Source organism: Benincasa hispida, chromosome 11 (genome assembly GCF_027475165.1).
Source record: "Benincasa hispida cultivar pf3 chromosome 11, pf3_genome.v1.1, whole genome shotgun sequence".
Classification (NCBI taxonomy): Eukaryota; Viridiplantae; Streptophyta; class Magnoliopsida; order Cucurbitales; family Cucurbitaceae; genus Benincasa; species Benincasa hispida.
Window position 1 is genome coordinate 35,086,990 of NC_143488.1, and position 72,089 is coordinate 35,159,078.

The window sequence follows — 72,089 nt, forward strand, 5'->3', positions numbered from 1 at the left end:
CAGGATAAGGTATCCAACCTTATCCATATACTACAGACTATTCAGGTTATTACTTAAACATGATCTACTTATATCAATGTGAAAAAAATAGAAAATTTTGCTATAGAAAAGTTTAAGCAAAGTATTATTTGCTATAGCAAGAATGAAGCATGTAATGTACATTCTGAAAAATATTACAAAACTGTTGAGCCAGAAAATATAATAGCTTGTTAATTGAATAATCAAAACGTTACAATATTTAAGGCTTAAAAGATAAGAACCTACTAGCAACATGATTCTAAACTTACTCCACGATTACAAAGCATGAATAACAAATAACTAATTTCCAAAAAAAAAAAAAGGAAAAACTTTTGACACCATCAACTTAACAAAAAGAACACATGTGGACATGTTTCAGTTCTGATGCATTTTCTAAACAAAAAGCATGCTCATGAACTTCTGAAGAGACATATGAGCATATCGATGGGGGCATCTTCCTCCACCAAAGCAAATGATCTACATGTTGGGTTTATGCCCTAAACTCGTGATTTATATTTTTGTAAACAAATCATTTATAAAATAAATAAAGTGTTATTTATTTTGACATTTACACTTGCATAACTCAAAACTAAGATTCAAGGTTATTTAATGTAACTTGAACTGCATGTGGCTGACTTACAGGTGTGTCATGTTCAAGTAATAACCTAAAAGATCTATAGTATATGGATAAGATTGGCTACCTTATCCTGATAACACTATAGATATGACCCACCTTGTAAACATTACAAACAATTTAATTTAAATCGTTCATGTATAAACACTTATACAAAGAGTTTGTATAAGATTAGACCATGAAATATTTCATCTCTCTTTGTAACATCATTGACTAAAGAGATTAATATTTCAAACGATGACCAAATGTAAGTTGATCGCAATCCTGAGTGGGTTATAGACTCTTGCCTATGAAGGATCACTGACAAGCCCATGAGGGATTTGGTTTATGGTTGGACCATAAACAAATTGTTCATTCAAGGATTAGAGGTACTTAAGAAGAAAGATACAATTACAGGAGTAAAATGGTAATTTGACCCAGCTATAATTATGAACAACTCATGAAGAATCGACTTACTTATAATGGTTATATCCATGGACACAACTTGTTTTACAATGCTAGGAGTGCCTATGGGTCTTTAGTAGAGTGACTCATAGTTAATAAATGTTGATTAATTTAATTAAAGAAATTAATTAATTAATCTTGGATCATTGGAGCTTATAATTTGTAGGTCCATCAGGTCCTCTTGCTAGATTACCACTAGTAAAACAAGGATCAAGAATTTTGAATGAATTTGAAACTATTCAAATGTTTAGGATATATATTAATTGTGTATATCATCATTAATATAAAGTATAATATATAATGATACATTATGATATATAGTTAATTATAAATATGACTTATAATTAAAACTACTATATTAATTTGGAGAATTAATATTTTGAATATGATTCAAATATTGGATTAATGTAAATGTGATTTAGATGAAATCTATAAGTTTAAAATTAATATGAATAATATTCATGTATGAGAGAGATGTGCATTTGAGTATGATTCAAATGTATAATTAAATGTTGGATATTTAATTATTAAATTAAAATTAGTTTTATTTTGATTTAAAAATGAAAACTCCCTCGCATTGCAAGGGAGTGGCGAAGTGGGAGAGGAATTATAACTCCCCTCCATTTTGTGATATATGCAGGAGAGTTCTGCTTTTTGAAAGAACACAGGTGTACCCCTCATTTTGCACACTCTCTCATTTTTTTTAACATATAGAGAAGAAAATCCTCTCCCAATTACTCCATCTGGTCCGTGCCAGGGATATAGCGAGGAAGATCAATTAGAGGTGTCTCAAACGTGCTATGTTGATTTGTTCGTGACAAGAAAAATTGTGAAGAAAGCGGTGTTCTTGAAAGATAATCCTCTTAATCCAATTTCTATTCTTGAATCTATGCTCAGCCTAGAATTATTTTTAATTTTTTATTTTCATTCTCCCAATTTCAAAAAAAAAAAAAAAAAGCGATAAATCACTTCCGTTGGGGGATTCAATCCCTTCACTACAACCAACTAATACCAAATAATATAGAAGTTTAATTGGTTCACTACAATATCTCACCATGCCTCATCTTGATATTTTCCCCATGTTGTGAAAGAAGTGTGTTGACAAATGCAAAATCCCACTACCAAGGATCCGAGGATTGCAAAAGAATTCTTAGACACCTTGTTGACTCCCTAAAACCATGGAATAATGTTCTAGAAACTTAATTTCCTTTATCTTTATGCCTTTTCTAATGTAAATTGGGGTGGTTGTGCTACAACTAGGAGGAGCACTATAGGTTATTGCATCTTATATGGACCAACTACATATTTTGGTCCTTAAAGAAGCAACTATCATGACTAGATTGAGCTCTGAAGTTGAATATCGGGCGATGGCATCAACAATAGCAAAAAATTGACATGGATGAAATTTCTTCTTAATAAGAGATAGTCTAAATGAGGACTAAGGTCAAACACGGGGATTTTCTTGGAAAATTCAACTAAATAAGTAATGGCTCTATGCCTAGATTCAATATTGGATTATCAATGAGTGGAAGATTGTATTGAATATCATGCATAAATCATAAAAATGCAATAAATTAAATGAACCCTTTCGGTGAAAACGTGAAATAAAATGTAAATGTGTAGTGAGCAATAGTGGATAGTGTGAGGAAAAAGTGTGGATGTAAGAAAGGAAGTTGAGATGAATAACATCAATCCTCTGAGCATAATATCAAGTTTTCATTCATGTTTGTTGTTCTAACTAATGAGAGAGAAATGAGAAAAATGGGAAGTGTGTGAATTCCATTCTAGAAAACTTCATATAAATACATATCTTAAGTCTAAAAATAGATTCCACAATGTTAGCAACTAATCCCACTAACTTCACAAGAATAGGAACTTAGACTTGACTACAACTAAAAATAACTTCAACTATTTATTAGAAACTAGGAATTGACTAGACCAACTCAAAAACTAATTTGTAGTTTTGAGTTACTAACATTCTCCTCCTAACTCAAATACTACAAACACCTAACTTGCTCCTAAGAGCTTGAAAATGACTCACACAAAAAGACATTGAAGATATCAGCTATTTGCTCTTCTAAGCTATAATGTACCAGCTGCACTTCTCCTTCCTTCTGGATCTCTCTCTGAACATAATACTTTATCTTAAAATGTTTGGTTCTTCCATGAAAACTAGATTCAATGAAATTGCTAGAGTGGCTTGATTATCCACAAACACCTTCACACACTTTTCCTGCTTCAGATGCAAGTCATGCATCAATTTCTTCAACCAAACAGCTTGGTTGACTGCTGTCGTCGCTGCAATGAACTCAACTTCTACAGTTGACTGAGCCACCATATCTTGCTTTTTTTAACACCATGAGAAAAACCACGAGCAAAAAGTGAAACAATAACTAAAGGTGCTCTTCATATCATCTAATGATCTAGCCCAATCACTATCTGAGTAGCCTTGCAACTCAAAATTTTCAACTTTACTAAATTTGATCCCAAAAGACAGTGTGCCTTTTAGATATCTCATAACCCTTTTTTCAACAACCGTATGATTCTTGCTTGGACAGTGAAGAAATGTAGATAAGACACTTACAGTATACATAATGTCAGGCTTAGTGGATGTGAGATATATGAGGCATCCAACTAGACTTCTATACACATTCTCATCGACAGGTTCCTCTCCATCACCCTTTTGCAACTTCTCCTTCTAAATCATTGGAGTGTTCACACTCTTACACTCCTCCATATTGAACCTCTTCAATATCTCTCTTACATACTTCTTCTGACAGAGGAGTATTTCATTCTGCCTTTGCTGAATCTCCATACGTAGGAAGTAATGCATCAGACCTAGATCAGTCATCTCAAACACCTTCATCATTTCTTGCTTGAATATCTTCATCACTTCCTGTCACTAGCAAGTCATCTACATAGAGAGATACAATCACAATAGCAGTACTTGATTTCTTCACATAGAGTGTGGATTCACTTAGACTCTTCACAAAACTCAAGTTCAGCAAGTGATCATCCATCTTGTTGTACCATGCCTTACGAGCTTGCTTCAAGCCATAAAGAACCTTCTTCAACAAATAAACCTTCTTCTCTTGTCTTGGTATATGAATTCGTCTGGTTGCTCAACATAGATCTCTTCTTCCAACACTCCATTTAGGAATGCTGACTTCACATCAAGCTGATACACCTTCCGTCCATGCTGGGCTGACAGCCAGTAGCAACCTAATTATGTCCATTCTTGCAACTGGTGCAAAAGTCTCAGAAAAATCAATTCCCCAGACTTGTGCATACCCTTTTACCACTAACCTGGCCTTGAGATTGTTCACAGAGCCATCTGGGTTCAATTTGGTTTTGAAAACCCATTCGACTCCAATCACTTTCCTGTCTGCAGGCTTCTCCACCAGCTCCCATGTATTGTTTTTCTCTATCATACTCAAATCTTCCTTCATTGCCTCCATCCACTTCGTATCTCTTTAGCTTCTTCATATCCTACAAGCTCTAATGTAACTACACTACTTCTTTCATACACCTCCCTCAATATTCTAGTCCCTCTAACTGGTGCATCATCAACTAATTCATCAGGATCTAGAGAGACTTCTTGTTGCTTCACCTTTACTTCTTCTGTCCAGTCCCACTCTTCATCCTCCAAAAACTGAACATCTATGCTAATCACCATCTTCTCTGTGTGAGGTTGATAGATCTTATAGGCTTTGGACACCATGCTATAGCCTACAAAGATTCATGGTTCGGCCTTCTCACTCAACTTATCTCTCTTCACCTATGGAACATAAAAAAAACACACAAGTAGCCAAACACCTTCAAATTTGTCAGTTTTGGGTTAGTATCAAACTAAGCTTCATAAGGTGTCTTCTTCTCCAATACCCTCGTAGGTAATCTATTCAATAGAAAGACCTATTGTGTTTGCTGCTTCATCCCCAAAATTCCTTTGGCAAGTTTTTCTCATGCAATAAGCATCTTGTCATTTCCATAATACTCTTATTCTTCCTCTCACTGACTCCATTTTGCTATGGAGAATATGGAGCAGTGAGCGGATGCTCTATCCCAGCTTCTTCACAGAAGGAAATGAACCTTTGCGATGTATATTCAGTCCCATTATCAGTTCTCACCACCTAAATCTTACAGTTACTTTGATTCTCAAACCATTTTTTAAACATCAGAAACACTTCAGCTACTTCAGACTTATGCTTCATGAAATATATCCAACAAATTCTGGTATGATCATCAATAAAAATAATGAAATACCTGCTATCATTTAGTGAGAGAGTTGGTTGAGGTCCACACAAGTCAGTGTGGATGAGTTACAACTTCTTAGTTACTTTCCATTGTGACTTCTTGAAAGGCAACCTTGTTTGTTTCCCTGTTAAACAAGCTCTATAGTTTGTTTTCAGCTCCTCCAAAACTGGTACTCCTACTGTCATCTCATTCTTCTGCAGATACTGCAACCCTTTCTGATGAAAATGTCCCAACCTCTTGTGCCATAACTCAGTGTCATTCACTTGACACTTGAAAGCTATCTGCTCCTATTCGAGTGGATCCAACAAGAAACTCTTGTGCTGTATCTTTATTTTGAACAACTTATTCCCATTGGAATCAGAAATGAGGCACTTTCTTTCTTCAAACAACACTTTGAATCCTTTCTCTACTAATTGACCAATGCTTAACAAGTTTTGATAAATTTCAGGGACAAATAACACTTCACTAATCAACTTGGTTCGAGCATAGCTCTCTATTGACACTATGCCCTTCCCCTTTACTTCAAAATACTCATCGTTTTCTATCTTCACCCTTGACTTAAATGACTTGTCAAGGTCCTTGAACAACTCTTTGTCACTTGTCATGTGATTGGTACACCCACTATCAACCAACCAACCATCACATTGAGTGACTAATGAGAAACAAGTAGCCACAAAGAGTTGATCTTCTTCTTGATGTACTCCAACATGTGCTCCTCCTTGCTGTTGAGTTTTTGCTTCCTTACAGAATCGTTCAATGTGCCCCAATAAATGACTTCTACAATTCACATCTGGCCTTCTCCAGCATCTAAAATGTGGATGATTCTGCTGCCCATAGTGCTTGCATGTACTACCAGCATCCTTTGCAGCAGATTCTAAGCTACTACTACCACTTCCCTTCTTCCCTTTCTTCTTCTTCTCTCTTCCACCTTCTCTCTGCTGCACTCTAGTTTTCAATGACCCTTCAATGCTTCCTTTTTGTCTCATCAACCTCTTCTGCCCTTGTGCTTGCAAAGCACTAACCACTTCTATCACCTTGAGTTTTGAGAGGTTTTTAGTATTTTCTAGGAAGTAATGGTTGCTTCATATCTCTCAGGTATTGAAACTAGAATCTTCTGAACCAATCTATTGTCAGATAAATTGGTTCCTAATGCTCTTGCCTTGTTAGCAATCCCAATCAACTTATTTGAGTACTCTTTAATGGACTCAAAATCCTTCATTTGTATTCTCTTGAATTCTTACATCAAGTTCAACACTTTCATGCTTTTAATCCTCTCATCACCTTCATACTCACTTTTAAGGAACTCCCAAATCTCCTTTGCCGACTTCAAGGCCATAATTCTGTTGAATATGGCGGGAGACACAGCTACATATAGGCAAGCTCGAGCTTTTGCCTTCCTGGTGACCCTCTCCTTGTGAGTATTGATTTGATGTATTGTTGGGTTATCAGAAAGTGGAGCAATCCATAGTCTTGCTCAATCGCTTCCCAATAATCACAACCCTCCATGTAGGCTTGCATTCTGATAACCCATGCCTGGTAGTTTTCACCATCAAACACAAGTAGAGCCAATGATGAAAGACTGTTTGATCCTAATTCCATCTCTAACAATTCTTACAGGTATATCACTCAGTTTCTCTCAGAGATATTTCATTGATTCTCACCCACAGATCCCTTAAGAATTGAGGGTTCTGATACCACTGTTGTTCTAAGTAATGAGAGGGAAATGAGAAAAAAGGGAAGTGTGTGAATTCATTCTAGAAAACTCCATATAGATACATATCTTAAGTCTAAAAATAGATTCCACAATGTTAGAAACTAATCCCATTAACTCCACAAGAGGAACTTAGACTTGACTACAACTAAAAATAACTTCAACTATTTCCTAGAAACTAGGAATTGACTAGATAAACTCAAAAACTAATTTGCAGTTTTGAGTTACTAACAATGTTCATAACCTCAAACATACCCCACCTCTCTATGAGTTAGCCACATATATCATATTTTTATAATACATGCTTTGGATTATTTGAACGTAAAATTGTATTTATCTCTAAATATATGTCTTAAATTGTATTTATCTTTAAATACATGTCTTACTTGGCTTAATGAGATCCACAGTTACTTGCTCTCTAGAGTAGTTGACTGTTACCATTTCATTCCATTAGCCAGATGAAACCAAAAGACTGAATTCAACATGCATTAAGCCAAATGAACTTATTCTTTCTAATATGCACACCAGAATGATGCTAAACTCAATCCAACCTTCTAAAGATTCAGCTACTCATGGATGAGGGAAAAGTAAAAGTGAAATTGAGGATAAAAATGAAAGTCATGATGTATTAATGTAGAAAATAGTTTAGTACAATATATATCAAAAATACAAAAATATAAAACCAAAGAATATAGGAAGAATGATGAATGGAATGAAAAGCAATTGTCGGTAGCAATCTCTTGCCCCCATTGAGTTGAAGAGATGGTCTTGCTTGCATGTTCTTGTGGATGCGGCGGAAGGTTGGGATGAAGGCTCTCTCAAATTATTCTTTTCGGTGGCGATGGCGATAGAGGTGGTTCACGAGAAGGATTCTCTCGAAAAATTTGAATGTTCTTCATCGATCATATTTCTCTGTGTGTCTCGATATTTATATCAATATATGTTTTTCCTTTTTTGCAAAGGCACTTTATATAAGACTATACGTGAGACCATTCTGCCACTCAGAAATATGGCAGACGCACCAAACAGCTTTTTCACGTTGATTGTTGCAATTGTCAGTGGTCCGCTCATATGCATTTGATACTTTTTTGTCACAATCACTTCTTCTACTATATATTGTCTTCAACACATGGATCATTCTTCTTTGAATTCACCTATTTTCTTGCTCATTCACCGAATGAGCATAAGCCTTGGATTTGAATTCAATAAACACATGAAAGGAAATTTCACCCTATTTTTCTTTTGATCATAATGGTTTTCTCATCAATAACCTCTAAATATTCTAATTTGAAGAAACAATAACTTGTATAAATACAAGTTACCAAAGATACTGCCATGACCGCATGAATGTCTTTCACATGTTAATGAATTCTGCTTTCCACGCATGCACCAAATACTTTGAAATAGACTACCACTCTTTGTGCGAAAAAGTGGCTCTTTGCAAGCCCTCGATTTATTTTCCCTCCACATAAGTTTACAGAACACTAAACAACCAAGTGAGTTAGGAATAGGATGGAATGCAAGGTTGGGACGCATAGTATATTGGGGTTGAAATTTAGCTAAGTATTCAACTATCCATTGAATTTAGGAACGTTGGGACTAGGAGGTGAAAAGAAGGAGGAGTAAAATTAGTTGTGTTGGAAATAAGGGTTGGACATATTTTGTAGTAGAAAATTAGGATTTTGACTAAGTATTAGTAGGAGAAGAGTAAGACTTAATCTTTGTTGGAAGCATGGACAAGTTCACTCATCATCCCTAGGGTTGGATGCATGGTTGAGGAGTTTTGGACTCAAACCTTGTAGACAAGGGAAATGCTCACCTAGGGAGCTATACTAGAATGCATACCTCAAGGGAGGTGAAGGCTTAACCAAAAATAGATAGTTTGGACGCTTAAAGGAGGAAAATATAAGGAGACCAACTTATCCCTCTTTGGGTGCATAGTCATAAGGTGATAGTCTTGGTTTGGTAGTATACTTTAGATGCATGGGATGCATAACCTAAAAAGGATCTATTGGACACATAGCCTAGGAAGTTAGCCTAGAGTGTCTACCTTAAGGGTGTACCAAGTGGAAGAGTTAGTAAAAGGGTGTGAGTGGTCTTTGGCGCATGGAGGAAGAGCATGCGTTGAACTTGAAGGACATATATGTCCAAGTAAGGTTGCTTGGGGATAAAGGCCAAGTTGATAGCAAGTGAGGGTGAGGTAGTTGCATTTAAAGAAAAGAAGACCATGCAAAAATCTGATGAAGACACCTCAAATAAGTGTTGTGTGTTGAAGTAAGCATGTTGAGGACACATAGGCATGCATGCAAGGAAGAACTGGCGCCTAGTGGTGAACCTTGCGTAACTATGAATACGAGAAAATGGAAGCCTACTTCCACTTTACTCGAGAAAATCAAGAAATTCTTAAGTCATTTTAAAGAGTATTGAATGGAATAAGTCCCTGGGCAATAATTAAAGGTTAGAAAGCTTGGAAAAAATTGAAAGAAATTGTAGGAGGTCAGTCTGCCGCCCAGGCCAAGCACGCGCCTAGCTCTATCACTCCCATGTGTGTAGCACATGTTGTGGCCAACTGTCGCATCTCTTCGCTAATGTGTCACGCGCGTGCCCATCACAAACCCTGCACACTCCTCACATGCACAACCACTTGGCAAACCACACGCATACAATGCCTGCATTGTCCCTACCACGTGCCCAATGATAACAGCACCGACGCCCATCAGCCATCTCCTGCATGCTCAGCACTCTCCAACGTGCACCCACGGCCAATTTTCTATCTGTGAAGTGTCCAACGCCTAGCTTGGCATCCATTTGAGTTGGTGAGTGAAATTTAGGGCCAAGGAGGTATTTAAGGATATTTTAACCTTGTATGGAAGGAATTTTTGGATAAATTTAGGACAAGCGGATATTAGGGAAGACTGGGGATCCAAGAAGAGACGAGGAAGCTAGAAAGGTTTGGAGAAAGAGGAGCCTTACCAGTGAACTGTGAGTAGTTTTATTTTTAAGTATTTGATTCACAAGATATGTGCATACAATACTATAATGGGTATGATTTGAAAATGAAACTCAAGTCTAATATGTTTTATGTATATTTTATGCTATTGAATTGTGATTTCCATGGAATTAATCAGTTTTAATTGAAAATCACTGGATTTTAACTACTTTGTTGAAAATCATGTTTGTGTTGGATTTCCTAGGTCAATTAAATTATTTTTTATTTGAATATTATGGATTTGATAGAAATAGATTTCAAACTACTAGATTGTGTATCCGAATAATGTCATCGTGCCCCATGCACGTATGGCGAAAAATGTCTAATTGTGCACATAGGACCAGATATCTTAATGTTGAGTATCTCGGTACCAGTGGTGTAATGGGTATACAAGATTTGGTGTGGTTTCCTAGGTTTGGATGGAATTTATGTGGACATTATCTCTGATTTGTTTGAAGGGACATATAATCATGCTATTTCACTGACTTGCATATGTTTCCAAGGCTTCTTGATTATGATTTGGTTAATAATTTTTAAGGATAACTTGATTGTAAATATGCTTTGGAATCTATTAAATGTTAAAGATCTTTTTATTAAATATAAAGATCTTTTTATTAAATAGATCTTGCTTTATAAAGATTTTCCAAAAGTATTTATAAAGAAAAACTCTATGTTGATATTACAATGTCACTCACTGGGCTTCCCAGCTCATGTTTTCCAAATGTTTTGTCCCTCCTCCCCCAAGGTAGCAAAAGGAAAGAGTTCCAGGGTGCCACGTGATGTCAAGGTCTGCCACATCACAGAGTTGGTTATTTGTTTTGCTTTAGTACTTGAGACATTTGGGGCGTATATATTGGAGTTTAGAAGTTGACAAACATAAGTTGTATATACATTAGATTTGTTGTAATAAAATAAGTTATTTTTAAGTTACATTGTATACTGGGTTTTGTAAGTTGTAGGCAAAACAGGTCAAGGCGGACAGTAAGTATCACAAAATGGTGGTATTTGCTCTCTTCACGCCTCCTCTTAGGTGAAAAACGTAAATCTGAGAGAGGGCATTTTAAGTATGTTCAATCACATCAATAAGTGGTTGATATGCTAACTAAACCACTCGCGAAGTTTCAGTTTTGGGATCTGATAAATAAGTTTGGTGTTTGCTTACCCATTTCCTTCAAGAGAGAGGAAGGATATTAGGCAACACAGTATATCAGACACTGAAGGAAAATCACAACAAAACCAAACATTTATGGGAACAACACATTTTTAATGGTAAATCAAGACATTTCCCAAAACCAAGCTAAATCAACATGTTATCTTTAAGGCTTGGATAGCTGCACACATTCTCATTAAGAAAGTTTGCCCATTGACTTATAATATAGTCGTTAGCTTGGATCAATGTGTAGCCAAATCCTTGATTGCACCAATCACATTCTTTTAATATTCTTCTTGTTGATTTCTTTTCTTTCTGCCAGATTCTTCTGTATAAAAGAGAACAATGATACACAAGAAGGGTGGTTGATTTTTCATCCAAATTACAAATTGCTCTCCAGTTTTTCAAATACCACCATAGAAAAAGGAGTAATAAAGCAATATGTATGTCCAAATGAGTGCTTCCTTTTAATGGGAAAATTGGTTCTAAGATATATACTCAACAACATTTTCACCCATACTCATCTATACTATATTATTAAAGGTGCATAAGGAAGAATTTTTATCTTTCCATATTGCCCATCAATTTAAAAAATGTATACTATACCCTTATCTCTCTCACGGGTAGTTACCACTTATCTAATTCTATTTACTCCCATCATTTCATGTGATTGATAAGATTGTATTTTTATCAACACTTCCTCATCTTGCCATATCATCATATTATATGATTGATATCTACGACATGTAATTCCCAACTTTTCCTTGCATAAGAATGGTGAAGCATCAAATTTCTTAAAATGGACTTGTTTTTGTCTTCAGTAGTGATCAACGATTGTTGGGTGAAAATTTAACTTTCAAAACAAGAGGGAACCAACCTTTTTGGTTGGAGAATCCCACATTGGAAAATTTTGTGGTGGAAGTCTCCTTTATGTACCCAAATCTTGAGTTTTGGGTTTGGGCCACAAAGGGTACCCATGTTTTGGAGGGAGTGAGAAGATAGACCAATGTGGGTTCAATGGAAGTCCCACATGCGCGCTGCCGTTCGGTCGCGTGTGGCGCGTGTGTGTGTGATGACTAATTTAATAAAAATATTATTTTATTATTTTATTTTTTTTATTTTTTAATCGAAAAAGGAGGAAATGTTTCGTTCCGTTCCGTCCACGTTCGTCCGCCCATTCCGTTCTGTCTGCACATGTTCTGAGGTGGAGAGCCCTTTTCACTCCCTACAGTTCGACGCTGAATGCCTATAAAAGGCTTGGCCTTCAGCAGTACGAAGATGCACAATTGATTCTTCACTTATCACTTCATTTTTCCTCTCTCTCTCCTCCTCCATCTTAGCTTTCCGAGCAGTGAGTTTAGAAAGGGTGTGTGTTTCGATCGGTAACTATGCATTTTCGATCGGGTTCTTTTGGTTGTTTTATCCTGGGGATGACGTGGTAATTTTCAGACCTGTTTGAACACTTGGGCAGAGCCACACAACGTCTTAAAGAGAGCGAGCTCCATGACTTAGTCTATAACAAGTTTCTGTTTTGCAGGTTTTGTTCTTCTCTTGATCGTCGTGCCTTGACGGTTTATTGTTCGTCATTCTGAGGGTCCTACCGTTTCCAACAATTTTAAGACATTTACGCCACATCATCAATGGCCCTTAGTAGCAACAATGACGTTATGATATCTGACCTCAACCGTCCTTTCCAGTTTGAAGGAGCGAACTTCAAGCGGTGGAAGCAAAAGATGCTGTTTTTTCTCACCGTCAAGAAAGTTGCCAAAACTTGTACCAGAGTTAAGCTGATCGTCCCTTTAGAAAAACCAACTGAATAACAGATAAAAGAAGCTACTAACCAGGAGGAGAAAGACTTTCTTTATAAAAATTTCATTTAAAATGGTTTGACTTATAATATGTATGACTACTACAGTACAATGAAGACAGCGAAGGAGTCTGGAATGCCCTGCAAAAGAAGTATGACATCGAGAGGCCAGGTCGAAGAAATATGTTGTTAGCCGTTATCTCAAGTTTCAGATGACGGATGACAAATCCATGGAGGCCTAATCCCATGAACTCCAAAAGATAGCACAGGAGATAATCACTGAGGTTATGCCTCTAGACGAACAATTCCAAGTTGTTGTTATTATTGATAAACTGCATCCTTTGTGGAAGGACTTTAAGAACACTTTGAGGCATAAGACCAAGGAGTTCTCCTTGGAGAGTCTTATAACCTGGCTAAGGATCCAGGAGGAAGCTCAGAAGCAGGACCAGAGGAAGGAAGTGAATGCAGTACCTCGAAAACCTGCCTCTGCCATGGTAAAACCTGACAAAAAATCTAAGGGGACAAAGAGGAAAGGTCAGAACTGTGGCTCTAGCAACTAAAACCAACAGAAAAAACAGAAGCCCCCTTCAGGAGAAACAATACAGTTCCTCTGCTTTAATTGTAATAAACCTGGGCACATAGCTAGGAACTGTAAGAACAGGCGTCGTCTTGCTGATCAGGCGAACCTGACAGAAGAACCGTTAGTCGCCATGATCACAGAAGTAAATGTGATCGGTGGTTGTGAAGGGTGGTGGATAGACACTGGCGCTGCATGCCATGTCTGTCACGATCTTAGTCTATTTAAAACTTATACTGAAACTAAGGATAAGAATATTCTGTTGGGAGATCACCACTCCACGAAAGTTGCTAGAATCGGCAAGGTGAAACTGAAGTTTACCTCTGGGAAGACCCTTACGTTGAAAGACGTTCTACACACTCCAGAGATAAGAAAGAATTTAGTTTTGGGCTATCTCCTCAACAAAGCCGAGTTTACTCAAATTATAGGGTCAAACCTATATACTCTTACCAAAAATAATGTATTTGTAGGGAAAGGGTATGCAACTGAGGGAATGTTCAAATTAAATTTAGACCTTAATAAAATGAAATCTCCTGTGTATATGTTGTGTTCCATGAATATTTGGCATTCTAGATTCTGTCATGTGAATAAGAATTTAATTAGTAACATGATTATGCTGAAAATGATACCTAAGTTATCCACGAATGATTTTGATAAATGTGAGTATTGTAGTCAAGTTAAAATTACTAAAACTCCGCATAAATCTGTACTTAGGAATTCTGAGCCTCTAGATTTGATTCATTCTGATGTTTGTGAATTTGATGGCATCTTGACTAGGAATAGTAAAAGATATTTCATTACCTTTATTGACGACTGCTCTGATTTTACTTTTGTATACTTGCTGAAAAACAAAAGTGACGCTTTTGAAGCCTTCAAACTTTTTATTTCTGAAATAGAGAATTAGTTTAATAGAAAGGTTAAAAGACTTTGTAGTGATATGGGAACCGAGTATGACTCAGACAGTTTTAATGAGTTCTTTAACTCTCATGGAATAATACACGAAAAGATCGCACCTTATTCTCCTGAAATGAACGGAAAAGCCGAAAGGAAAAATAGAACTTTAGCTGAGCTAGTAGTTGCTATTTTCCTTAGTTCAGGAGCCGCGTCTTATTGGTGGGGTGAAATCATCCTTACCGTGTGTTATGTCCTAAATAGAATCCCGAAATCTAAAAACAAAACTTCGTCTTACGAAATTCTCAAGAATAAGAAACTAAACTTGTCCTACTTTAGAACTTGGTATTGTCTAGCCTTTGTAAGGATTCCATAACCAAAAAGGAGAAAGTTGGCTAGTAGAGCTTACGAATGTGTCTTTATAGGTTATTCCTTAAATAGTAAAGTCTATAGGTTCTATGATTTAGGGAACCAAGTGATCATTAAGTCAAATGATGTCGACTTCTTTGAACATAGATTTTCTTTTAAATCAAGGAATAGTGGGGGCTCTGGATCAAGTGGTATAACCCTAGTTAGAAATCCTAACCCTAGAGAGGAAACTGACCTAGAACCTAGAAGAAGTAAAAGAGCTAGAACCGCCAAAGATTTCGAAAATGACTTCCTGATCTACAATGTAGAAGAAGACCCTAAAGATCTGAGAGCTGCCTTGTCCTCAGTAGATGTCAACCTATGGCAAGAAGCCATAAATGATGAGATGGACTCACTTGAGTCAAATAGGACTTGACACTTAGTAGATCTACTCCCAGGATGTAAGAAAATATGGTGCAAATAGATCTTAAGGAGGAAACTTAAACCTGATGAGACTGTCGACAAATTTAAAACCATGGTAGTAGCGAAGGGCTTTAGACAGAGAGAAAACCTAGATTTCTTTGACACCTTCTCCCCTATGACTAGAATTACCTCTATCCGTGCCTTGTTCTCTCTCGCTGCCTTTTATAACCTCGTAGTACATCAGATGGATGTAAAAACTGCTTTTCTAAACGGTGAACTTGAAGAAGAGATTTACATGGAACAACTTGAGGTCTTTGTTGTCCATGGTCAAGAAAATAAGGTGTGTAAATTAGAAAAATCTCTCTATAGACTAAAACAAGCTCCTAAGCAATGGCATGAAAAGTTTGACAACCTTATCCTGTCTAAAGGTTTCAAGGTCAATGAAAGTGACAAATGCATCTACTATAAGTTTGATAATAACCTCTACGCTATCTTGTGTCTATATGTAGATGATTTATTGATCTTTGAGTTGAAATTGCACGTCATAAATGATATAAAATCAATATTGAGTGTGAACTTCAACATGAAAGACTTAAGAAAAGCTAGTGTAATCTTAGGCATAAAAGTAAATAGGTCTGAAAAGGAAATTTCTTTGGATCAATCTCACTATATAGAAAAGATTCTAAAGAAATATAATTACTTTGAGTGTAAACCAACCTATACTCCTTATGACCCTAGTGTCAAGTTGTTCAAGAACACTGGTGACAGTGTTAATCAATCTGAGTATGCGAGCATCATAGGCAGTCTTAGATATGCTGCCAACTGCATCAGGCCTGACATAGCTTATGCTGTAGGATTACTTTGCAAGTTTACAAGCAGACCTAGTAAAGAGCATCGAAATGCTATAGAAAGGGTCATGAGATACTTGAAGAAAACCCAAAACCTAGGATTACATTTTCAAAAGTTTCCCGCTGTCATGGAAGGGTTCAGCGATGCTGATTGGAGCTCTCTTGCAGATGATTCAAAGGCTACAAGTGGATATATCTTTAATATGGCTGGCGGAGCTGTCTCTTGGAAGTCCAAGAAATAGACTATTTTAGCCCAATCTACAATGGAGTTAGAAATGATAGCACTAGTGACAGCTAGTGAAGAAGCGGATTGGCTTAGAAGTCTGCTATCAGTGATTCCCTTATGGGAAAAGCCGATACCAGTCATATTGATCCATTACGATAGTACTGCAGCAATCGCAAAAGTTCAAAACCATTACTACAACGGAAAGAGACGTCAAATACGTCGTAAGCACAGTACCATTAGAAAGCTTCTCACTACTGGTGCAGTTAGAGTGGATCACATATGGACTGATGAAAATTTGACAGATCCTTTGACGAAAGGACAGGCCAGAGAAAAGGTTGTCAGAACCTCAGAAAGAATGAGACTCATGCCTATCGAAAGATGAATCACAGTGAGGAAAACCCAACCTGTAGACTGAAGATCCCAAGAAACAGGTTCAATGGGTAATAATTAGTCACGAGTGATATATAGTGAATCATGCTAAACCAAACACAGAGTTCCATTCCTATGACTTAAAGTCTGAGCATGATATCCTGAAGCATAAGAAAGGTTGAACTCAATTCTTAATGAGATCTATACTTCATGACAAGTGGGGTACCTAGCTACAGGAGTACTCTTGATAGACTCACCTATGTGAATGTGGAAGTGAGGGTCGCTTCCTATGAAGTTTTTAGGCAAACTCTCTAGAGCATTCACTAAATCGGGATTCACATGCTAGGCCTTAAAGCACGGGCTTTCGTACTACACCCTAATAACACTCTGTGTGAGATGCTGTTAGAGATAGAGTTCAAAACCAAGGATTACTCTAGTATATTCTGAATCATCTACACTATGTAAAGGTTCAAGTCGTAAGACACCTTTGCTTATGCACAGTGTTGTATAGACTGAAACTACTCGATGAAAATATTTTCTCTCTTTTTCTTTTTGTTTAAATTTCCAAGTAGGGGATTGTTGGATGAAAATTTAACTTTCAAAACAAGAGAGAACCAACCATTTTGGTTGGAGAATCCCACATTGAAAAATTTGGTGGTGGAAGTCTCCTTTATGTACTCTAATCTTGAGTTTTGGGTTTGGGCCCCAAGGGGTACCCATGTTTTCGAGGGAGTGAGAAGATAGACCAATGTGAGTTCGGTGGATGTCCCACACGTGCGCTGCCGCCTCCGGTCGGTTGGGTATGGCGCGTGTGTGATGATTAATTTTAATAAAAATATTATTTTATTATTTTTATTATTTTTTAACCAGAAAAAGGAGGAAACGATCTGTTCCATTTCGTCCGCGTTTGTCCGCCCGTTCCATTTCATCCGTCCATTCCATTTCATCCGTGCACGTTTTGAGGCAGAGAGCCCTTTTCGCTCCATACGGTTCGACGCTGAAGGCCTATAAAATGCCTGGCCTTCAACAATTCGAAGATGCATAATTGATTCTTCACTTATCACTTCATTTTTCCTCTCCCTCTCCTCCTCCATCTTAGCTTTCTGAGCTGTGAGTTTAGAAAGGGTGTGTGTTCCGATCGGTAACGGTGCATTTTCGATCGGGTTCTTTTGGTTGTTTTATCCTGGGGACGACGTGGCAGTTTTCAGACCTGCTTGCACACTTAGACAGAGCCGCGAAATGTTTTAAAGAGAGCGAGCTCCATGACTCAGCCTATAACGAGTTTCTGTCTTGCAAGTTTTGCTCTTCGCTTGACCGTCGTGCCTTGACAGTTTACTGTTCATCGTACTAAGGGTCCTGCCGTTTCCAACAACGATGTTATATTGTCTACACATTTGGATAATCTATGAAATTTCTAAATCAAGAACCAAGTTCAAATTCATTTTTTATGTTTTTGTTTTCTGTGTAAAGGCCAATTGAATAGTTTCTTTGTCTTGTTTTATCATCTTGCCACGTTGTCATATTGAATCAATCTGGTCCGTACACTTTCTTTTTAGAAGTTTGATAAATATTGGTAACCATCGATATCTACAACATGTAGTTCCCAACTCTTTTTTCAAATCTCTACAAAATAATCATAAAAATTGTGAAGCATAAAATCTGTAACATTGGCCTTGTTTTTTGTCTTCAACAATAATTAAAGATGTTGTATTGTCTACACTTATAGATACTTTGTCTTTTGTGATTTGAAATTGAATAGTTTGTGAAATCTCTAATCTAAGAATTAAATTCAAATTCAATTTTTATTTCTTTGTTTTTTATGTAGAGGCAAAATTTTCAAAGTTGTTTCTTTATTATATCGTACACATAGTTCTTTTTGTAAGCATCATACATAGATTCTTCTCTCACAGTTCACAATCGATAATTGTAGATTTTTTAGTTCAATGTACTATTGTAGATTTAGTCTATCATTTTTGCTGATTTTTTAAAATTGGTAAGTTCAAATTTTTAATTTATATTTGATTGCTTATAAACTTTATGTTTGATTTCGTTGCTCAAATTTTGGTGGTTTATTTTCATTAACATACATAAAATTATTTATTTTTCTACAAGAAATATTAAACTTATAAAATATTTTTGTATCTATATGTTAAAAACTCTCGAAATTTTATTTTTTAAGAACAAATAAATAAAAATATGAAGTGGTAGTTTTTTTTTCAAAAAAAAAAAAATCATTTTCATCTTATCATAGTTCTTGGTTTTGCTGGTTTAAGTTTTCTTTTTAAAGATTTGTATCTTGTGGCATACTAAAAAAAAAAAGTATCAAAATCATTGATCAACAAATTAAAAAATATATAATACCAATAGTAAATCCAAGTAACAGGAAACAAAATCTTAAAAACACTAATCTTGTTAGGAGAAGATTTAGGATCCATTTGGTAACCATTTTGTTTTTTGTTTTTGGTTTTGTTTTTGAAAAATAAGTCTATATATACTACTTCCACCTCCAAGTTTCTTCTTTTATTGTCTACTTTTCACCAATGGTTTAAAAATCAAGCCAAATTTTGAAAACTAAAATAAGTAGCTTTCAAAAAGTTATTTTTGTTTTTTGGAATTTGACTAAGAATTCAACCATTGAACTTAAAAAAAATGCAAATCATGATAAAAAATATGGATATGATATAAACTTGATTTTAAAAAATAAAAACAAAAAATTAAATGATTATCCAATGGAACCTTAGTTATTATATAATTTTATTTTAAAAACTAATTTGGGAGATTAGAACCTAATAATAAGAAAACAATATTCAATTTTACTTATCAAAATTTGAGAAAACAATTTACAAAATTTTCCCTATCTTCAATAAAGAGCATAACATGAATATATCCATAAATTTGTCTCCCACACATACTAGAAATGTTGATTACAATAGATTTTCCTTTATTCAATGTCCAATTTATTAAATATTTGTTTAATTTTAAAAATAAAATGAGGTATATAATTCTTTTGAAATACATCCTCTTTTCCTTCTAAAAATCAATCATCAACAAATTATTCCATAATTGAAATAATAATTCATGTTATTATGTCGCTTATTTTAATTTTATTCAACTGTCTATATTTATTTAATTGTAAATTAACTTGAAACAAGAAATTTATAGTTTTAAGCGCCATTTTTTCATTATTTAATTTATTTTAAATATTTATTAATTAAATTCAATGAATATTCAATCAAAATTTAAATTATATCTTAAAATTTTATGTCATAAAAAAATTTAGCCACATACATCTTACTAGTTAAGTGTAAAATAGCATATACAATAAACAATGGTCTATAAGAAGATTGTGGCTACTAGAAAAAAAGGCCAAAGATAAAATTGTCACAAAAATTTTAATATTGCAGATTTATTGGAGATGAGAGTTATTTTTTTCTTCTCGTTTATACTATTACTATGTATAGATATTTATAGTTAACATTAACCGCACATTGATGACAAAAAAAAACGCATACCATAATTTATGATTGAAATAAACCAACAATCCATCACATATACAACATGTATATAATATATATACAATAATATGAACATTGAAATTCGTGTATATTAAATATATATCATATTCCACAAACAGAAAACGTCTAAAAGAGTAGTTACAAAAAAAAAAAAAAAACAACTATATATATAGTCACGTAATCACTAACATATTCAAAGATATATATGTTAGAATGCCTTGAATCGAATAATTAAATTGTATTCGTATTTGTCATTTTTATGTTATTTACGGTTTTGGTCCTAGAGTTTAGAGAAGTGTACTATAAAACTCTCTAACCCTAGAAGTGTCTTTGATCTATAATCTGAATTAATCCTTCTAATAATAAATTGTTGTCATTCTACCTGTGGACTTAGCTAACACACTATTAGTGAACCATGTAAATCTTTATGTGAATTCATTATTGTTTAGACATTTATGTTTATCTTTATCTTTATTTATCGATTTCATAACAATATGCACATGATATCTACATTAGTTTATATATTGCTTTTGTATTACAAGAATATCTGGTACTTGTTCTTGGGTTCAAGGAATGTCACACCCTCTCCCAAATTTATCTCTTTCACTAGAGTTATAGGTTAAGGAAACTTGGGGATGTCTAAGCACGTTTCTAGAGGGCCTAGGGTTGAGTTGAGAAGTTATAATACATTGAGACTACATTAGGAAAGTCAGCATGTGGTTATTACATGGGTTAGGTAAAAGGATTTTATCACTGAGTGTGTCATTTAGCACTTGAATCATATGTCAAAGTGGTAGATCCAGCAAGCAACCTAAGACTGGAACTCACAATGCTACCAAAATACCTTGTAAGAAGGGTAGTGATGAATCAAGTCATCCTCAGGGTAGAAGAACAATTCAGGAGTTGTTCAAAGGTGTGAAACCAAAAAGGGTTAGGATTGAAGGACATGGAAACACTACCGACAGCTGGAAAATAGGGAGATTGGCTGTTGAAAATAAATAAGGTGTTCTGTGATCGAGGCATGTATGAGTAACATAACACCTTGGTGGGAGGCTAAAAGGAAGTTTAACGTAGAATAAGTTTGTTATACAGCACGGGAAGGCTAGATGATCCTCGAATCGCTTTTTGAGCCTATGACAAGGGAAAACCTAACTTCGAGGTTTGAACATGGCTTAACTCAGAGCCAGTATATATTGGTGAAAGAAATTGAATTTTTGCGGAAGCATGAGATCGCCTTGTATTTTGTTTTTCAGTTTTTAAGGAAGCAAAAACAACAAAGAAAACAGAAATAATAATGGATAAACATTATATGAAACATGCTTTAAAAGCATGCTTTAAAATAATAATGGATAAAGCAACAAACCTTTGTTGAATCTCAAATTTCTTATAAATCCTCTTACTTTGATCATGAACACCTCTTCACGAACAAGGACACCACCGTAAGAATAACCTTGTTATTCTCTTCTCCAAGTCTTTTCCAATTTACACTTAAGTTCAATTAATTAAATAACATTTATTATATTAATTAACATACCAATTAAGTAACCATATATATTAAATTTGATTTAATATATATAGTTAATTAATTAAAAAATAAACATCACATGTTGTGATGACATAGCTCCCTAGGATTTAAATTAGGTCGTTACTATAGACATGTATGTATACAATTCAAATTGACATCTTTTTATGACTTAGTAAAACCAAATAAATAGCGTAAAATAATTAATTTTATTAAAACTAAATAACTGAAATTCATTAGTAGGGTAACCTTAAAACCATAAAACAAAACTAGAAAATTCTTTTATAAAGCCTAAAGCACAAATATCAAAACTTTGAGTTCAAACATCAAGACTAGAAATTTTAAAACATAAAATCCTAGAAATATGAGCAGAAGCATATGACTGGTTCCAGTTACTTGATCACGGATTTTGCTTGTCATTCGCCGACATGTTCTTACCCTTACCTGAAAAATAAACATGAGAAATAACGAGTATAAAATACTCAGTAAGTAACCCCACTATTGGGGTCAGGCTAAGCATCTATGTCCTTTAGATGCCACTCTTTAGTAGGACGTGCATAAACTTCTACTTTCTATGGGATGACTAACTAGTGAATAATTGAACCCACTCTACCGTAGATCAGGTGTACCCACACTAGTGAATCCCGAAGGAAACACAAACCTCTGATGAAGTTCCAAAGAAGATCACTACCTCTGGTGAATCCTGAAGGAAACACGAACCTCTGGTGAATCCCAAAGGAAAAACAAACCTCTGGTGAATCCCGAAGAAAACACAAACCTCTGGTGAAATCCTGAAGGAGATCACCAACTCTAGTGAATCCTGGAGGAAACATAAACCTTTGTTGAATCCCGAAAGAAAAACAAACCTCTGGTGAAATCCCAAAGGAGATCACCACCTCTAGTGGGTATCTAATTACAAGTAGGGGTAACTACCACTATCATAAACATAACATGCATCATAAAATATAGTCCCACAACTTGCAATTACATGTCATCATGCTCAATGTTCATCTAGCAAATCATAATAACAAAATAACTTAGTTCATGCTAGCATTCATAACATGCTTCAAAACATAATCAAGATCAACTTATTTATCCTCATGCATCTCAATGTAAATAGTCTTAGAATCCTCAAAATTAATCTTAAATTTATTGCCTAGTACATAGGCGGTACCAGTAGTAAGATTACTTACCTCAAATTTGGTTACAAAAAGAAAATGGTCCATGTAATTAATCTCTTTAAAGTTCTTAAAAGACTTGAATTCATCCTATAATATAAATCACAAATTTAATTTAGCAACCAAGGCCTAAAATAATGAGTCTAAAATTTAAATTAATCCTTTGGGGTCTAAACCCAATTAACCAAAATTCCCAAATAGCTCCAAACAACTTACAAAAGGGTGCACTATACCCCAAACCTCTTCTAAGCTCCAAACAACAACTCCAACCTAAACAAACCCAAATGTTAAGGGTTAACACCTAAATTCTAGCATTAATAATCAACCAAAAAGGGTTTCAAAACCTTAATACTTACTAAAATCCATTGGAACAACTTCAAATCTGCTGAAAAATGTCTTGCAACATACCAAAATCGTTGGGTTATATGTCCTAAAAGTTGTAGTTTGTAAACTTTAAACATATTCTTATTTACAATAAAGATGTTATTGAGATTATTTCAATAAAGTTGTCATTGAATATATATAAATTGCATTCATAGATTCCTAAATCCAATAAACTAACGAACCCATGGCTATAACATGAGTACTTAAATTTTATGTAGAGATATAAAGGAGGATCAAGTTTGAGTAATATCCAAAATGGTCTAAGTATATAGATAGAGTTGGGTACCTTATCCTAGGGACATTATGGATGCGACCCGCTTTATATATTAATACAAATGATCTCATCCCAAAGTCATTCATGTGGCGACATGTGAGTGGAGGCATCCTACGCAAAAGATGTTTGTATAAGACCGGACCACGAAATATTCACTTTTCTTTATAACGACTGTTTACCGTTAAAATTTACTATTTCAAGTAGATGATCTAAGGTAACTCAATCTCTGAGCTAACTATGAACTCTTGTTTATTCGAAATTATTCTTTAATTTGCATGGTTGAGAGTGGCTTAACATCGCCGCTCAATAAACTTCCCATTTTAGGGGTAAGACCAGATAGATAGCTGGGGACAAAATCCTACATGACGGAATTCACTCCTACCCATTTTAAGGTTAGCAGATAGGTTGTTCCCTTAAGTACTGACTCCTAGTTTTGAACAAAAGAGCCTCACCCTCTCTATGACCGAGAAGGGCTTGGTTTATTAGTAGGACCATAAATCAATTGATCATTAGATGATCAGTTGAGACTTAAGAACCAAGATGTATTACAGGCGTAAAACGATAATTTTGACCTAGCTGTAAATACGAACAACCTGTGAAGAATCGACTTATTGATTATGGTTAAATCAAGCGGGAAAAAATATATCTACAGTGAGAAAAGTGCAACTACTGAGCTATAGTGCAGTGTCTTGGTAGTTAACGAATATTGATTAATTTGGTTTAAAGAGTGTAACCAAGTAGTCTCAAATTGTTGGAGCTCATGTACGTCCATTAGGTCCCTCCACTAGCATGTAAAAAGTATTAAACCTTAGAATAGAGTGTTAAGAGAATTTAAAATGTTCAAATTCAGTTTAGGATGTGGATTATTATATTCGATAAAATTAAGCGTTTAAATTATCGAATTAAATGGTTTATTGAAAAGTTGAAAATATTTAAATATGATTTAAATATCAAATAAATGAATAATGATTCATGTTTGAATTAGGTGTTTTATTAATTTAATATTTGATATTAGATTAATTAATTAATTAAATTGAAATTCAAAAACACAAAATTAATTTAATTTTATTAAATTAATTAATTAATTAAAGAATTAAATTTCATTTATAATTATTTAAGAAATAATTTGATTACATATCAATATAAATGAAATTAGTGAAAAAAGTTGGATTTTCCCACTAATTGTTATACCTATTCCACTTAATTAGTGGAAGATTGAGTGTTAATCTCCACTCTAATTAGATTGCATGTTTAATTTACATAAATACAAGGTTTATCATAGAGAAATGGGGGCACGCAATCTATTTTATTGAAGAAAATTCTATGAATTTTTTTCCCCTCTCTTCAACTATTAAAATCCTTTCAAATCCTTCTCAATTTGGGAACCACAACCCAATCTAAGACTTGCGAATAGTAGAAAAGATCATTGTGGTAGTCTACAACAAGTTCTTGAAGAGATTTCATGGGTAGATTGCATCAATTGGAAGATTCATCAAAGGTTGTATTATGAAACCCTACTACTGTTATTTTCTTGAACTTGCATGTTTCTTGAACTTACATGTTTTTTTAATTAAAATTAATGTAATTAGAGTATTTAAGATCCTAATTGCTTCTGTAGGTTGAATATCAACTCTGTCAAACAATCTTAAACACTGCTGGACAGTAGTTTTAAATTTCTCAATAATTCAGTTCTGACCTCCTAATTCACCATAAACCCAAAAATCACATCAAGATTTTATTGGGTAAACAAAAACCAACAACCGAACTCGAAATAAACATCAACCTTACCCAAAATTCCACTAACACCAAGATTCGGCAAGACTACAAGGCGGTGCTTGACAGAGGATAGTGGATCTGAAGAAAGAGGAATCGGTGCGGTGGCTGGCGGACGGCAGCCGACCTGGGCAATGGGTGAAAGATGTTGCGATGCAGCTTAGGACGTAGGCACGAGGTGGAGAGAGAAGACCAGCAGCTGGGCGTCGGACCTACCGTGCGAACGATGGCTGATAATCGAGGTGGGTAAGACTCGAGGGCGACGGGTTCTCCTGAAGAAGACAGACACATAGGGAGGAAAAGAGATCTGGCGCTTGGAGTCAACGGCTTGAAGCGATGGACACCAGTGATGAAGCACCGGAACTAGGGCTCAGGTTGAACAAATAGGGAAAAAATGAGGGGGGTAGGGTTGGCAAAAATCCCAACGGGATTGGGTCCCCTCAGGGTGGGGAATCCCCGGTTTGATTGGAGACAGGGTCAAATCAAGAATCCAAAATGGGTCTCCGAATCGGGGATGGGGAGTATATCCCCACCCCGTCCCCAACCCCGACCCCGCCCCGAATATATATATATAAAGCTACTGTTTTATTTTTTTTAATTCTTTTAAAATTTTTCATAATATAATTAACTTTAACTTTTTATTAAATTTTAAAATAAAGAAATGTTAAAATATTTTTTTTATTATTAAATTAAATAAATAAAACAATAATAATAATAACTTGTCACCTAAAAAGTGTATCATTTCAATCAAAATACAAAAAAATTATTGATTCTAAATAAAAAAAATTAAAAAGAAAAACTAATGGGTGGGGAGTTTTTTACCACGGGAACCTGATCCCTGAATGAGGATTCCCAGACTCCGACCCCAACTCCTCAAACAGGGAATGGGACGGGGACGGGGATTAAAAATTCCCGCGGGGACAGGGACGGGGAGTACATCTCCGGCCCCACCCTACTCTGTTGCCAACCCTAGAGGGGGTCCTAGCAGCTGCACACGCGAAAGAAGGGGAGAGATATATTTTTATTTATCTTTTCTTTCTTTTAACTAATTCCAAAATATACACACGCACTCATATATATATATATATATATAAACTTTTAATCCCTTTCATTTTCCCTCTCCAATTCCAAAATAAATTTAAATCAATAAACCTACAAATTTGATTTAAATTAATTATCTTCTACCAAATTATACCCCCTACCCCCCTTAAATCTCCTAATTTTAATTCAAATTTTCGAATTAAATTAAAATCGAGATAATGTGATATGAATCTCAAATTTTCCTTTAATCAAATTTAAATTTAAAAATTCTTTTCTAAGCAAATATTAAAATTGAATTATCTTTTCACAATAATCCAAATTAACCTTCAAAATTTCAAAATTATCCCCAAAATATTACAAAATAACTGAAATTACACAAAAAAAAAAAATTGGGATGTCACATTTTTTTTCCTCCTTAAGAAACTTTCGTCCTCAAAAGTTTATTCCTGAAAAAGTTCTAGGTACTGAGGTCTCATCTCATCCTCCTGCTCCCATGTAGCCTCCTTGAACTGGTGATTCTGCCATAGAACTTTCACAAGTGCTATCCTCCTGTTGCGTAAAGTCTTCACCTCGCTGGCGAGAATTCGAACAGGCCTCTCCTCATAACTCAAGTACTCATTCAACTACAATGGTTTAAAGTCCACCACATGAGACGAATCTATCACATACATACTCAACATCGAGACATGGAAGACATTGTGAACTGAAGAGAGGGATGGTGGCAACACCGGACGATAAGCCACAGGGCCAATTTGTTTCAAGACCTTAAAAGGCCCAATAAATCGTGGACTTAGCTTCCCTTTTCTTCTAAACCTCATAACACCTTTTATAGATGCCACTTTTAAGAATAATTTGTCACCAGTTTCAAACTCTAGGCCTTTACATCTAACATCTGCATAACTCTTTTGTCTACTCTGAGCTATTTACATGCATGCTCTAATATTTTGTACTGCCTCATTCATGGTTTGTACTAGCTCAGGTCCTAGCAACTTCCTCTCACCAACTTCATCCCAACATATGGGAGACCTACAACTATTTTCGTATAGGGCCTCAAACGGCAACATGTCAATGGTAGCTTGATAACTATTATTATATGTAAGCTCCATCAAGTGCAGGTGTGAGTCCCAATTCCCTGAAAACTCTAACGCACAAGTGCACAACATATCCTCCAATGTCTAGTTCAAATGTTCTGTCTGACCATCAATCCGTGGAAGAAAAGTTGTACTAAAATCCAATCGAGTACCCAACGCTGTTTGAAGACTCTTCCAAAAATTAGATGTAAAAAGAGGGTCTCTGTCTGACATAATGAACACAGGTACTCCATGCAATCTCACCACCACTTTCATGTATATCTGCATTCACTTATTCACCGAAAAAGTAGACTTCCCTGGAATGAAATGTGCTAGCTTAGTGAGCCTATCTACTAAAATCCAAATTACATTAAAGCCCTTTGATGTTCAGGGCAACCCCACGATGAAATCTATAGACACATTCTCCCACTTCTGCTCTAGTACGCTTAAGGGTTGCAATAAGCCTACTGGTTTCTGCCTCGGGGATTTTACCTGTTGACACACTAAGCATTTACTGAGTATCTCTCTTTTTGTGTCATTCTACCAGTAACAATGTTTCAAGTCTTGGTATATCTTAATAATGTCAGGATGTATCGAAAATGGGGATCTATGAGCTTCCAACATCATATTGTACTTAAGGTCACTGTCCGCTGATATGTATAAGCATCCCTGATAGAGAAGACCATTATCTACGGATACAAATAACTCACCACTTTGTCCTGACTCCACCTTATGAACTTTCTCAACCAGATAAGGATCACTTTGTTAAGCATCAATAATTCTCCACCTCAAGGTCAGTTTTACCGAGAACTGCACCAATTGTGCAGTGACTTCCCCCACTACTACTGCAATCTCGGCCCATTCAAGATCTTTGCATAAATGAGTCTGTCTAGTAATAAGGATTGCTGAATAGGCTACCTTCCTATTTAGAGCATCTGCCACTATATTTGCCTTTCTTATGTGGTACAAAATCTCACAATTATAATCCTTCACCAACTCTAACCACCTACGTTGTCTCAAATTTAACTCCTTTTGGGTGAAGAAGTATTTTAAACTCTTTTGGTCGGTGAAAATATGTATCTTCTCTCCATATAAATAATGCCTCCAGATCTTTAAGGAAAAAACCACTACTGCCAATTCCAAATCATGTGTAGAATAGTCTTGTTCATGGTTTTTTAACTAACGAGATAAACAACTACCTTACCTTGCTGCATCAACACGCACCCTAATCCTTTTTTGGAGGCATCACTTTAAATAACGAAACCACCCTCCAAACAAAAGGATCCTTGAACACAAGTCTTACTCCAAACAAATAACAAGACTATTCTACACATGATTGTGGTTGAACATAGAGGTTTTTTCAGTCTTACCCTGCTGCATCAACACGCACCCTAATCCTTGAATACCCTATTCATCAGGTTCATAAATACTACAGGAGCATTCGTCAAACCAAATAACATTACGATGAACTCATAATGCCCACACCTCGAACGAAAAGTTGTCTTTAGTATATCACTGTCCTTTATCCTTAAATAATGATAACCTGACCGAAGATCAATCTTGGAGAACACTGTAGCTCCCTGCAACTGGTCAAACAAGTCATCAATCCTGGGGAATAGATAATTTTTATATTCATTTTATTCAACTCTTTGTCGTCAATGCAGAGATGCAATGATCCATTTTTCTTTTTCACAAAAAGTATTGGTGTACCCCATGGTGACACACTAGGGCATATGAAACCTTTATCTAACAACTCTTGCAACTGAATCTTAATCTCTTTCAAGTCTGTTGGAGCCATTCTATATGGAGCTTTCGAGATAGGAGTTGTGCCCGGCTCCAACTTGATAGCAAAATCTATCTCCTGATGCAGCGGCAAAACTAGGAGATCCTCTGAAAAACATTTGGGTAGTCTCTCACTACTGGCTCTAAAGTCAATGAGACTTCGTCTCTCTGATGTCAACAATACTGGCCAAGATACTCTAGGTACCTTGGTTAAGCAAACCTATTTGCTTTCATAGTTGAAATTACTGTGGGCAGGACCACAGTCTCAGCCCCTTTAAACTTAAAGATGGCTTTTGTAGGAGGATTAAAAATCACCTCCTTGTAGGAGTAGTCTATACTAGCATGATTAGTAGCTAGTCAATCCATGCCCAATATCACATCAAAATCTTGCATGTTTAGAACTAACAAGGTCAATATCTAATGTATGATTCATTATTTCTACTTGACATACCTTTATCTTTTAAGTAGCTAACATGATTTTTCCTGATGGAGTGGAAACTGATAGAGCATACTGTAAGGGTTCTAACTCCAACATGGCATGAGTTACAAATGTTGATGATATGAATGAGTGAAATGATTCAGAGTCAAACAAAACCAATGCATGGTGTCCCAAGATTGAGAGCGTACCTATCATAATGATGTCGGACTTATCTGCCTCTTGCCAAGTGGTGGAATATACTTTATCCTACTACTGCCAACAGCTCAAACCACCCTAATTCGAGCTCGTAGGTTGGCCCTTGTTATCAGATGCATTCCTCTTGGGGCACTTCTCCAATATGTGCCCTCTCTGGCCACACCAAAAACAATCTCTAGTATCGATCAAGCATCATCCCCAATGACGTCTACCACATGTCAGAAAAACTAGCTTATCCTCTTTAATAGCTACAGATTAGGAGCCCTACTGCCCCCATTATCGTGGAGCTCTATCTGTGTTCTGACTCTTTCGTGGAGGTTCTGGAGGCCTCTGATCTGCCTTCCTCTTATGACGTGAAGAGATCCTGCTCCTTATGATCTCACATTTCCCCCTCATGCAATGGAATCTATTATGGCTGTTATACGCAACATTTTTACATAACTGGTGGGCTCGTGAGCCAGTACATGACCTTTAAGCTCATCCTTCAGACCTTGGATGAATCTTTCTATCTTATCCTCCTATGTGGTCACCAACTTGGGAGAAAAACGAGACAACTTAGTGAATTCTCGTTCATACTCCACCACAGACAAGAACCCTTGCTTCAGATTCATGAACTCTGTCTGCTTATATTACCTCATGTCGACAGAAAAGTACTGCTCGTAGAACTACTCCTTAAACTGGTTCCAGGTAACCAGCCCTTCACTGTGTCAATAAAATTCTCGACCGACTGCTGGTGATAAAAATTTGGAAGCATATATTATGCATGTCTTAGGCTATGCGTATGTTCTCATGCGTCGGTAGTCATGCATTGGAATGGAAAGTATGCGTTAATCTCGTATGTAATAACTATGTGTTCCTATCACCAGTTTTCTTGCGCTCTCGCCAAGTACAACGAGATCGCAAGTTTCTCGGGTAATCCGAGGTCGAACTCATGGACTTGTAGCTAAATGTCATGAAGTAATGTGTTTGCTGCGAAGAATAAAAGAATATTGAAGGTTATGGGCTATGCACTACTTCTACTCCTAACTAACAGATTAAGTAATGGAAGTATGACTATGAGAGGTAGGGACATGGTAACTATTAACGTGTAATAAGATGCATGGAAAAATAGATATAATGGCGGGAATGACTTCACCGCAACACTAAGCTTGATCGCAAGGGTAATCCCAGCCAACGCAAGTTATGCGATTATACTACACACACTTGACGAAGACGCATGCGATGTATATGTGATAGTGTCGAGAGGCCTTATTTCTAAGTCTTCATTCCTACTCACGTACTCTCACACATAAACAATATGACTGCATACCACCGTATCCTACTTAAAGGGTGCATACGCTGTGTAATAGTAAACGAAGCTTATTCCTAAGTCTCCATTCTTGCTTATGCGATCCAATCTGCTCTCTCAAGTCTAGATTTGGTTTTTAGACTACTCTCCCAAGTATGCCTAAATGATGAATGATGCACTCATAGGACAAGGTAATCATATAAAACATGGTTGATATAAGAATATTCTTATCCCTAGGAACACTGCTTACTTTGCTTAATGCGTTCAACTACTTACCCTTTCGGGTAGTTAGTTGTTGTTGATTCTACTCATAGACAAGCATTGTGTTCGCTTATAGACAAGTGTTGCTACATCTTCACACTAGGCAAATAGGATTTTCTCACAACACTCACACAACACACACCTCTCGGTAGTTTGCTACATGCTTCATATGTCTATGCCGCATGATTAAGTATGCGATACTTTAGCAGTCTTACTTAGTAGTGCAATGAAAGTAAAGGATGCTAAGTAAATGAAGATGGAGATGGAATCGAAGGAAAACATAGAAATGCATTGATCACAAAATGTATTAATCTCTTAAGCCACAATGTAATACAATACAAAGATAGAAGAGAAATGGAGGCCAGATGGAAGCCATGTATTGCTTCCATCAGATGTGTGTCAAGGCTGCCGGTGGTGCCATGGATGGGCGGTGGAGTAGTGTCTCTCGAGATCTAACTCCAGTGAAGGCTCCGGTCGTCACTCGGAATAGTTGAAGGGATGAAGAACTCTCAAGAATATCTCCTCACGCTTTCATCTGGATCACAAGGATCTGCCCTTCAGGCAGGGGACCTTGGATGATTTGAGGTTGTGCTCTAAGGCTTCTATTTATAGAGCTTGATCGCCGACAGCATTAATGGACCTGCTCTGAATCTAACACTCGCGGCGCGATGGTCCTTTTCTGAAACTCTACCACTCGCGGCATGGTTGGTGAAATGTCAACATCATCTTGCTGATAATCCCAATGTATGCGTTCATGCCTGCATTCCACCAAACTTGCGATCGCCCTTCTATTATAGTTATTACTCTGTAACCGCAATCTCTCTGCGATGACCGCATTTGCTCGATAGCCGCAACACCCATACGACTGACATATGCGATCACCGCATGCGATTGTCTTCGCGATAGTCTGGCTTCCGCGCATGAGATCGATTCCTGCGTTTGCTACAAAAATAAACAATTGAACGCATAATAATGCATAAAGGTGGGTTAGCCGAGATTCTTAATGCCGATTGATGCAAGCTCATTTTCTCATGAATTCTTAGTATAATCGCCACATATTCTACTTAACAGCCCTCATAATTCTAAATAAAATATTTATAATAACGTATATTTCTCCCCGTCATCAACTGCCACTAAATCTCAGCATCATCAGTCAACATAAATACTGCACACTGAAGCTTCCAGTCCTCCAAGCATTTCATATAGCAAAAAATGGTCTCAATGGAGGACATCCACATCTCTACCTTCGTAAGGTCCGTCAACGACCCATCAAAGGTACGGGTGCTGTATTTCCTAAAATCCCTCAAATTTTTTAGCTTACAGGGACAAGTCTTGCATATTCTACTTTTGTGGTTGGGTCGATTGCAATTGTACCAACGGCATCGGTTCTTCCCGAGTCTGATTTTGAGCTGCCTACTCCGCCACTACGCTGCGTATCAATTCTTGTATCCTCTCCATCAAAGATGTTATAACAGTTTCCCCAATTTGTGCTGCCATTATCACCTTATCCACTTGAGCCCTAGGTGAATTCGGAGCTACTGGAACATTCTGACTTCCACTGGCTCCATCCTTCCACACTTCTGATGTGGAAGGGTCTTGGAATTGTGGATCTTGCATTTAGGGGACTTGAACCCCTCCTCTAACCTTTCTTTTTATCCTGAGTTTAGGTGTCATAACCTGACATGTACCTAAAGATCAGCTCTTATCATGAAAACATGTCTACTAAAGCATTAAATCAAACTATTCTCATCAAATCAAACTATTCTCATCCAATACATACTAAAAACTTTTACTTGTAAGACATACCTGGCGATGACGAAGAATCCGTTACTGAGCCACAGGGACTATCTAGACTTACATAGTAAGCTAGTCTTTAGAATCCAAAACATAGGCTTTGATACCAACTATTACGACCCAGCTCCCTAGGACTTAACTTGTTGTCATTGGCCGTAGACACAGGAATATATCTGCAACGAGAAGAGTTCAACTATAAGTCTTTAGTGGAGTGTCTCACAGTTAATGAATATTGTTTAAGTGGTTAATGAGTTTAGCCAATTAATCTATCGTCAGAGCTTCTTATATGTAGGTCCACGAGGTCCCCTTTCTAGCACGTAAAGGGAATTGAGATAATTATATTTTGAATAGAGTTTGAAATATTCAAATTCACTTAGAGAAATAATATAATATATAATTACATTATAATATAAATTTTATATTTTAATTTAACTTTATAATATAAATTTATTTTTTAATATGATTCAAAATTAATTTAGGAGAGAATTAAATATTTGAATGAGTTCAAATATTAATAAACTGGATTCATATTAAAAGATAAATTATCAGAAATAACATCTTTAAGTTTTCACATTACAAAACTAGCAACCTTTTTGAAAACTCATTCCAATAGTTTTTCTCGGTCCATCTCAGGCGAGATTGATCTTCAAGTTTAGTAAAGAAATTAGCTTTTTCTAACTTATCTATAGTTTTGGCCCTTTTGGACCTACACCTCGGAAAGATTACACCGAGATTCAAGTAATTTTTCCAAAATATTATGTGATCTTCCTAAATCTTATATATTTTCAAATCTTCTCCAAATTCAATTATCTTTACCAAATATTAACAAAATCTTACGTAATCTTTTAAATCTTGACCCAATTTCTAATTTTCAAATCAATTTACCAATTATTCAAATGAATTTTTTAGATGGATCTCATATGATTGATTTTGATTTTTAAATTTTTTAAAAGATTAAATTTTTCAAAAAAAATAAAATATGGAAAATATATAAAATCTCGATATGATTCTCAGGCAGATTAACACCGAGATTGATGAATTCTTAGGTAGATTAATACCAAGATTTTATATATTTTCTATATCTTACCTTTTTCTTTTGCAAAATTTAATCTTTCCCAAAATTTAAAAATCAAAATGAAATCATCCATCTAAAAAATCTAATTGGTAAATTCATTTGGAAATTTAAAAATTCATATAATCGTGTAAATAAAAATTGGCCTAAAATTTTGTAAGAATTGAATATAATATTCGGTAAAAATTACTGAATTTAGAGAAAATTTGAAAATATATAAGATTTGGTATAAGATTTGGATAGATTATTTAATATTTGGAAAAAAAAATACAGTCTCGATGTTTAATCTCTTCAACATGTACCGAGAAAGGCCAAAAAGGCCCAAAATAATCGATAAGCTAAAAAAAGTGAATTTTTTAACTAAATCTCGGTGGTCAATCTCTCTTGAGATCCATCGAGAAAAAATAGTTTAACAAAAGTTTTTTAAAAAAATGCTAGTTTTGAAAGATGAAAAGTTGAGAGTGTTATTTCTGACAATTTCCCAAATTAAAACTATAGGTTAAAATTAATGTGTATTTGATGCACATTAAATTTATAAATTATGAGAGAAATACAATTGAATATGATTCAAATGTAAGCCAAATTAAATATTTGATATTTAATTTAAAAATAATTTATTTAGAGAATTCAATAGTTATTTAATTTAATTTGATTTAATTAAATTAATTGAATTAAAACTATAGATTATGCAAGAGATGTCTCATTTAATATGATTTAGATGAAACTATTAATTAAATTAGGTTTAATTAATGATTAATTAATTAATAATTAATTTAATTAAATAAATAACTCCCACCTAGAGGAGTTATTTAAAAATGTTGGTGGTTCCACGTTTCTCTCCCCCTCTATCTCGGTTGATCAAAAAAATTGATTTTAATCACAGAGGAAAAAGAGAAAAATGATGCACATAATAGTTCTGGTTTTTTTTTTTTCTTCTCTCAAAGAAAAATCTTTCTTCTTCCTTTCTTTTTCTCAATTCAATTGGTTCTCACAAACCAAAAATTACCAAAAGTTTATTAGAGGATAGGAAGGTTGCTCTTTTGGTGGTGTTCTAAAATCCCTATTGAAGAATTGAATTCTCACTTAGTTCTACAAAGGTAAAGGTTTTTTTTTTATCCCCTTTCTGTGAATTTTAAGCATCTTAACCTAGGTTCTGATTTTACAACAGTGTTCGGTGCTAAAAATCGGTGTCGTTAGTTCTATCTAACCTAAAAAATGAAATTTATAAGATTCAAACTATGGCTAAAACTACTACGTAGCAATAGTGAAGTAAGAGGTCGATCCCAAGGGAACCTCTTTAAATTGGCCAAAAATGAACTTTGAATTCCAAAAGATAACAATTGCAGGGTTTGTTTGTAAAGAAACTAATCAAGAATTAAGGTAAAGTACAAGAATCGATAGGAAAAGTTTTAGTAATGAGAGAAATGAGAGAGATTATGTAATGAATTTCAATGGGAAAATAAATCTTGGGGATTTTATGTAGATTTAGCAATTTCTATCACGGACCTTAATAAAATTCATGCAATTAAGTTATTTGATAGTTCATTAAGGAAGTAACCCTAATGCCCTAATTAGTCAATTAAACAATTAACTCTAATTTATTTCTTAATTGCTTCCTAAAAACATTCCATAATTAGTCCCTAAATTATATTAAATTCATGGGTTTTCTTAACTATGACAATTCTTGAAATCAAAAGACTGAAAATTCAAGATTGATTGTATGAATGTTCTAAATTAGTAGATTCTTTCGAGAAAATAGGAAAAGAAGTCCAAGTTTGCTATCAATATTACTAATTCTTACAACCTAATTACAATTTTAGAACCATGTAATTTTGCATAAAAAAATTGATTAAATTTGAGTAATCAATTTTATTCAAAATCTTAGCAAGAACATTCAAGAACAAGTAATTACATAATGAAATTCAAAGAAAAGTCTAAAAAAAAAATGCTAATCTACATAATTCCCCAAGAAAAAGACTTACCTACTCATGAATATGTAAATTCTTGAAGAATTCCATTGAAAATTGTATGATTGGTACAATAATGAAGTAATTTTGACAGAAGTACTCTAAAATTTACAAAGAATAGCTCCAAGGGTTTGTAGGAAACGAAATTTCTCTAAAACAAGATGATGTTCTTCCTTGAGTTGAAGTCTGAAACTGAAGCTTTTGTACTGCTGCGACCCTACGAATTTGGAGGTCGACGCTGGCTTACGCAGGCACGTGCACGCGTTTTTATTTTTTCGTCATGCTCCGAAGCATTGCAACGCTGCGTAGAGCTTTGCGACGTTGCCCTGTGTTGTAGCAAAATGGTGCTTTTTGTCTTGTAGCGTCGAGGCAGCGTTGGTCTTTGTTGTTTTGGGAGCGCTGCGACGCTCCGAGCATTGCTGAAGTGTGTTGATTTGCTTTAGCTAAGGGGTAGATTGGTGATTTGGCTTTAATATTTTTATTAAGTGATTCTTTTGGTCTATTTTGACTTGATTTAGCTCCAAATTCTCTGTGATGACTCCATTGATGTCGGGATCGAATTTTACCTATAAAATATACATTTTAAGTAAAGAATTGAAGTAGAATTGAGGGAATTAACAAAGAAATCATGGTTCTTTCAAAGATCTAATAAATAGGCTAATTTTTATTTTTATTTTTTTGTCTCAATATTATTTTTGAAATTTCCCAGTGTATGGGCATTTCAAAAATCCGAAATTAATAAGTTTTTGTTTACTTAAGAATGACTTTAACCACTATCCAATAATCTGATCCTGGATTGGACTGATATCTACTGACCACTACCACTACATGGAAGATATCGGGCCTAGTACACAGCATGGCATACACAAGGCTACCCACCGTAGATACATAAGGAATCTCTCTCATCTCTTCACCCTCTTGAGGTGTCTTAGGATACTATTCCTTAGATAGAACAATTTCATGCCTAAAAGGTAATAAACCTTTTTTGGAATTCTACATTGAATATTTGACAAGCATTTTGTCAATATACGATGCTTGAGACAAGGCTAGCATCTTGTTCTTACAATCCCTTATGATTTGGATCCCTAGAACATATTGTGCTTCACCCAAATTTTTCATTTAGAATTGGTCAGAAAACCTACATCATTCTCAATAAGTAGGATTCATCCACATACAACACCAAGAATGCTACTGAAATTGTTGATGATCTTCTTGAAAACACAAGGTTCATCAACATTTTGATTAAAGCCATAGGTTTTGATCGCAACGTCAAACCTCATATTCCAAGATCGAGATGTCTATTTCAATCCGTAGATGGACTGATTTAGCTTGCAAACTTTTTGCTATTGACCTTGTACCATGAATTCTTCTAGTTGAGTCACATACATTCAACAAAAAAAAAAAAAAAAGCGACCAACACAATTGGACGACCTCTAATTGCTAAAAAAAAAATCAACAGTTTCTGAAACGAGCGATGGTAATTGACTCCAATGAATGGCTCCAATTTGGAAAGACCTAGAAGAATCTTTCCACATTTAATCAATATTAATAGAAAATTTGCTTTCAAATTGATAGTCGTTGACAATACTAAAACATAATTGTTGTGCTGTGAAATACCACTGCCTTGGAAACAAATTTGGCATGACCTTGGTGTGAATAATGTAAGCCAGTTTCTCCCCAAGGTTAACATGACACTCTCATCCAACATAAACTCGTTAGAAATGGATTGTGTTGGGAATACGACTAAGGTCCCACATTGGTTAGATAAGGGGAGGATCATGGGTGTATAAGTGAGGATGGCTATCTTCATTGGTATAAAGCCTTTTGGGGTGAAACCAAAAACAAAACCATGAGGGTTTATGCCCAAAGTGGACAATATCATACCATTGTGGAGATAGTTTGAGGGTCGTTGTCCCTATCAAGTGGTATGAGAGCCATGCCCCTGACTTAACCATGCTGAACAAAGATGTATAGTGGAGCCTTGGAAGTAGTCATGGTATGATCCGTGGTTGAACTCACTTGGGGGGAGTGAGAGAGTGATGTGCTCATACAATTTAAAAAAAAAGTTAAATTTTTATTGAATCTCGGTGTTCTTGGCCAGGAATGACCAAAAAATATTTCAACAAATTTTCTAAAAAGGTGTAACTTGTGGAAGATGAAATATTTGAGGGTTAATTCTAACAATTTCTCGAAGGATGGCTTACTCTCCTTTTTTTTTGTCCCAAATTTGGTTTCTAGTCATTCATACTAGATTTCCTTATTTCAAGTTTTGAAAGGAAAAAAAAAATCACAATTACCTTTTGGCCACGAAAAAATCTAAAAAAAGTCCTAAAATCTTTCAAATTCTTCCAAATTTGACCTAGAAATTGAAATAATCTTAGGCAATGCTTGACCCACTAAATATAGTTAATAAGTCTGAAGTTAATATATTGGAGATAGTAAATTTGTATTTGAGGTGTAGAATTGTAAGATGAAATTCTTTGATAATTGTGAAAAATAGATTAAGAGGAGGAAGATGAAGTTACTCAATAAATGTGAAAAGTAGAAACGAACATATTCCAACAATTTTCTTCTAATTTGATATAAGTTTGAGATACTTCTCTTGCATACATTCAACGATAAAAACGACTCACATAGTGTGACATTGTGGTCGAATCATTTCTCGAAGAGGGAAGGTTCTTGGTTTGGGAAGAAAATTAAACGTGAGTTCGGAGAGAGGTTAGGAGTTCGGTAAGGATCGCCTGAAACAGTTTGGCAACCCGTGAAGGTGGTTTTGATTTAGACATTTGTTTTTGTTTGATTTTGTCTCTGCGTTGTTCTCTTTTTCTTCACAGAAACAACCATTTCTTTGGCCTTTGGCCTTCACATGCACAATAAAAACAAATCCCCTACGCTTTTACTTTCCCCATTTTGCCCCTCACCTTTCTCTCTATTCCCCGATTCCCTCTATTTCCGTCTCACGTGAAAAGTTCTCTCCATCTCTGCACCTTCGGGCCCATTTTAATCTTTTTCTAATTCTAATATTTTGGTCTTGTGACATTTTTTTCTCTTTCTAAATCTTCTTTTTGATCTCTTAATTAATCATAATTTTTGTATTATTGCTATCGTACCTAAGTTTATTGTTTTTTCTAATGTGGAAAGGAAGAGGGTAGAACCGTATAAAATTACAAAGTGGGAGATTTTCAAAAATGAAAAAAATAAGATAAACTATTTACACAAAGTAGCAAAATTTTGATCTTTATTGATAGAGACTGATAAAAGTCTATAACTAATAGTAATAGACACTGATAAAAGTTTATTAATGTCTATCAGTGTTTTTTTTCTCTATTTCTATAAATAATTTGACATTTTTTTTATTTATGAGAATTTCTCTATCTTTTAAGTGTTTATTTACTCATTTATCAAAAAAAAAAAAGTTATTTTAGTTTTCGTTGTTTGTTTATTGTTCTACTTTTTTTTTCCATTGTAAGATGAAATGAGAATACGTTTAGCAATAATCTAGAGACAATGATTAGGCACACTTAACTCATGTAGTTCAAAAATTAATTTGTTACATGAAAAATTTTAATTAGAAAATTAGATGGATAAAATGAATGTGACCTAAGATGTACCCAAATATTTTTTCATAATTTATTATATTTCATTGTCTTGATTTTTTTCATTAACATGATTTAAATTCAATTTGAAACTAATTTCTTAAAAAAAAAAATCTTTTCTTTTTTTATTTCAGCTTTCACATGATGTTTTTTTTTTAATCTAGAAAGATGTTTTTCCCGACAACATTCTCCCAACGTTTTTTGATGAGAAAGTTAGGGAGTGGCTAGGTGGTTCTTTGGATGTTATTGCTCGTCTTTAAAAAAATAGTTAAGTGTTTCAAACCAAGAGATTAAAACTTCGATACATCTAACTACCCAAAAACAATTTTAAAAAATATATTTATGCCTTTTTTTTAATATTTGATACATAAAAAGATTAAATATATATATATACAAAACTATTATATAAAACTTGGAAAATCTTTCTGAGAAATTAAGAAAAAACAAGGGAAAAAAGATCTTTAGAAAAAAAAAGAGTTACAATTCAAAAAAGGTGGTGAAAATTTGAAGTTATAGGTTCTAAATTTCTAGGAAGACAACAACAAATACATGATTGATTAAATTACGCATAGGTTAATAAAAAAATTTGAAACAATTACTATATATATATTTTGTTGAAATCTAGTAACTGTAAATTGTAACCCAAAAAAGTAAAAAAAAAAACATTCTGAAGTTAAAAACAATTAAATATAATTTCCTTGTTTTTTCCTACCATAAAATATAAATTTTGAGGCAACCACCATTTTGTTTAAATAACTCAATTCTACAAACTTCAACCGTGTTCAAAGTTTGCACATTTATTGAGGAATTCCATCATCCCCTCGATCTCTCACACTCTCTCTCTCATATTTCCTCAGTAAACATTTTTTTAAAATAAATAAATAAAATAAAATAAAAAATCTGAATACTTAGCTCTGTTTGGTAATCATTTTTTTTTAATTAAGTTTATTTTATCTAGTTTTTACAATGATTTACCATGGTTGAATTCTTAGCCAAGTTCAAAAAACCAAAAAAAAATATTTAAAAACTACTTTTTAAGGTAAACATAACGAAAAACAAAAAATCAAATAGTTAACAAATCCATTTAACTTAGGTGGTGTTTGGCGTACGATAAAAGCATAGTTGAGTTGAGTTAGTAATTATTATCTGAAAAGTTAAATTATCTTGAGAGTTACATTGTCTGTGTTTGACAAGAGTTGAGTTGAGTTAGGATATCTTGTGCTATTTTTTAAATGAAACTCATTTTGTCTTTTTTTTTTTTTTTATGATTGATTTTAATTTTCAACTATACACATATTTTCCTAACTTTTCTAAAAAAAAACTTTGGATTTTTCTCTATTATCAAAACATAACAAATTCTCTACAAAGTATTTGAATAATAGACTCTTGTTGGCTATAAGTGATTATTCTATTCAAAAACCCAATTTAATCATTAATTACCATCAAAGTTAAAAAAAAAAAATTGAAATGATTAGTGTCATCAAATGAAATTATTGACACTGTTTTAGATAAAGGGGTGACACTTAAATGTTAATCTTAAGAAAACCAAAATCTTACCACTTAAATCACAACTATTAGATAGTCATTTTTTTTTTTTTACCAATTTGTGGAATATGGATTTACCTTATTCTAAAATCGATAAAAGGATTTTAGAAATATTGATGTCTATTTTTTCTATTATTATGTTGCGCATCAGCGTACAAACTATTTTTTAAAAAAAGAAAAAACTTGAGCCATAATTTTAAATTCCACTATTTCATTAGAAATATGTTATATTTGAAAACATCAAGGGATAGGTTGTTTAAAACATATCGTTGAACTTTAGTGAAACAATAATAGGACATCGTATGTAATAATTTTTAGATCTAAGAAAAAAATGAAATAGAAGAAGAATAATTAGATCTAAAAGAATAGACACAAAAAGAAAATCAAAAAGAGAAAGGAGGAGTTGAGAAAGAAAAGAGAAAATAAAACTTATATGAGTTAGACAGAGAAAGAAGAGAGAAAATGAGAAAGACGAATAAGAAAGTAAAAGAAGAGAGAATATGAGAGAACAGGAGTAAAAATGAAGAGACACATTAGAGAGAGAAATGATAAAATAACTGAGGAAGTTGGGAGAGTAATGAAAACGCATGAGAAAACAGGTAAGAGTGAGAGTGATAAAATGGTGGATGTAATGACCCGACCCCCCAAGACTTAAGTTAGGCCGTTTCTAAAATACATGCATGTATGAAACTTAAAACGACACTCTTTTATGATGAAATAAATGCCAAATAGATAAGAGGAGTTCAAAAGTTCTTTATTAAATGCAAATATTAAAAACAATAATAGGATACCCATAAATCATAAAGATTAATAAATAAGTATAAAAAACAATTCTTAATAATAAGTTTCAAATATCAAAACTGAAGGTTTAGCAAGAACATGAAGGAAATCTAAGTCTTATGAGTGGAAGCATAAAAACTAGTCCCAGTGGCTCGATCATGGATTCCGCTTGTCATTCGCCGGCGCGTCCCTACTCTTACTTGAGACAACAACATGAGAAAGAATGAGTATAAAATACTCAGTAAGTAACTCCACCACTAGGGTCAGGCTAGGCATCTATATCCTCTAGATACCTACCTCTGATGAAACATATAAACTGCTCTAGTCCTCATAGGACACATATGCACATGAAACAAGACGGAGACTGAGTCCTATCCTACTGTAGTTAAGTATGCCCACTACCTTTGGTGAATCCCGGAGGAGACACAAACTGGTGAATCCCGAAGGAAACACAAAATCTAATGGGCATCTATCTAACTAATCAGTAAGAATATTTGCACAGTCTCAACATCATAATCATCACTGTATGAATCTATGACATACATATAAACCTCAACATCATGGCTCTACAACATACACATATACCTCAACATCATGGTTCTACAACATACATGTATACCTCAACATCATCAGATCAAATATAACCATGGAAGCACATACCATATCATACTAGCATTCAAGTGGCTATGTGCATAAATAAATAATTCGGATCTCGTAACAGAACATACTTTAATCATGTTATACTATCAATCTTTCATGCCCATAACCTTCATTTAACATGCTAGCATACATCTAATGCCTAGCCCATGGGCAGTTCTAGTAGTAAGATTACTTACCTTGATATTAGGTCGAACAAAAAGAAATTGAATCTTTATGAAATTCTTGAATCCTTAATCAAGCCTAAACATAAACTAAGCTTTAAAATTAATAGTTAAGGCCAAATTTCAAACACCCAACCCAAATATTATAAAATATTTTCAGATAACCTTACCTTGTAGTCCAATTCGAATTCACCTTCCAAACCTCCAATTTTAAGTCCAAATAATTAGCAAACCAAACTCTTCTTCATCTTGAATAAAATTTTTGAATCAACTCCCTAATCATAATTTGAAATTAGGCTTACATGATTAAAGCTTGAATCAGATACATACTTCACTACCAATGTCTCAAATAAATTATCCATATGTAGCTTCGTAAAAAAAAAAAAAATCACTTCCAAATGACTTTACCAAAATTTCTCAACAACCAAAATTAATCCACAAGAGGGTCATCAAAGCATAAAACTTACCAAAACTTGCTAAAACAAACTCCAACTTCACTGAACAACACCTCAATACCTTCATAAACTTGAATCCAAAGTTGAAACATAATGGGTATCAACCAATTGATGTCAAAAGTAAATGAGCATTCAAAAATCAACCGAAAACAAACCCAAATGGCAGAAATCTTACCGAAATCGATAGATCTAGTGACGGTAAAAGCGAACGATGCTTGAGCAGTGGTGGACGGAGGTCATGAAGAAGAAACTGACGCGGCGGGTTTGGGCGGCGTCGGACGGGCTCACGAACGTGAGGAAGAAAAGGGGGGTAGGGTTTGACTTTTTATAAAAAAACAATAATAAAAATAATAATAAAAAAACAAAAAAGGAAATAAATATAATTACGTTTAATTCATTTCCGTTTTATACTATTAAATTCCTTTCCATTTAAAAAAAAATTAATTCCTGCCATTAATTTCCAATTTGAATAATTTCACACCAACAATTAAATTCCCGCACAAGTTCAAAATTCCAAAAATGTCATCCAACTAATAAAAAATAAAGTTACTGAGATTACATTATTACTAAAAAATGTGCGGGGTGTTACAGTGGATAATTAAACTCACTGTTTTTATTCTTATAAGTGGTCGTTGAAGCTGGATACACGGAGGTGGTAGTTGAAGTATGTCGCCGGAGTTGCTTGTCCGAAGGTACTCATTGGAGTTAGTCGCTAGAGTTGTCGTCGGAGGTGGTTGGTGGAGCTCGGAATTCTTTGTTGAAGTTGGTTGTGCGAATGTGAAAGTCAGAATTGTTTTGTACCAAGGTGGTTGTCGGAATTGGTTGTTAGAGTCTCGTCGAAGGTGGTTGCCAGAACTTGGAGTTGGTCATCAAAGTTGGCAATTCGAAGGTGGTCATCGGAATATGTCATCGAAGTGTGGTAGTGGTAATAGTCAATGGAGACGGATGGATGAAACCATTAAAAATATTAGAGGGAGAGAGAATTGGAGAGAGTTAAGACGACTTGGGGTAGGTTGATAAAATAGCTAACTCAATTCTACTAACATTTAAAATTGATCGATAAAAATTGAGTTGGTAAAATATACCTACTCAACTCAATTCTCTTGAATGGATCGTCAAACACCACCTTGAGCATCACGAATTGCTCCGACATTAGGCCGTCACATAGCTAAAATAAAGCGGAAAGGGCATTATGGTCAGAAAACAAAAGCATGGGCCATCGTTGGCTGTCTTGCCAAATCGCGCCAATCAGAAGGGAGATAAAATAAAATAAAACAAAATTTATTTTAGAAAAAAAAAAAAAAACGCTCCCGATTTCGATGTAACGTTTTAACGTCTATATCTATAGCCCTGCTCTCCCTGGTTCTGTTCATTTGATTTTTCGATGGCTTTTTAATGGCCGAGGCCATAGCTCGGGACTCAATCTCTTCCACTTTCGCGACAATGGCTGTTAATCAATGTCAGGTAATGCTATTTTCATTAGTTTTAAGTCCACATTTTCAATGCCTCTTAGCAAATCACCAAAACCAAGTTTCAATTACCCCTTCTTCCTCTCGATTTCTTCTGGTAATTTTAGAGACTCCCAAAATTTTGGTTTCTCCGTTTGTGTTTTACAAATTTCTGTTGTCATGGAGTTTTTAGACACTCTCAGAAACGAGAACATGTAGAATCGTTCAAGCTTTGTGATTTTATGTTATATGTATACACATTTTGCTTTAGGTGTTGATTTGGTTAATGCATTCCCTCTTTCATCTTCTTTCAGACTGCAGCTGTGTCTAATGGAGTTCTCGTTCAAGAAAAATTAGCGAAAGTTTCTCGGCTTGAGGAATCGGAGCGTCATTGTTCCTTGGGTATTTTTCTTGATCACACTTTGTAAGTTCAGTAATCGGTAGTTTTTTAGATTTCCAGTTGCATGTTACTGATAATCAATTGTTATTTCCATTCAGAAATTTTGCCAAATCTCTTTGAGAAGGCTTCGTTCCCCTTCCAAAACTCTTCGGTAAGTTTGCTTTTTATGGTGTATCTGTTTTCCACTATATATTTTGTGTTTTCTCTCTCTATTAGTGGCAACAACTTGTTGGAGCTCAATTTTTTCTTCTTTTGGATATGGCATCCGAGAGCACTGATATGTGGAAGAAGAATATAACTAGGGCAAATGTAGCAATCACAGAATTTTATGAAAGTAGCCAAAAAGAAAATCTTTAATTAGAACAAAACTAGCAATTACTACACTTAGATTGAGTAAATCAGTTATTAGTTTATGACAAATGCTTGATTGTTTTACTTAATTGAGAATTTTGTTTGTTAATTATACACCAAATCACGGACTAGATAACTTCAACAAATTATTATCTATAATTATTATCTTCATTTTACCATATTGATTTGATTACCTTTTGGTTTTTTGTAAAGCTATGTTGATTGCTTTTGAAATAGTAAATTGTGGTGTATAATATTTATTAGTTTCATAATTTTTTCTTTAAAAAAACTATCCTTCTTTGAAACGCAAAACAAAATCAAACCTCTTATTTTTGTTGCCTTTGACCACAACCATCAGTGCTCAATCAGATTGATCTCCTATTCAAACATTATTGGCTTCACCCGCATTTTCGTGGGCAGTCTATTTCCATTGAATTATTTTAGGGTAATCGGGATAGTACTTTTAGGATTAATTATTAAGTGTATAGCAACATTTTTCAAAATTGTAAATATAATAAAATTCATTAGTGATAGACTCTATTACTGATACTCCTATTAATGATATGGTCTATCACTTATCGATTCCTCTTAGTAAATATTGTCTATCATTGATAGACTCTAAGAATTAAATCTAAATTTTGTTATATTTGCAAAACCTTTTGGATTGTGCTATGTTTGTCAATATTTTAGGTCTGATTGTTATATTTGCAATTACCTCTTTATTTTATTGTATCTGATAAACATATAAATCTCTTGGATTGTTCTTATCACACAAAAAATCTTGACTATGGAAAGAAAGTTCCTGTTCACTTGTGATTGTCCTTTTCTTTCTCCTATTGGTCCTTGAAAATACATGTCTCTGTGCATCTTTGTTATTATTTTTTCTCCCCAGACATTTACCTAAGTTGATGGTTCACACTGTACTATATTTTATTTTTAAAATAGTTATGTTATTTGTCTTGAGAGTTCTTTTCAAATAATATTTATTTGTTCAGGCCCGTGATTCCTCTGGCTTTTTAAGTACTGAGGAATTCGACAACAGTCCAGAGTGTGATCCACATTTAGCTTTCCTCAGCTTCCTGGAAGTTACCCATCAAACAAAAAGTAGGATGTCATTGGAAACTTCAGATGCCCGCTTGACTTGCCAGAACGTAATTGATATTCACGTGAATGGTGGAGATGCTTATTCCTCGTGCATAGTAAATATTGATATTGACAAGGACAAGCTCAGACCATCTAAATCCTGTGAAGGAAGTTCTGAAAGTATGAAAACTGAAAATACATTGATGGCAAGTGAACTCATCTATTTACACAAATTTTAGAGATGGCTTTTCCTTTTAAAAAAAAAATGAAGACCAAGAATAGATTCATGATCATAAAAATTTCAAAATCTATTCAAAATATGACCTTATTTACTTACTGAGGTGGTTTTTTTTTTCTTGTGATCTGTATTCTACATCTCTTACAGCGCATAGAGAAGGTACTGCAGAGACAGTCCAGTCTCAAAATGGGGGCGAAACTTGGGCAATATTTGTTGGACCATGGACTAATGTTACTGAAGTTCTCGTCTAAAGGTACGCAGACATTTGCTTGCTAGTGCTTGAGAAAACGAAACAACTTTCTATAGAAAATTCCAGCAACACGGTAATTCTTTTCTCTTTATTTTCTTGAAATGATCATGTTTGTTTGGCCAATTTCCATGTGTCTCAACTTATCCCAAGCGACAAGTGCCTAACTCAAGAACACCTAGGGGCTAGGTTCAAGAAAATCATAAAATATTTCATATTTTGATACATTGGACCGTTGCTTGAGGTCTAAACCTCAAGGATATCCGGGATTTATATTTTTCTTTTGTGATCTCTAAGCCTGTTCATTGAAGAAAAAGATGACATTTCTACTGAGATCATGATTTAATCCCCTCGTTTTGCAAGTCCGAATGCTCCATATATTGTTTACAAAAGTTATCCATTTTCATGCCTAAATGTAATCACGATCTTTGTTTTCCTCCACTAGAGATCTTTTCTTGTAAACAATTGCACGTCAGTGCTTTGAAGTTTTCTATTGTTAAATCATCATTGAATCCAAAAACTTAAGCATATGGATTATAGTAAATTTAATTTTTGAATTTGAAAATTTGCGGAAGAAATAAATGATATTAAAAAAGGATTAAACATAAGACATTATGTTTTAGGACCATGTTAGATTACTTCTGAACTCAAAGTCTTAAATGGGTTACAATAAATTTAATCTTTTATCAATACTTTAACATCTATTTCTTATGTGATTCAACAGAAAAATTAGGGACTGAAAGGGCTGACGATATGCCAAACAATAGGTGGAGAAAATATAAACGTGCTGCTTCATTTGATTCAAGAAAGATTGTTATTCTCTTCTCGGTATTGTAAGTACCAAATTCCAAATCTTGTTAATTTTTTTGCTTCCAGTCCGAGTACTGAGTAGAATTTTAGGCATTTAATAAGCATCTATATCAAAATGAAACAGTGCAATTTATCTTTAGAGAGTCCAATCCAACACACATGTGGCTTTTACTACTTTCCTATTTGCTATTGTTACTTTGCAATTTCTCATTTGAACATATCCTTTCAATAACTCCGTCAATTAATTCAAACCCCTGTTCTGTTAAGCTGACACTTTGAAGAAAAGGAGTTTTTTTTTTTTTTCCTTCCTCTCTCTCTCTTAAATAATATTGTGATTAGGAAAACCATTTAGGGAAATATAGTGGTTTTGAAACTATTTAGAAATCTAGGGTTGTTTTGGAGATTTCGAGGTGGGGATTTAGTTTAAAATATTTTGTCGAGGGTATCTGTCGAAAATGAAAGAAGAGATCGAGCGTTTAACCCTCGACCTGAGAAAAGGACGAGGGTTCAACTCTCAACTTGTCGAAAATTAAAGAAGAGATCGAGAGTTTGACCCTCGACCTAAAGGAAAATGAGAAGAGGACGAGGGTTCAACCCTCGACCTGTCGAAAACTAAAGAAAATCTGTAAGGGAAGATGAGAAAATTTGAAAGAGGTCGAGGGTTCAACCCTCAACCTCTGGAAAATTATAGAATAAACCCTCGACCTAAAGAAAATTAAATAATCGTTTAGTAATTATATACACGATCGCACACAATCGTTTAGTAAAATTACTATCCGATTGTTTAGTAATTCTTTATTAACGTAACAATAGGTGCAAACTTCCGGAAAGAACAAGTGAACGATGAACAACTTCTTTATTAGAAGATAAACGATTGTTTACAATCTCTCCACGATCGCTCAGTATGACTAAACGATCGCTTACTAAATCCTCTGTGATCGACCACAAACTCCTACACGATCGCTTAACTATCACTATTAAACGATCGCCTTCTCAGAACCTATACGATCGCATACCTTTTACTATTCGATCGTATACCAAATGCTACACGATCGTTGAGCTTTACTACACGATCGCTTAGTGGAAGTAGACGATTAGTGGCACGCTGCGATGACCTCTCCGCGACAGCGTCTTCCAAACTCCTAGTCTCGAGAACTCTCTTTCCTCACTACACGATCGCCCACAAACTTCTATACGATCGCTTAACTATTACAATTAGACGATTGCCTTCTCAAAACCTATACGATCGCGACACCTTTTACTATACGATCGTATACTAAATGCCACACGATCGCATAGTGGAAGTACACGATGAGGGCACGCTGCGATGGCCTCTCGAGAGCTCTCTTTCCTCACTACATGATCGCCCACAAACTCCTACACGATCGCTTACCTATTACAAATAGACGATAACCTTCTTAAAACCTATATGATCGCATACCTTTTACTATACGATCGTATACCAAATGCTACATGATCGCTAAGCTTTACTACACGATCGCATAGTGGAAGTACACGATGAGGACACGCTGCGATGGCCTCTCGAGAGCTCTCTTTCCTCACTACACGATCGTATACCAAATGCTACACGATCGCATAGCTAAAAATCTAAATCTCTGCAGCGCGCGTCAGAGTGATTTGAATCGTCTACCTCCTATAAAACGAATCCGAATCTCTGCAGCGCGTCAGCATCTCGTCCCATCCCACATTGCTTTCCCAATCCGTGAGGTCGAGTTTTGAAAACTCGATCATTTAGCTTATAACCCCACCGTCTCTTCTCATTTTCTCACACTGCTTTCGTTCCCTCACTCTCCTTACTGCCTTTGTTCCTCACTGCCTTTCAACCTTTAAGATCAGCCTCTCATTTTCTCCTCACTGCCTTCGTTTTCTCATTCTCACTGTCTTCAGCAAATCTTCTTCTTCTCTCACATTCGTCCATTAAATTGTGAGGTTTGTACCTTTTACTATACAAAATTTCATTTTTTTTAAAGAACTATACATTTTGTTTCTATTCTCATACTATTATATATTTTTTAATAATTTTTGTTGCTGTTTGGGAAAAAAGAACAAAAAAGGTAAATTAAATTTGTGAGTTTACTATTTATTTATTACTAGTTTATTATATTTAGTAGATCTATTATGTTAAATTTAATAATATTTACATATTGATGTTAGTAGTTCTTTCTCTATTAGTGTTAATCTTAGTAGTTGCTAGTAGTGTTAATTTTATGGTTGGGATGTTATACCAATATGTTAATCTTATTTATATTTTGTTTGTTTTTATTTATATTTAAGTATAGTTAGTAAGAAATATACTTAAATAAACTATAGTTTAAAATAGTTGATTTTCTTATAATATTTGAGTTTTCTAGTATTAACTTTGAAAATATAATTTAAAATAGTTTGAAAAAGTTTAATTTTATTTTATTCTTTATTTTGTATTAAATTTGAAAAAAAGAATTTTTAAAAAGTTTACCTCATTGTAATGATTAAAAAGTTGATGTTTATAGTTTAAAAACTTTAATATAAAATTATTATGATTTTTTGAAATATATTTCTTATGATATTTGATTTTTCTAGTATTAACTTTGAAAATATAGTTTAAAATAGTTTGAAAAAGTTTAATTTAATTTAATTTTTTTTATTTTGTATTAAATTTGAAAAAATAGTTTTAAAAAGTTTACCTCATTGTAATTTGAAAAGTTTAATTTGTTGTTATGTTTAAAAATAGTTATAAAAAGTTTAATTTATTGTTATGTTTAAAAAGTTGATGTTCATAAAACTTAAAAAGTTTAATATTTATAAATTAAAAAGTTTAATATTTTTAGTTTAATACAAAATTATTGTGATTTTTTAATATACTTCTTATAAAAAGTATAATACAAAATTATTGTGATTTTTTTAAAAAAATATAATATTTTTGGTTTAATATTTTTTTATCCACCAACTTCTTATATTTCCTATATATATTTCTTATTGTGATTTTTATTGTGGTTTGTTTTTGTTTAAATTTGATAATTAGTAGAACAATTAGTAATGTATTGTTTGTCTTTTTTTTTTAGAAAATGGCGGGCAAATGCTTGGGATTTTTGTTGTTTACAAATGGCAATATGATTGATGGTATTGATAGAGTTGACTATGACCAACCATCAAGTGGGATTTTTAGCATAAATGTGAATCGTGGAATTATATTTGAACAATTCATTGAAATGGTTGGGATGTCACTCAGTGTAGATATGCGGACAAATTAGATAAAAATAATATATAGGCATCATAACCTAGAACCATCAGGATCAATAAGGTTTATGTCATTCCTTATTTCGAATGCACAAGCTATGAACTTGATATTCTTAATCGCAATGTCACTGTCGAATTTAGTGCATTTGTATGTAAATGTAAATAGGATAGATGTGGATATAAACTTGAATACATCATTTAGCCTGAATGTATTGATCCTAATCCGGAGTCAGTTGCATCGCCATGTGATAATGAAGATATAGCGGCTAACAATCTGTATAGAGACTTTAGAACTGAAACAGATGATAAATTTGAATAGTTGAATTTTGGTGGTCGTGAACATTATTTATTTTCAGATACATACAACGATTTGGATATGAATGTACATGAATGTATTGGATAGCATTCGAGAACATGATTCAATTGTAGCCTCTGTGGATGTTGACAATACTCAATTGTATAAAGGGATAATTTGTCAAGACAAAAAAATGCTATAACATGCGGTTAAATGTTTTGCAATAAAATGTCACGCACCATATGAGGTTTTTGAATCAACACCGACGATTTGGATAATTCGGTACAAGAAGTTGGAGGAAGGTTGCAAGTGGAGACTTCGTGCAATAAAGAAAAAATTGCATGACTTGTTCGAGATCACTAAGTACGATAAGCAACATACATGTTTTTATTCAGAACTAGGTCAAAGTCTAATTGAATTCATCAATGATTGCACTAGAGTTATGTGATGTCGTAAGAGAAAAATCATCTATCAGTGTGGCACAACTGCAGGTCGACATCAAATCAAAGTTTGGATATCATTTCCATATTATAGGGTATGGGAGGGCAAAAGAAAATCGTTGGCTAAAGTGTTCGGTGATTGGGTTGAGTCTTACAAATTGTTACCCACGTGATTGTATATGGTTAAGCAGATCAATCCCGAAACACTTGTAGAGTGGATAGTGAAAGAAATGCTTATCGAAGACTATGTTATCATAACTTCTGTATTTTGGGTATTTGGTTTTTGTATAGAAGTTTTTAATAAATGTCGGTCGATAATTCAGATAGATGATACACACTTGTACGACAAATATAGAGAAAAATGGCTGATTGCTACATTAGTTGACTCGAACGACCATCTTCTTCCACTTACATTTGCCGTTGCTGATGAAGAGTTCACAGACTCATGGTGATGGTTTTTGAAACACTTGAGAGAAATTGTAACACACGAAGAAGTGTGTTTAATTTCAGATCGATAGGTTGATATAATCGCAGCACTGAACAATCTAGCAAATGGTTGGACGGGACCAAAATGTCATCTCGTTTCTGCTTACGACATATCGTCAGCAACTTTAATAAAAAGTACAGATTTAATTCATTGAAAAATTATACTTATCGTGCCGGGTGTCAGTTTCAAATTCGGAAGTTCAATAAAGCAATTGAAGATATCAAAGGAATAAATCGGAGCTGTCTGAGTTTTTTTTGACAACATTAGTTTAGAGCAATAGACTCAAACACATGATGGAGGATTCAGATATGGGTGGATGACGAAAAATCTATCAAAATGCATAAATAGAATCCTCAAAGGAGCTCGAATGTTGCCTATAAATGTTTTTGCTTAGATAACATTCTTCAAATGCGTGAATTATTTCGAGAAAAGAAGAGAAGAAATAAGAAATGCATTGGAGCGTCAAGATAAATACACTCGATAATATATATATTTATCTATTTATTTCAAGCATATTTTATAATATTAAGTGGAGTAAAAATTCAGGTACGCACACGAGAAAATAAATAAATGGGCGGTAAGATCTAGTAAACATGAAGTATAATCATACGATCAGTATGAAGATGTGTTTCATGTGAAGACCGGATGTCATAGTCTCAATGTTAAAGGAGGAAACGTTCAAATATTGAGGCTAAACAAGTCTGAGCGGTATTGTTCATGTAACTAGTGGCAAGCATTCGACATTCCATCACATTTTAACATGAACTACAAATACTTGAGGACTAATATAAATTGTCAACGTATGCTGAATGTTACTCTCCTTAATTTTAACCTATACCGCATGAAGATTACTGGATCATGCACCTTAATATGCCCGTCTTACATCCTGATCCATCGTTGTTAAAAAAATCTGGTAGACCGAAAAATTCACGTTATCACAACAAGATGGATTGGACAGAACTGGTCACTCGACAACGATGTGAATTTTGTAATCAGTTAGGCCATAATCGAAGGAAGTGTTCTTCGTTACTACTCCAGATAGTTAGGGATTGAAAAATAAATATTTTTTTTATTATATATTCATTTTATTGTATATTCATTTTTTTAGTATAATTTATTGTATATTTAATTATTTTATAATAATTTATTGTATATTTATTTTTTTTTATTGTAATTTATAAAGTTATACATTATTCTTTTAATTGAAAAATAAATACTTCTTTTATCATGTATATTTAATTAAGTGTAGACACTTTTATTGTATATTCAATTTTTTTATTGTAATATATAAAGTTATACATTATTCTTTTAATTAAATTGTACATTATTATTTTAATTAAGTTGTATATTATTTTTTTAATTGAGAAATAAATATATATTTTTTTCATTTAGATCATGGTTTTAAATCTAGGACTTGTTGATCTTGATGTTTTATACGACGAGATCATATTATTGGAGAAATATCTTACAGGCGTCGAGAGGTAATACTCCAGCGCACTATCCCACTCTACCCTCAAATACTACCGCTACTGCACACATCTGGATTCTATGGGGTTGTTAGATTGAGATTTATTTAGTTGGACTGACATCTGATCACAGCCTTGGTCGAGAGATGGAGGCTTGGGACGCATACATTTCATATGTCTGTTAGAGAGTGCACTATCACTCTACAAGATATAGAAGTATTGTTGGGGTTACCTGTTGACGGTGAGTTGGTCACTAGAGTGACGTACAATGACTGGTCATAAGTTTATCAACTGTACTTCGGTGTGACCCCACCTGTCGACAAAATTAAAGGATCGAGGTTAAGTTTGATATGGTTAGGAACATAATTTCGTGAGCTCACAGATGATGCAGACGAGGAAACCGTCATAAGATATGCGTGAGCATATATACTACAAATGATGAGTGGAAGTCTGTTTTCTGACAAATCAAGTCATTTTGTTTACTTGATGTTCTTGTCACTATCAACTAATCTCTATGATGCGGAGCGGTATTCGTAGGGTGAAGCATGTTTTGCATGATTGTATAGACAACTATGCAAAGCAACAAGACCTGAGATTCGAGAGATAGCTGGGCCTCTCATTAACATGTTGTAGCTGTGGAGCCATTGTTGGAAATTGCTTCCAAGCCCATAGTTGCAAAAGTATGAGAGACTTAGCTATCTTTCGAACATCAGGTCTTGTTGCTTTGCATAGTTGTCTATACAACCATGCCAAACATGCTCTACCTCACGAACACTGTCCCGCATCATAAAGGTTAGCTAATAGTGACAAGAACATCAAGTAAACAAAATGATTTGATTTGTCGGAAAACAGACTTTCACCCATCATTTGTAATAAAAATCACAATAAGAAATATATATAGGAAATATAAAAAGTTTGTGGTTAAAAGAATATTAAACTTTGTATTAAACTAAAAATATTAAACTTTTTTAAAAAATCACAATAATTTTGTATTATACTTTTTAATAAGAAGTATATTAAAAAATCACAATAATTTTGTATTAAACTAAAAATATTAAATTTTTTAATTTATAAACATAAACTTTTTAAGTTTTATGAACATCACTTTTTTAACATAACAATAAATTAAATTTTTTATGACTATTTTTAAACATAACAACAAATTAAACTTTTCAAATTATAATGAGGTAAAATTTTTAAAACTATTTTTTCAAATTTAATAAAAAATAAAAAATAAAATAAAATAAAAATTTTTAAAACTATTTTGAACTATATTTTCAAAGTTAATACTAGAAAAATTAAATATCATAAGAAATGTATTTAAAAAAATCATAATAATTTTGTATTAAACTAAAAATATTGAAGTTTTTAAACTATAAACATCAAATTTTTAAACATTACAATGAGGTAAATTTTTTAAAACTATTTTTTCAAATTTAATACAAAATAAAGAATAAAATAAAATTAAACTATTTCAAACTATTTTAAACTATATTTTCAAAATTATTACTAGAAAACTCAAATATCATAAGAAAATCAATTATTTTGAACTATAGTTTATTTAAGTATATTTCTTATAATAAACTATACTTAAATATAAACAAAAACAAACAAAATATAAATAAGATTAACATATTGATATAACATCCCAATCATAAAATTAACACTAATAACAAATACTAAGATTAACACTAATAGAGAAAGAACTACTAACATCAATATGTAAATATTATTGAATTCAACATGATAGATCTACTAAATATAATAAATAGTAAACTCACAAATTTAACTTACCTTTTTTGTTCTTTGTTTTCCAAACAGCAACAAAAACTATAAAAAAAATATAATAGTATGAGAACAGGAACAAAATGTATAGTTCTTTAAAAAAAACAAAATTTTGTATAGTAAAAGGTACAAATCTCATAATTTAATAGACGAATGTGGGAGAAGATGAAGATTTGCTGAAGGCAGTGAGAATGAGAGAATGAAGGCAGTGAGGAGAAAATGAGAGGCTGATCTTAAAGGTTGAAAGGCAGTGAGGAACGAAGGCAGTGAGGAGAGTGAGGGAACGAAAGTAGTGTGAGGAAATGAAAAGAGATGGTGGGGTTATAAGCTAAATGGTCGAGTTTTCAAAACTCGACCTCACAGGTTGGGAAAGCAGTGTGGGATGGCACGAGACGCTGACGCATTGCAGAGATTCAGATTCGTTTTAAAGGAGGTCGACGATTCAAATTACTCTGACACGCACTGTAGAGATTCGGATTCTTAGCTATGCGATCGTGTAACATTTGGTATACAATTGTGTAGTGAGAAAAGAGAGCTCTCGAGAGGCCATCGTAACGTGCCCTCATCGTGTACTTTCACTATGTGATCGAGTAGTAAAGCTTAGCGATCGTATAGCATTTGGTATACGATCGTATAATAAAAGGTATGCGATCGTATAGGTTTTGAGAAGGCCATCGTAGCGTGCCCTCATCGTGTACTTCCACTAGGCGATCGTGTAGTAAAGCTTAACGATCGGTGTAGCATTTCGTATACGATCGTATAGTAAAAGGTAGGCGATCGTATAGGTTTTGAGAAGGCGATTGTCTAATTGTAATAGCTAAGCGATCGTGTAGGAGTTTGTGGGCGATCGTGTAGTAGTGAAAGAGAGCTCTCGAGAGGCCATTGCAGCGTGCCCTCATCGTGTACTTCCACTATGCGATCGTGTAGTAAAGCTTAGCAATCGTATAGCATTTGGTATACGATCGTATAGGTTTTGAGAAAGCGATCGTCTAATTGTAATAGCTAAGCGATTGTGTAGAAGTTTGTGGGCGATTGTGTTGTGAGGAAAGAGAGCTCTCGAGAGTAGGAGTTCGGAAGACGCTGTCGCAGAGAGGCCATCGCAACGTGTTGTTCATCGTCTACTTCCACTAAGTGATCGTGTAGTAAAACTCAACAATCGTGTAGCATTTGGTATACGATTGTATAGTTAAAGGTATGCAATTGTATAGGTTCTGAGAAGGCTATCGTGTAATAGTAATAGTTAAGCAATCGTGTAAGAGTTTGTGGCTGATCGTAGAGGATTTAATAAGTGATCGTTTAGTCATACTGAGCGATTGTGGAGAGATTGTAAACGATCGTTTAACTTCTAATAAAGAAGTTGTTCATCGTTCACTTGTTCTTTCCGGAAGTTTACACCTATTGTTACGTTAATAAAGAATTACTAAACGATCGCATAGTAATTTTACTAAACGATTGTGTGCGATCGTGTATATAATTACTAAACGATTATTTAATTTCCTTTAGGTCGAGGGTTTTTTCTATAATTTTCTAGAGATCGAATGTTGAACCCTCGATCTCTTTCAAATTTTCTCATTTTCCCTTACAGATTTCTTTAGTTTTCGACAGGTCGAGGGTTGAACCCTCGTCCTCTTCTCAGTTTCCTTTAGGTCGAGAGTCAAACCCTCGATCTCTTATTTAATTTTCGACAGGTCGAGAGTTGAACCATCGTCCTCTTCTCAGGTCAAGGGTTAAACTCTCGTTTCTTTAATTTTCGACAGGTCGAAGGATGAACTCTCGACAAAATATTTTAAACTAAATCTCTGCCTCGAAATCTCCAAAATAACCATAGATTTCTAAATAGTTTTAAAACCACTATATTTCCCTAAATAGTTTTTCTAATCACAATATTAAAAAAAACTCCTCGAAGAAAGTGTCTTTAAATATTTAGAGTACTTTTAAATATTCTTAAATCTTTTGATAAGATGTGAAGATTGTTTTCTAGCACTTTTGGAATATTGTCCTTTTTCTTTTTCCTTTTCCTTTTTAAGAAAAGAAAGCTAATTTTGACATCAGCTAAGAATAGCAATGGTATTTCATACCTAAGAAACTAGTGAATGCTAGTGGATTTTTTAAATAAATAAAAAAAGAGAGAATTTTTACCTATAGATAAAATGTCAAACTATTTACGTAAAATAAACAATGATAGACAGACTTCTATCAGTTTCTATCATTGATAGACACCGATGGACTTCTATCAACTTTTATCAAAGAAGATCAAATCTTGCTATTTTATGTAAATAGTTTTCCTTATTTTTTTATTTTTAAAAATATCCCTAAAAAGAAATCTTTTTTTATTCATGTCTTTATTTATGATTACAGGTCAAGCTTGGGAACCTTGATATTGATATATTTAACTCTGAGAGTTAGGCAGCAAGGTGGGGATGGATCTGTTGCTATGTAACAGTTTTGCTCTCTGGTTTTGTATCACTTTTCTCCATTGCCTTTCTCTACACTCTTAAAATAGTCGGTAATTAGATTTTAATCTCTTTGTAGAACATATTTTTAGGCATGATTTGATTGTTATATTTGTACATAAATATCTGCCACTTTATGGCTGCCTTGGGAATTGAACACTAGTGATTAGTGAATTTGTGACATTCGGATGAACTTGGCGAACATCATTAAAATCCTTGATGGAAATTTTAGGAGATTTCAATTTTATAGGAATGTTTATAAAATTATTTTATGTAGGTGGACAATTATTAAAATTAAGAAATTTGTAAAAGTGTTTCCATTAATAAATAGGTGTTTGTATACTTGTATTAGAATCATTCACTTTCATATATTTTTAATTTTTTTATTGATATTTCTCCTTGATATAGAAACAAGTTTTGAAATGTCAATGTCAATGGAACGATCAAGTTCTAGATTTTATCGAAACATTAATGAAATTTTCAAAAAAAATTATGAAAATCGTGGAAATTGATAGAAATTATTTGAATGAGTCCATTTAATTATGATTTAATTAGACTGTAATCGCTTATTTTTAATAATCACATCAGCATTTGAGATAATATTTACGTGTAAATGTTAGAGAAGTGCTCATACCACTAGGAATTCTGAAAAAGAAAATATGAAAATTGTTTGAATCATTAAGTGAAATAATAGTGGCGACTTTTTCATTTTTTGTTCTTTTGATAAGAATAATGACAACATAAAAAACTAGGAAAAATCACTTTTTTTAGTTCTGAATTTTAAGCTATAGATTGATTTCGTCTCTCAATTTTTGAAATAGAACTTTGTTTGGAGTTAAGTAGGTGTCGTTAGTTCTACCTAACCCAAAACAAACAATATTTGTAAAGCTCGAACAACAATCTAAACTAATTCGTAGTTAAAGTGAGAGTAAGAGGTCGATCCATAGGAAAAAGGTTATTTAATCTTTTCCTTAACTAAACTTAACTATAAAAGCTATATAAAATAGGGTTTTTGATTAAGAGAAACATACTAAAAATCAAAAGACAAAGGATAATTGTAAACAAATTTAGAACAATCTTGCTTTTAATCCAAGTTAGACGTTCAATGCAATTCCTATCATTGAATTCTACAAATTTACTTCATAGTCGGATTAAGCTCTCACAACTACCTACTTAACTAGATTAAACTAGTCTCTACAAAGGCGGACAACTAACATTAACCTAGTCAAGTGAGTGTCTTAATCATTAATTAAGGTTGGATAACCCTAACCCTAATCAATCTACATGCTTCTACCTCTATTGGGCTCGATAGCGGCCATAGAAGAGAAAACACGCATTAAGTTCTAGGATTCAATTGCGCCGATTAATTGTCAAGATAGCTTACTCAATTAACTGATTTTCTTCAAGTCTAGTAATTAGTGCATCCTAGGATAGCCATTAAACACATAATTACTATTGTCTCTTGTAGATCTTGGCTAGACATTCAATCGAATACATTAAAAGCAACACATTCAATCATGAGTGTAACTAAACCAAGCATCTAGGCTAAACATGTTCAAAATATAGATCATTCAACATGCTTCAAGAATTAAAATCAGATTAAAAAATGTTCAAATCAGATTACAAATGATAAAGACAAGTAGAAAACTCAAAAGAATTGCAAGAACTCTTGAAATAGAAACAAGATTGATTACTTCATAAATTCATAGACAAATTCATGAAGAATTACAAATTATTGATTACAATCCAAAAAGAAATCAAAATCTTGTTGGGGTTGATGCCCTAAAGTCTCGTGTCCTGTAGTTTGTAAACAGTATGTACGAACGCTTGTGATATTTACTTCACATCTTGTATTTTGCTCATTTACTTGTTTTATTTGCTTTACCACAAACTAATAAACATAAAATTCCTGGTTATCTGTATGTGACTCAAGCATGTATGTGGTGACATATAAGTGGATCATGTCTTGAGTGATAACCAAAATGGTCTGTAGTATATGGATAAAGGAGGGAAACCTTATCCTGGTAAAACTACAGATGCGGCCCGCTTTGTGAAATGATCACAAATGTTGTGACTTGTCACAGATGGTCTGATCCTGATCATTCGTGTTGGGGACATGCAAGCGGGGACGTCCTATACAAAGAGTTTGTATAAGACCTGACCACGAAGTGTTAACGTCTCGTTATATAACACCATTCATGACAGAGACTTCACTTCACTAGGATGACCATAGGTAACATGACCTCAATCTTAAGTGATTTGGAAACTTCTGCCATTGAGGGCGGTCCTTTGATTTGTATAGGTGCGAGTGACCAGATCGCAGATTCAAATCTACCATTTTGGGGATTCGTCTGATCTGGGAGTTGGGAACTCAGCTACACAAGATGGAATTCACTCCTTCCCCGAAGCAGGGGTAAGTAGATAGATAGCTCCCTTAAGAGCTGATTCTGCTATGGCGCCACACATCTTCACTTGGCCCGAGAGGTGTTCACACATAATTAGATTATGTTGTATTGTTCATTAGAGGAATCAGTGGTACTTAAGGAGTGAGATGTAACTACAGGGGCATAACGATAATTTGGTCCAGTTGTACTTACGAACATCTGTGAAAGGTCATCGTACTCATGATTGGTTATATCCGATAGACACAGAAATATATCTGTGGTAAGAAGAGTTCAGCTGTTGGTCTTTAGTGGAATGCCTGACAGTTAACGGATGGTGGATCTCGTGGCTAAAGAGTTTAGTTAGCTATTCACGTACCGTTGGAGCTTCAAACCACAGGTTCATTAGGTCCCTTGGGTAGCTTGGATAAAGTCGAGAACCAGTATTTGGGTTAATTTGAAATGTTCAAATTGACAAGAGGAAGTTCGATTATATATGATATAATTGAATTAGTTAATTATATATGATATAATTGGCTAAATGTATGAGATACATTATTTTGGAGAAAATTAGATATAAATATGATTTATATCAAGTAGAGGAGAAAATACTATAGTAGATATGTGATATCAAACTATAGGATAAAAATATAATATGATTATATTAATTAATTAATTAGTTGGTTAATTATAAGATAATTATGCCAAGTTTCATGTTCGGATGCGGGTTAGTGGGCAACGTTGGTTATTGTAACCGATGAGTTAAAATGAAAATAGTTTTCTTTTTTGCTTCGTTTGTGATTCGCCAAAAAAAAAAAGGAATTCGTGAAGCGCACGTTGGTGAAAAAAAACGATCGCTCGAAAGCCTATACGATAGTCGCTTCTCTGCCTAAACGGTTGTCCACCTCGCGCTAAACGATCGCACACTCTTGCGTACACGATCGGATAGCTTCTCTAGACGATCGTATAGTGTGCCGATTTAATTAAACGATCGTACACCTTTTTCTAAATGATCGTTCAGTAAATCCTACACGATCGTGTAGTTCCTCTAGACTATAAGCACTTATGCTATGCGATAGTGTCGATTGCTCTCCCACTTGCTTATCACCTACACGATTCGTGTGTCCTCATTCCTCTACAAAATTCACCAAGCCCACCATTTGGTTTTCACTCCGAGAATACCCGGGGCTCATTAGTGGTGGTGTCGTCCCCATTGCGGTTGTGAGTTCGCCTTGATCGTGCTGCTGCAGTCGACGTTTCCGCTGGGCGTTGGTAGATCACTTGGATGGTTTCCGCTGCATTGGAGTTCTGAAGTTTGAAGATAGTCTTCAGCTGGTATGGAACTCTTTCCCTTATGATGTTTTTGTTCATAGCATGCCATTAATTAGAGTTTATTTGTATAACTGTATGTGTTGAATGTATAATGTTATATTTCAATCACGGTGAGATTGAAGCGATCTGAACGCGCTCAAGGAACTCATTGATATGAGATCCTTCAAATCTAACCTAAGTAGGAAACAAAATTACCATAAAGACTAATTGATACAGAGAGAAATTCCAGACTCTATCGAAATCGTGCTTCCTCTTTTGCAAAAATAAAAGAAAAACTATTTATACTCGTAGGATAACGTCATGATGCTAAGGTTAGTGTTGCAACACTAAATTGCAAAAAGCCAAGAAGCGTTGTGCTTGAGACGTGACGTTGGCCTTGACGTTGCATTGCGCGAGGCGTGCGCGCAGACAGATGCATCAAAATCTGGAGCGTTGTAATGCTATGGGAAGCGTTGCAACGCTGCCCTGTTTTGCAGCAAAAGTAAGCTTTCTGTCTTCAAGTGTTGCTCGACGCTTCTTCTAGAGTTGTGACGCTTGGAGCTTGATGACATTTTGGTAATTTCTCTAATTTTCTTTAACTTTGTTGACTTTCTTGGTCATTTTTTTATCCTTTTTGGTTTAATTTCTCGGAATGACTCCTAATCGCCCCCGAACCGTTTTACCTACAAAATAAGCATTAAAAGCAAATAATCAATACGATTTTGGAGGAATTAACATAGAAAATATATGTCTTTTAAAGGTCTAACAACCCATAACTTTTGAAAAATAGGTTTAAATGATTCCTATGGTTACTTTTACCATTTTCTACCATAAGTAGCTAAATTTTTATAATATTTTTTTTAATGTTCAGAAGGTAATAAATAATAAAACTAATATTTTTTTTAAAAAAAAGCTCCTTTCTCTCTTATCATCTCCATCCTCTTCCTCTATTTTCTCGTTTAGGCATCTACCTTCCAATTTTTACGTAAAAATTCTTATGCATAGTGATTGAAACAATTTCACCTATAAAAATCTATACACACACATATACACATGTGAGTTACAAGTGGGTGAAGATCAAAATTGTGTAATGGTAATGGCAAGCCAAACTTGAAAATTTCACAAAATGACCTGAAACCAAAAACGTTTCTACCAATGACTTTTTTCTAAAAACTTTTATACCACTGACATTTTCTCTATGCAAAATTCCAAAATTACCCCCAGTTTTTAAAAAGCTTTCAGACCATTTGGTGAATGCGTGTCTCTACGAATACTTTACAACAATAGGGTCTCCCTCCATTTCGTTCATTTCCTGATCATTGAGAGAATATTAAGCGAGATTTAGAGAATATTAAGTGAGCGTTTAGATATTACTAAGCGATCGTATAGAGAATACTAAGCGATCGTTTAGCTAACTGTTACGCGATTGTTTAGATATCCATTATGCGATCGTTTTGGCTAGCTGTTACACGATCGTTTAGTTTTTGCTATACGATCTTTTAGATATCTATTATGTGATCGTTTAGATATCTATTATGCTATCGTTTATTTTTTTTTATATGATTGTTTAGGTTTTGTTATACGATCGTTTGGCTAACTGTTACGCGATCGTTTAGATATATGTGTATGCCATCGTTTAGTTTTTGTTGCTCGATCGTTTAGATATCTGTTATGCGATCGTTTAGATATCTATTATGCGATCGTTTAGGTTTTGTTATACGATTGTTTAGGTTTTGTTATGCGATCGTTTAGTTTTTATTATGCGATTGTTTAGATAAATTTGTGCTAAACTTGTAGAATAAAATTGGTATTGTACATTTAACTAAACAAATAAATAACTAAGTGATCGTTTAGATAAATTTGTGCTAAAATTACATATTGTACAGTATAATTGGTGCTAAAATTATATATTGTACAATAAAATTTATATAGTATAATTGGTGTTGTATAGAAAAAATGAAGCGAAAATAACGGCATCTGGGATGCATCACTGCCTACTAAAAAGACATGGTATGAATTGGATTGAGTTGATCGGTTGGATTGTAATGCTAGTACATATTGTCCGTATGTACTCCTTGACTTTTACAAGATGTAACTAATACAAATAACGACATCCGGGATGCATCACTTCCTTCTAAAAAGAAGCTAAGATCTTCATTGTTGACTATGTCAATTGGGGGAGCTGGACCAATAGATTGTAGCAACATTCGATGTGTATATCAAACATATCCAGATCTATATTCGATTGTTGGTGCATCATACTCACTAATTTACTGACTGTTATATCATTTCTGATTTTTAGACCTTTCATATGACCACCAACATAATTTCTTCCAGACTCATCCCAATCCCCACCAAATTGTACAAAGATGCGAAGTAGCGTCATTGATCTACAATGGGATAAACAAATCATTGATAAATGAATGATCGTTTATACATTACTATGCTATCATATATAAATTACTATGCGATCATGTATAAATTACTATGTGATCGTGTATACATTATTATGCGATCATGTATAAATTACTACATGATCATTTATAATTTACTATATGATCGTGTAGTAAACGATTGCATAGTAATGTATAAACGATCGCATAGTAATATATAAACGATCGTACTATAATTTAATGCTAAACGACACTTATATTGTAATTAACGATTGTGTATATATTACTACACAATTGTTTATAATTTACTAAACAATTGTGTATAAACTAGTACACGATTATTTATAATTTACTATACGATCGTATTGTAATTTATGAACGATCGTATAGTAATTTATACACGATCGCATAGTAAACGATTGCATAATAATATATAAACGATCACATAGTAATGTATAAATGACCACATAGTAATATATAAACGATTGTAAAGTAATATATAAACGATCATGTTGTAATTTAATGCTAAACGACACTTATTATGAAAGCGTTTTGGGAGAAGAAATCGTATATTGAATGAATGGCTAAAGAAACCGTTGAAGAAAGAAGAAATGTGGACTAAATTTGACAATGAAAGCGATCCACGAAGATGTTGGGTTGAAACTTTGAGAGAAAGCTACGAGAGAACAATGAGAGAATTTCGTGGGGAGTTCAACGACAGAAAGTGAATAATAAGAGTGACGTTCCATTCTCTTCAATGCTATTGGAAGAATATTAGTTATGAATAAATGTTTTGGTGGAATGTTGGTGGTGTATTGAATGCACATTGAATGAAGGGCTGAAGAAATCATTGAAGGAAGAAGAAATGTGGTGCGCTCAAGCTTTTTAAAAACTGGGAGTAATTTTAGAATTTCGCATGGGCAAAAAGTCAGTGGTAGAAAAGTTTTTAGGAAGAGGTCATTAGTAGAAAAGTTTTTGAGTTTTGGGTCATTTTGTGAAATTTTCCAGCCAAACCCAACACTGGTTATGGATATGATTTTTCTCCTAGTCTCTCTACTCATTTTCTTCAACACAAGCTTCAGACCTTTTTATTTTTCATTTGATTATTATTATTATTATTTTAATGAGATTACTTCCTTCATAAATCTCAATTCATCTTAATAAGTCTCTATATTCATAAGGGCATAGCATGTAGCAAACCACTGAGAGGTGTGCATTATGCGAGTATTGTGAGAAAATCCTATTTGCTTAGTGCGATGTTGTAGCAATGCTTGTCTATGAGCTGATCAGCGGTAGCTAACTGCCTGGGAGGGTAAGTGGTGGAACGCATTAAACAAAGTAAGCAATGTTCCTAGAGATAGGAATAATCTTATGTCAACCATGTTTTATGTGATTATCTTGTCTTATGAGCGCATCATTCATCATTTAGGAATACTTGAGAGAATAGTCTGAAAACCAAATCTAGGCTTGAGAGAGTCAAATTGGATCGCATAAGCAAGAATAGAAGCTTAGAGATAAGCTCTATTTGCTATTACACAACGTATGCACCCTATAGATAGGATATGAAAGTATGAGATCACATTGCATGCGTCCAGAAGTAGGGCACGGTAGTATGCGATCATCTTGTTTATGTGTGGGAGCACGTGAGCAAGAATAAAGACTTAGACATAAGGCCTCTCGACACTATCGCATATACATTGCATGCATCTTCAACAAGTGTGTATAGCATAATCGTATAGCTTGCGCTGGCTGGGGTTACCCTTGCGATCAAGCTTAGTATTGCGGTTAAGTCATCCTCGACATTTTATCTATTTTCTCATGCATTTTATTACGCATTAATAGTTGTCGTGTCTCTATCTCTCACAGTCATACTTCCACTATTTAATCTGTTAGTTAGGAGTAGGAGTAGCGCATAGCTCATAACCTTCACTATTCTTTTATTCTTCGCCGCAAACACTTTACTTCATAAAATTTAGCTACAAGTCCCTGAGTTCGACCTTGGATCACCCGAGAAACTTGCAATCCCGTTATACTTGGCGAGAGAACAAAAAAACTTGTGGCAGGAACGTATGGTCATCAAACGCATATTGCATACCCCTTAGATAAACGCATGACCAATGACGCATGGAGAACGCACGATAAACGCATATTTATTTACTCCATTTTCCCACGCATCAATCACCTACAAAAAAAGAGAAGAATAAATTATTCTATTTATTTGAAATGCTAAAAACAAAAATAAAAAAAGAAGAAAAATGAAAAATTAGAAAAGAAAAAATGAAAATGAAAAGAAAGAAAGAAAATTTTGTCTCAATGAAAATTTTTAGCGTCATTTGCTCGATGTTGTGTTAGAGTTAGATAACATGCAGTGTAAGTATCAAGGATCCATAAGCATTCAAATTCACTAATTTTGGCTGAAATCAAAGCATGCTCTTCTAAAAAGAGGGTTTTAAGATCATACCTTTGAAGAACTCTTCAAGAACTCGATCAATCCGCAGTAGTCTTCACCAGAGATCACTGTGAACCACTTTAAGATCTTCCCCACTATCCTCTTGGAGCTTTAGATCGAGTTGTAGGACTCAAGAACAGCTTGAAATGATGAAAAACAGGTAGAGACTCACAACAGCTCACTTTGAAGAACACTTTCTTCTCACTGAAATTCTCTCTCAAAATTTATGTGTTATGCATGCCTTCAATTCATTCCAATCTTCTTTATTTATTGCAGATGAACATGCAAAGAAGAGAAATGCATGACTTGTAGCTCATGCTTGGAATATTAATGAAGAGAAGAAAATGGGCTTTGTGTGAGCATGAAGAAGATGATATTGGAAAATCAGCATTTTCCATTTTAAGCATGCAAAAACGATTTTCAAATTTCTTTTAAAATCAAATTTTGATTTCAAAAAACATTTTGATTTATAAAACTGAAAAATAATTTTCTAAAATTAATTTCAAAAATTAATTTAAAATATTAATTAATTTAATATCAAATATTAAATTAATTTTTGCACAATAATCATCTTCATATATTTAAATCATATTTAAATATATATATTCTCTTATTCCATTTAATTTGAACGTTTCAAATTAATTTTTCAAGCTACTCTAAAGCTTAACCATTTACGAGCTAGTAGGGGGATCTCACGAACCTATAGATCATGGGCTCCAACGATTCAAGATTAATCGGCTAAACTCATTAGTCCGATCTAACTTCCATTCATTAACTAATGGGACACTCCACTGTAGCCCATAATTGACCTCCTTTCACTGTGAATATATTATGTCCATTTTATAACCATAATCAGTAAGTCGATCCTTCATAAGTTGTTCGTAATCACAACTAAGTCAAAATTATCGTTTTACCCCTGTGAATACATCTTGTTCCTTAAGTTCCTACTAATTCTCTAATGAACAATTGTGATTCAAATCTCTATGAATCAAATTCTTTCTCTATCATGAGAAGGCGGAGCCCCGATTGTTCAAGACTTGGAATTAGTACTTAAGAGAACAACCTATCTACTAACCCTAAATAGGGTAGGAGTGAATTCCCTCTTGCAAGGCTATGTCCCCAGCTATTCATCCAGTCTTATCCCCAAAATGGTAAGCTTATTGAGCAGTGTTGTTGGACTACTCTCACCGTTTGCAGATTAAAGGATAATCCCGAACAAACAGGAGTTCATAGCTAGGTCAGGATTAAGATCGAGTTAACCTAGGTTATATGATAAATGAAATAGTCAATTTTAACCGTAAACGGTCGTTATAAAGAAAAGAGACTATTTTCATGGTTCAGTCTATATGCAAACTCATTGCATAGGATGCCCCCACTCACATGTCTCAACATGAACGACTTGTGGATCACATCATTTGTAGCACTTTACAACTTCTTGTAACAATTATAGAGTGGGCCGTATCCAATAGTGTTACCAGGATGAGATACCCAATTTCATCCATATACTTATTAGACCATTCAGGCTATATACTGTCAACTTGATCTTGTTTATGTCACTACATAAAGTTACAGTATTCAGATCATAGCCAAGGATACATTTATTGGATTTCTATAATAAGATGCAAAATTAACAAGTCATTATTATTGATAAATAGAATGTTTAACACGAACTGCGAGTTCTAGGACATTCCCAACAGGTGAAGAGGGGGTGTCAAGTATATAAGGGATTAACTAAACAGCAAGTCCAATACGCTTGTGTTCAACCTCTACTGGGTTACATTCAAATTACATTGTTTTACCGCCCAATACGCTTTGTGTTCAACCTCTACTGGAAGATGGCATGCCTTGCCATATACAAGCCTGTACGGGGTTATTCCTATGGGCATCTTAAAAGCGGTTCTATGAGCCCAAAGCGCATCATTAAGTTTGGAACTCCAATCTTTTCTTTTCAGGTTTACAGTCTTTTCTAGAATGTTTTTTACTTCTCTATTTGAGATTTTCGCTTGGCCATTTTTTTGAGGATGATATAGGGTTGCTACACGGTGATGAACTCTGTATTTCCTCAATAATGTATCTACGGTCCTATTACAAAAATGTGTTCCTTGATCACTTATAATGGCCCTAAGGGATTCTAAATCTAGAAAAAAATGTTATTTTCAGGAATTTCGTACAATAGAAGAATCATTTGTTCTAGTGGAGATTGTCTCAACCCACTTGGAAACATAATCTACTCCAAGCAAAATTTACAAATAACCAAACAAAGAAGGAAATGGACCCATGAAATCTAAGCCCCATACGTCAAATATTTCACAAACAAGAATAGAATTGAGAGGAATTTCATTTCTTTTAGACAAAGATCCAAATTTTTGACATTTTTCACAAGACTTGCAATAAGAATACAAATTGGAAAAAAGAGAATTCCATAATAGTCCTGAATCTAAAATTTTTCTAGCAGTTCGTTTAAGACTAAAATGACCTCCACATGCATGTTCATGGCAAAATGACAAAACATACTCAAATTCTTTGTTAGGGACACATCTCCTAATGATTTGATCAGAACAAAATTTTTATAGATAAGAAGGTTCCCATACAAAGTATTTAGAGTAACTTTTTAGTTTGGACCTTTTAGATGAAGACGTGTTAAGGGATAACTTATCTGTAACAAGGTAATTTACCATGTCGGCATAGCACGGTAAGAAAGCAGTTACCTTGAAAAGGTGTTCATTTGGGAAGTCTTATCTAATTGGTATTAACTCTTCTTCTTGCTCGATTCGAATTAGATGGCCTGCCATTGAATTCTTGGATCATTTTCTGTCTTTAATAGTTAAGCTGAATTCTTGCAAAAGAAGGATCCATCTGATAAGTCTGGACTTTGATTCTTTCTTCGTCATGAGGTATCTAAAAGTAGCGTGGTCAGCGTAAACAATTATTGCACTTCTTGTCAACTCTTTGTCCTAATACCACCCCTATTGATAGGTTGCTAGCATCACACATGATCTCAAATGGCAAGTCTCATCGAGGTGGTTGAAGGATTGGAGATGTCAACTTCTCCTTGAATGTGTCAAAGGCTTCCTTGCATTCTTTGTTGAAATCAAATACGACATCTTTTTTAATAAGGCTTGACAAAGGGAGTGCAATTTTTGAAAATTCCTTAATGAACCTCCTGTAGAACCCTGCACTACTAAGAAAAGAGCGTACCTCCCTAATGTTTTTAGGATAGGGAAGGTTAGCTATGACATTTATTTTTGTTTTGTCAACTTCTATGCCCTTAGAAGATACAAAGTGTTCTAAAACTATTCCGTGAATGACATTTTTCATTGTTCAGAACCAAATTTGTTTATATGCATCTTTTATTCTTTTGATAAGAATAATGACAACTAGGAATTCTAAAAAAGAAAATATGAAAATTGTTTGAATCATTAAGTGAAATAATAATGGCGACCTTTTCATTTTGTTCTTTTGATAAGAATAATGACAACTTAAAAAACTCTTTTGAAAAATAGGTTTAAATGATTCGTATGGTTAATTTTACCATTTGCTACCGTAAGTAACTAAATTTTTATAATATTTTTTTAATGCTGAGAAGGTAATAAATAATAAAACTAATTAAAAAAATTAAAAAAAAATTCCTTTCTCTCTCATCATCTCCATCCTCTTCCTCTATTTTCCCGTTTGGGTATCTACCTTCCAATTTTTACTGTCAAAATTCATTTGCATAGTGATTGAAACAATTTCACCTATAAAAATATATATACACATATATACAGGAGGAGAGAAAAACGCACGCATCCTCTGAACGTGCGCAAAATGGATGAAGAGAAAAGTTTGCGCACGTGAAGATTGAAATTTTTTTTTCCTTTTCTTTATTTTAACATAATAATAAAATAATAAAAAAGTTTATTATTATTTTAAATAAAAATAATTCCACACACATGCCTCACCTCACTCTACTCGTATGAGAAGTCCACCATACCCACATTTGTCCATCTTCTCACTCCCTCTAAAATATAGGTACCCCTTGAGGCCCAAACCCACAATTCAAGGTGGAAGTTTATAAAGGAGGTTTCACTTTGTAATCTTAGCAATGTGAGATTCCCAAAAAACTTGTTTTTTCATTTATTTGAAGTTTTTCACTAACAATCTCCCACTTGAAAAACTTTTAAAAATATAAGAAAATAGTTTTTTCCATCGAGCAACGTTGAAATTGTTCGTTTGGAAATTTCTCGAAAAGCTAATCATAGGTTCTTCTCTCCATCGGAACAATAGGGCCGTTATACTCATTATAAACTTGTTGAAGAGATGAAATATAACCAAGGTATATCTTTTTGATCAAAGGTTGAATTGATCATCAGAAGAAGAATTAGGCCAAAAATTAGGATACATTCTGGGAAAATAAAACTTCCATCGAAGAGAAGTAAATGAAAGACTTTCATAGGTCCAATGAAATTCATAGGTATAGGAAGAAACCCTGTCAAATAGAGATTTTTTCTTTCGACCATCTTTCAATTGACTCCGAGCGGATTAGATATATATTTAGTTCTTATATAACTAGTTAACATCTAATATAACATATACATGTGTTTCTTCCCTAACGTAAACCAATTATTCATATCTTGAATTCCATCGAATTATAGAATCATTCTTCGAAACATCCCCAAGGGTTGTCTTATAGCAATTCGATTCAATACATCTAGTTGACTGTGCATAAGCAAAGGTGTCTTACGATTTGAACCTTTACATAGTATAGATGATTTAGAATGTACTAGTGTAACTCTTGGTTTTGAACTCTTTCTCTAACAACATCTCACACACAACATCATTAGGGTGTTGTTCGGAAACACGTGCTTTAAGGCCTAGCACGTATATCTCGGTTTAGTGAACGCTCTAGAGAGTTTGCCTAAAACTCTATAGGAAGCAACCCCCACTTCCACATTCACATAGGTGAGTCTATCAAGAGTACTTCTGTAGCTAGGTACCCCACTTGGCATCAAGTATAGATCTCATTAAGAACTAAGTTCAATCTTTCTTATGCTTTAGGATATTATGCTCAGACTCTAGGTCATAGGAAGGGAACTCTGTGTTCATTTTAGCATGATTCATTTCATATCACTTGTGATCAGTTATTACTCGTTGAACTTGTTTCTTGGGATCTTTAGCCTATAGGTTGGATTTTCCTCACAGTGATTTATCTCTCTATAGGCATGAGTCCCATCCTTTTTGAGGTTTTGAAAACCTACTCTCTGGCTAGTCCTTTCATCAAAGAATCTACCAAGTTTTCATCAGTCCTTATGCACCACTCTAACTATACTAATAATGAGAAACTCTCTAATGGTACTGTGTTTATGACATATTTGTCGTCTCTTTTTATTGTAAT

At 34.1% G+C, this 72,089-nt stretch overlaps 2 protein-coding genes across 4 annotated transcripts; one reads left to right on the plus strand and one right to left on the minus strand.

Annotated features, from left to right (window-relative positions):
- Nucleotides 1-5,637: 5,637 nt before the first annotated feature.
- On the minus strand, nt 5,638-6,569 carry LOC120090652 (uncharacterized). The gene is made up of 2 exons (XM_039048369.1): nt 6,471-6,569; nt 5,638-6,384 (listed from the first exon to the last, which is right to left on the minus strand). Exons 1-2 carry the CDS (start codon nt 6,567-6,569, stop codon nt 5,638-5,640), a joined length of 846 nt encoding a protein of 281 aa, XP_038904297.1.
- Nucleotides 6,570-44,702: 38,133 nt separating this feature from the next.
- On the plus strand, nt 44,703-58,523 carry LOC120089804 (adenine deaminase). Of its 3 annotated transcripts, XR_005485328.2 has the most exons (8): nt 44,746-44,905; nt 45,204-45,291; nt 45,388-45,440; nt 46,636-46,929; nt 47,109-47,214; nt 47,933-48,041; nt 53,889-53,958; nt 58,087-58,415. XR_005485328.2 is itself a non-coding variant. In XM_039047203.2 (7 exons), the coding sequence occupies exons 1-7, from the start codon at nt 44,837-44,839 to the stop codon at nt 58,166-58,168; spliced, it is 801 nt and encodes a 266-aa protein (XP_038903131.1). In that variant the 5' UTR covers nt 44,703-44,836; the 3' UTR covers nt 58,169-58,523. The 3 variants fall into 3 exon arrangements, 2 of the variants coding, with proteins under 2 accessions (XP_038903131.1, XP_038903132.1); XM_039047203.2 differs by lacking the exon at nt 53,889-53,958 and having other exon boundaries at nt 44,703-44,905; nt 58,087-58,523; XM_039047204.2 differs by lacking the exons at nt 53,889-53,958; nt 58,087-58,415 and adding an exon at nt 51,081-51,579.
- Nucleotides 58,524-72,089: the final 13,566 nt, after the last annotated feature.

Coding starts and splice junctions, on each gene's coding strand:
- LOC120089804 (XM_039047203.2), top strand. CDS start 44,837: ATGGCCGAGGCCATAGCTCGGGACTCAATCTCTTCCACTTTCGCGACA. Junction 47,215..47,932: donor ACTGAAGTTCTCGTCTAAAG/GTACGCAGACAT, acceptor GTGATTCAACAG/AAAAATTAGGGACTGAAAGG. Junction 48,042..58,086: donor GTTATTCTCTTCTCGGTATT/GTAAGTACCAAA, acceptor TTATGATTACAG/GTCAAGCTTGGGAACCTTGA.
- LOC120090652 (XM_039048369.1), bottom strand. CDS start 6,569: ATGAAGGATTTTGAGTCCATTAAAGAGTACTCAAATAAGTTGATTGGG. Junction 6,385..6,470: donor ATTTATCTGACAATAGATTG/GTTCAGAAGATT, acceptor TCAAAACTCAAG/GTGATAGAAGTGGTTAGTGC.